The sequence below is a fragment of the Acomys minous genome, assembly GCF_964271855.1.
Source record: "Acomys minous genome assembly, chromosome: 4".
In the NCBI taxonomy this organism is placed as follows: Eukaryota; Metazoa; Chordata; class Mammalia; order Rodentia; family Muridae; genus Acomys; species Acomys minous.
This window is the reverse complement of record NC_140486.1, coordinates 60,688,594-60,749,541: the sequence shown is the minus strand read 5'-3', so window position 1 is coordinate 60,749,541 and position 60,948 is coordinate 60,688,594. Positions and strand designations below refer to the sequence as shown.

The following is a 60,948-nucleotide window of genomic DNA, read 5'->3' as shown; positions in this document are numbered from 1 at the left end:
GAGTGGAGAAAGCTCAGCTATAGGCTTCAGACGCTTTCTGCTAACACTTAGCTTTGGGGTGAATGAAAGCTGGTGGTCTGCTAAGTTAATACATTTCAACGGAAAACTAGTGCTCTGTATAGTCCAAGTGATTTGCCTAATGGTCGCAAAGCTATTAGGTAGATACAGAGGAGAATAATAAATGCTTATTAAGAAGGCTAAACATGGGTCCAAGATGGCCCAAACTCTACCAGTCATTGAAGGTCTTCTAATCAGTTAATAGCCTTGTAAAGGTTAATTAGAAGGTGTAGCTTCTTTCTGGGGAGTTTTACTCACACTTACCGATTTGCTGCTTTAAAATTGCTATTACTTTACAATGCCTATAATTATTGAGTTATTTATAGTTCTAGAAGCTAACGGACACCGCTTCCAAATATCGGATTTATGTGTTAGCTCACAAAAGAGAACCTACTCGTTTCTGTTATCGCCTTGTTACCCTTTTTATTCACATTTTAACATAATTAAAAATAAATGGAAAACTAATTGGGAAATAATTTGATGTCCTTAACAAATAAAAGATCTCTCACAAGGTATACTTTAGCTTTTTTGGGGGGAAGGCAGGGGTGGGGGAGCGGTTGTAGAGCAGGCTGGCCTCAAACTCACAGAGATCCACCAGCCTCTGCCTCCTGAGAGCTGAGTGCTGGGATTAAAGGCCTGCGCTTGTACCTTAGCTTTTTTTTTTTTTTTTAAGGGAAAGGCTGGGGCTGGAAAAATGGCTCACCAGTTAAGAACTTTTGCTGTTCTTCCACTGAACCATGGTCCATTCCTAGCACCCATATCGGGGCCTCAAGGGACCCAACGTCTTTCATCTGATCTCGGGGTGGGGGTGGGGGCACTGTACACACATGCCATATAAACAAAGGCACACATACACATACATAAAAGCAATATAAGTAAGTATTTTTAAATGAGCACAGCAGGCCCTGCAAAGATGGGCTCAGAGGCGAAGGGCACGTGTTGCTCTTGCAGAGGTCCAAAGTTTGGTTCCCAGTACCTACACGTTGGTTCACAACCACCTTTCGCCCAAGGGGATTCAACGCCCTCCTCTGGATTCTGCCAACAGTGGGTGGTATGCAAACACACATGCAGGCAAAACATTTATACATAGAGACTATATATACATATTATTTTTTAAGTAGGAAAACTCGATCGGTCTAGGTCAGAACAGCTTGGCTTTGTGCAGTGACTTGGGCGGGGGGGGGGGGGGTGGCAAATAGTGGACGCTGCGCGATGCGGCTGCCGCGCAGAGCATAGTCCGCTTGCTCAGTCCATTCAACCCAAGAGTTTGCTCTTGTTAGAGCCCACGAAAAGCAGCTGTTGTGACAGGAAAATCTGAAGTTGGAACTGGAAAACTGGGAGAGTGAGAAGGGACAGAGGCGACAGTGAAGCACAGCGGTTGCTGGGGGGGAGAAACACCCCCTCCCCATGCGTATGTGGGAGAGGTAGGAAACGGGGGGCGGGGGAGAGACATAAGGCTTTTGTGTGCGCGCGCGAGCGGAAAGGGTGGAGCAGACGGAGGGTCGGGCGCGGGCGAGCGGAAGGGGCAGGGCCTGCCGCTGGTCTTTGTGGCGAGTGCACGCCGCTCTCGCTGCTACTGGACTATATCAGGGGCTCCAGCTGACAGGAAGGTGGGTGGCACGTCCTGAAGAGACCCCCCTCAAACCCCGCTTTCGGCTCGACAGCCCAGTGGTCCCTCCTCAGGTTCGCGCCTACACTGTGACTTAACCCGGAAGCTAAAAGTAGGGTGAGTGCAGCGGGCTGCTGAGGAGACAGGTTTGTAGCGGGCGTTTTGTTCGCCTGCACGCGTTAGCGGTGGTGACGGCGCCCAGGGTCCTTCCTCGCGGAACCCGAGGCGCCCGAGAGGCGCTGAGAGGGTCGGCGTCCGGGCGAGAGGCGCGCGAACGCCACGCCAGGCAGTAAGGAGATCAGAGGGAGTTTCAGCATCGCCAGAACGCAGGCTTAGCTAATGGGTGACCCGCGCTAATTAATAGTTGGGAAGCAAGGCATAGTGATTTTAGGCTACTTGACGAGACTCAGATTTCTCTGGTAGTGGAGTGGGGCTGGATTACTGTGTAAACTGGGAGACGAGATGGGACTTTCTCGTGCTGATCCTGCCCGGGCAGAGTAGTGGGAGGGTTCTCATTCTGCCCAGCCTTGTGGGTGTAGGGCCGGGTTTTAACATATTTTAACATAACATACGCCCCTATCCAAACATCAGACGTGTTTGTTCTGTATCCCCAAACAATATCTAGTAAGTAAATATCTATTTAGTAGGTGACTACTATGATAATTTGTTTGAATCTAGAACACTCCACCTTTTCAGAGCTGAAGTTGATGTTTTTGGGTCCACAGTTGCATGTTTTTTTCAAACCAAGCTAAGCATTTTGCAGCTACTCACTTCCTCACTAAATTCATTCATAAGCCAAACCTTCCATAATACCAACTCAGAACAAAGCCTACACACAATTAAGTGTCTCACTCCATTTTTGTTGAAAAATTCCGTATACTAATGGGACCAGGTGGCAAGTACACAACATTTTAAACAAATTCATGTTCATTGTGAATTTTAAGATGTTACTACCTTAAATGTAGACCAACACTACCTGCTATAAAACAATAACTTATTTTTAAGCTAGCATTGAATTCTGCTAAACGCTTGTGGTGTTGCATGCCTTTAATCAAATAATTACAGAGGCACAGGCAGGAGGATCTCTGTGAGTTCAAGGCCAGCCTCGTCTACCAATTAAGTTCCAGAACTACATAGAGACCTTGTCTCAAAACAAAACAAAACAAAAAACCAGGAGAAATCTGCAGCCTGTATTATTAACATTTTCTGTGAACCAGGCATGGTGGCGCATGCCTGTAATCCCAACACTGCGGGAGGCAGAAGCAGGCGGATCTCCGTGAGTTCAAGGCCAGCCTGGTCAATAAAATGATTTCAGGACAGCTAAGGATACACAGAGAAACCCTGGCTTGAAAAATCAAAAGAAAAAAAAAGTTTCCTGTGCCTGGGGATGTAGCCATGTGGCAGTGTGGTAGAATGCTTGCCTGTCGTGGCAAAGAGCCTGAGTTCAAGCCCCAGCGCTGTTAGATGGGGGGCGGGGGCGGGGCCTGCAGCTTAGTAGCAAAGTGAAAGTGTTTGCCTACCGTTCTTAAGGCCCTGAGCTCATTCCCAGCACTGAGAAAAGTTCTGGTTTACATACGGAGTAATGAATAATGAATTTAATCAGGACTGAAACATAATTAAAGAAGAAATAAGCTCACTATGTAATTCGTGCTAATCGTGCATTTTTACACTTCTAAATGTTTTTTAAACACTTTCTAAATGTTCTAGACAGGAGGAGGTATGGTTCTTAGTACTTTGTCAATTTAGTTAGCCTTGAGCCTGGTTCCTTTCAATGTTATAAGGCTTTAGAGATTTTTTTTTTTCCCTATGCTGTAATATGCTTTCATATCTTGTAGGACAGAAGAGGTCACTTGGGAAACTCCTCCCCAAGCATAAAACCCAGTTGTACTAAGCCTTTTGTAAGCTATTTCAGCCCAGAATGGCTATGGAATCCAGAGCTATTTCAACTTTAAAATCTCAGGATCATCAAGAAGAACTAATACTAGTGAAAATAGAAGACAGCAGCTTTTCTTGGAGTCAGAAATGTAAGCAGAGCGGGAGTGCCCAATCTTGCCAAGAGCTGTTCCGCCGGCAGTTCAGGCAGTTTTGCTACCACGAGACCCCTGGGCCCCGAGAGGCTCTGGGCCGGCTGCAGGAGCTCTGCCATCAGTGGCTGATGCCGGAAGCGCACACCAAGGAGCAGATCCTGGAGCTGCTGGTGCTGGAACAGTTCCTGAGCATCCTACCTGAGGAGCTGAAGCTGTGGCTGCAGCAGCACGCTCCAAGCAGCGGCGAGGAGGCTGTGGCTCTGCTGGAGGACTTGGAGAAAGAGTTTGATGATCCGGGGCAGCAGGTGGGAACAGAAACATGGCCTGCCATGGGGAAAGAGATCTGCAGCCTAGAGGGTCTCACCTAGTTAAAATGGCTCTGAAGAAGCCAACCTAGACAGACTTGTAGCGCATGCTTGTCCCTATCCCTTCCCTCCCCCGTCCTTCGCCTGTGGCAGTGGCCTCATTAACCTGTTTGGATTTTTTACTAATTACATTTTACTGGTTTCAGGTCCCAGATAGTCCACAAGGACCATCGGTGTCATGGAAAGATTTGACATATCTCAAAACTTCCCAAGATGCAACAAGCATCCAAGCCCGGCCTTTGAAGACACAGCTGAACTCCTGGAAATCTTGCCTTTCTGCTAAAAGTGGTAGGAATAAAAACTTACCTTCACGTTTAATGTACGTTCGGCCTCTGAAGATGCAGACATGCATTTATAACTTGCCACATGGGAACGTCACTTGTCTTAAGGCCAGCAGTGCTCCCTGCAGCAGCTTTATATTCAGTGATGCTTATGACTTGTCGTCACCCTTCCTTTATGAGTTGCCCTGTCTTTGACTCACTGGGTCATTTTATAACTTTGTAGAATGCTGAAACTGCCTGATTTGGTGGTAGATACTGAGTTTCCATCTTCAAGTGCCTTTCAGACCGTCACTTAGTGGTTCATAGAGAGAAAAGCAGATGCATCCCAGTGCAGTAAATTATGGAATACAAGTAGGCTCTCTGTGGGCACTGTAGCAGCATGTAAAATGACACCAAGCCCAATATGAGATTCAAGGAGGGCTGCAAAGTTGGCTCAGTGGTTAAGAACATTTGTTGCTCTGGCAGTGCACCTGGGTTCAATTCTAGAACCCACATGATAGCTTACAACTGTTTAACTCCAGATCCAATACCCTTTACTAACCTCCTCCAGTACCATATGTGCACATGATGCATAACATACTTGTAGACAAAACAGCCATACACATGAAACAGTAAATCTAAAAAATAAAAGAGATATTCAAGGAATACTTCCTGGAGGAAGAAACACCTAAGCTATAATTTGAACCATGAACAGGAGAAAGCCAGATAGATAGGTAGTGCAAAGCCATTAAGGTGAAAGAATACAAATTATTATGGAAACTATAGGCACTTCAGTTTGACAGGGAAGGAATAATGAAAGAAAAACTAAAGAAGGGATCGAGGCACAAGATGTTAAAGCCTTTATGCCACACGAACTCATGTCCTATCCGTAATGGGTACAGCTGAAGAATAATGGTATTGTTAGAACTCAACTACAGAGTATGAAAATGATTTGAGAAAGGCAAGATTAGAGGCTTTTTAGAGACTTGGAATCCAAGCGGCCACAGTAAATGAGGAAACCTGTGTTACTCTGGGGCATAGAGAATGAAGCCAAATCCTGTTCCTCAGCATTGAAAGTGCATTGCATTAGCGTCAAAAGCAGATCACAAAAGAAAACTCTGAACATGATAAGTATTAGTCTTGAACAACTTGGCTAGTAATGGTACTGTTAATGCATATTAAGTAGTAATTGAAATCTAGGGTAGAGAGTGTCAACAGTGAGGAAACAACAAAAACCAGGTAGAGAAAGATAGTCACAGTTTTAATTCCACCCTTGGGTGGCTGTAGGATTGCCCTGAGTTTGGACTGCAGAGTGAAACCCTGTGTCAAGAAGACAAATAGACTGATGGGAGGTGTGGCTCTCAGTATCATGCTACAGGAAAGCTAAGATCCCGAAGTGCCCATTCCATTGTAACAGTCACAAAACCGGTGACCTTGGCAAGACTCCTATCAATAGAAGTGCCTGAGTTCAAGAAGAAGGAACACTGGAAACCAGACTGCAGAATGGGAATGACGCTGGGCAGACCCTTTCAGGACACTGGCCTGTGAATGTCAGTGAGGCTGCTCAGCAGCAGATAAACAGGCAAGGAACCTGGTTTTAAAGAGGGGACAGGAGACTTGAGCTTAAGTTACTAAGTGGGACTGTCTTAGTTTTCAGTTTCTCTGATAAAATACCAAAGTCGCAATACTAATAATACTAAAATGCTAAGTTGCAAATGCAACCTAGGTGGGAAACAGTTTGTTTTACCTCATGATTCCAGATTATATCTCAACATTGAAGGGCAGTCAAGACTGCAAGAACTTGAAGCAGCTAGTCACATCGACAGTAAAGAACAGGGAAAGCATGAACACACGCATGCCTAGTCCAGGACCCATGTCCGGCCTTCTCACATTAGTTAACATAATCAAGATAGCTTACTTACACACACACACACACACACACACAACACTACAACCTGATCTAGATAATCTCACTAGACATTCTTTCCTGGTGATCCTAGATTGTGTCCGGTGGATAATTCAATCCTAACCATTACAGGAAGTCAGGAAGAGGTTGAAAATGATAGAAAAGAAATAATGAACAGTTGATCAATTTAAGTGTTAAAAGGAGGAAAAGAAAGGAAGATGTAGACTTCAGCACTGGGAAAGAGAGAAGATCCTGGGAAACTGTTATTTTTGTACACACCCCTGTAATCTCAGCACTCGGGAGGCAGAGGCAGGCAGATCTCTTGAGTTTGAGGTCAGCCTGGTCTACAGAGTCCCATGATAGCCAGGGCTACAGAGAAACTGTCTCAAAAAAACAAAAACAGAGTGACTAAGCTAACCATAGTGGAGGTGACCTATAATCCCAACCACTTGGAAAGCTGGTGTCCCTTGAGACCAGAAGTACCGGGCTAACCCCTGGAACATAGCAAAATCCTTTCTTTTCTATTTAAAAAAGAAGACAACTTGAGAATCCCTGAAGAAATGTGAATTCTGGGGCTTCACTAATTTTATTTGTCTTGTTTTGCTTTGCTTTTACCATTTCAGATTCTAGGAACAATGAAACAACAGCAGAAGAGGACATTTCAGAAGAGCTGTCACCAGGACTGTCTTGGGATCCTTCAGTTAGAGGTGTTAGTGGGCACAAAAGCAGCTTAGAGTGGCAGCAAACAAGTTCCCCTCTCCACGGGGGCAGTTTCAGCCAAGTGATCTTCACACACAAATCTTTAGCAAAGAGAGACCATCATGATGAGTCCCAGAGATGCTTAATTCTAAGTACAAACTCGGTAACATGTCAGAAAGTCTCTACAGAAGACAGACCTTACAGATGTGATGTCTGTGGGCACAGCTTTAAACAGCATTTCTCTCTCACACAACACCAGAGAATCCATACTGGAGAAAAGCCCTATAAATGTAGTCAGTGTGGGAAGGCCTTTAGTTTGAGGTCATATCTTATTATTCATCAGAAAATCCATAGCGGTGAAAAAGCATACGAATGCAATGAATGTGGGAAAGCCTTCCATCAGAGCTCAGCCCTCACTAGACACCGGAAAATCCATACAGGCGAGAAAGCTTGCAGATGCAACGAGTGTGGCAAAGCATTCAGTCAAAGTTCTTACCTAATTATACATCAAAGAATTCACACTGGTGAGAAACCCTATGAGTGCAACGAATGTGGAAAAACCTTTAGTCAGAGCTCAAAGCTTATTAGACACCAGCGAATTCATACAGGAGAGAGACCCTACGAATGTAGTGAGTGTGGAAAAGCTTTCAAGCAGAGCTCAGAGCTGATTACGCATCAGAGGATACACAGTGGAGAGAAACCCTATGAGTGTCATGAGTGTGGGAAAGCCTTCAGTCTCAATTCGAACCTCATAAGACATCAGAGAATTCACAGTGGAGAGGAGCCGTATCAGTGTAATGACTGTGGCAAAACCTTCAAAAGGAGCTCAGCCCTTGTTCAGCACCAGAGAATCCACTCTGGGGATGAAGCGTACATATGTAATGAATGTGGGAAGGCTTTTAGGCACAGGTCAGTATTGATGCGCCATCAGAGAGTCCACGCTGTTAAGTAATGTAATACAATGACTTGTAAAGACATGAGTATATTTTCTATAGTAGCCAAAAGGTTGCCTTTGTAGCAACATTCCATAAAGGTAGTTTTTTAAAAAACAAACGGTCTTTGGTCAATCTAACTTTCTTTGTGCAGCACTTCCCAATGCTAATGCAGATTTTCTTTGAAACTTCATGTGGTTTACCAGAAAAAGCTATATGGCCTTCACTTCAAGCTTTGCTCTTAACATTAGGCCTTATTTCCTATGAGAATGGCACTGGAAAAGGCTTCATTCTGCCTATTACTATATCTGTTTGTTGGTGTCCCAGATTTGTGACATAGTATGTATGGATGGCATGAGAGACTGCTTAAGGAACTCGGAAGTTTCACTCAACAGTAGCCAGTCAACAAAGTAAGTGAGAAAACAGGTTCACTGATGATTTGTTGATCTCAAGATAGACCCCTAACAATATACCAATTAATTTATACAAGTAGAGGGCTCCATCTGTTCTACTTCCTCATCCCAAGCCTGTGCTGGGAATTGAACTTAGGGTTTCATATGCTAAGCATGTGAAGTAGTCAGTACTATGTTATTTTTTGTAATAACCTGTTTTGTGCCAGGGACCAGGAATATGGGATAGGGAGGGGGAGAGAGAAGAGATAATCCCTACAGTCTAACAGCCATTACCAGTTAGGTAATTACACTTTAGTGTGGTCAGTCTATTTAGAGTTTTTTAAAGAGTGCTTCTTAAGCACTTTCCTCATTTCCTTGTCCAAGAACTTGGATAAAGGACATTGGAATGCTATGAAGACTCAGGCGTTAACCGGGAAGGAAGGCCAGGTAACAGTAAAGGAAGCGCTTCTTTGTTTAATGCCAGAAAGAAAGCATGGAACATTGCCTGCTGAGTTCCGAGCTCCATCACATGTGAGGAGCAGGACGGCGGCCACACCAAGCCCTGCATGGGAGCCTAGGAAGAGGTTTCTATCAATAGATAAAAACCTGGAGTCCTTGCTCACAGCACCATGAAGACCTCTGTCTTGATGAGTGTGGCCTAATGGAAAAGGCTAGGCTAGTGTTTCCTGGCACAAGCTGAAACAACACTTAAATTTCGACAGAGAGAGTGGCAGGAGTGGAATAGACAGAACAGCCTGGCTACAGACCCTCTGGGTTCTTTCGAGCACTGGAGTGGTTGTTAGAAGATGCCATAGCAACTGTAGCTAAGACTACTTCTCCTATTTCTCCACCTGAGCACACCTGCCTGTGTGCTCAAAAATTGTCAGTTTCTGGGTCTTTGGGTATTCTCCAAATTCTTCACATGTATTTTGTCTTATGCCAGCAATATTTAACAATATCTTGGAAAATGTAAGGACAATACTAGAGAAGTGACAAGAGAAAGTAGAATTATTGTTAGTTGGGACTTCCCTCTTCTGAGGGAGCCATCAGGAAGGAGTGTCCTAAACCTGGTACACAGTGCACAGTGAAAAGTTGATCAACTCAAGAAGCCTTGTCATCCCTGCACTCTGTTTTTGGGTTTTTTTGTTTGTTTGTTTGTTTGTTTGAGACAGGGTTTCTCTGTAGCCTTGGCTGTCCTGGACTCACTTTGTAGACCAGGCTGGCCTCGAACTTACAGTGATCCGCCTGCCTCTGCCTCCTGAGTGCTGGGATTACAGGCGTGCGCCACCATGCCCGGCTCATCCCTGCACTCTGGACAGTGAGACTAAAGCAAGAAGCATTCCTGGCCAGTTTTAACTACATAATGGGACCCCAACTCAAAAATACTGGGAAGAAAAAGTCAATTCAAAGACCTAACATTTAGAGGAATAATACCGTACCAAACTCAAATCTATGTAGAAACAGAATAACAATTTCTATGAGGATACTGTCTGGGACATTTACAGGTGAGTATGTACTAACCAATAAAAGTAATGAGCTCAATGCCTAACGTAGATGTTAAGGAGGATGGTATTACAAAAGAGAAATACTCTGGAGCTCATACACAGAGCAGAAGGAAATATAACACGTGTTAGCCAAGGGTTTTGTGTATGTACCAGCCATTGGTACAGATCATATTTTGTAGTACAAAATGGAGGCTATCGTAGCTAATAGGTCAGAATTTGAATTCAGAACCCTATTCTGAAAGCCCTTTATACTATCCATAAAAAAGTTGCATGAACATTTAAGCAAATCACAGAAGTGCCAGTGAATAATACATACATGTCCCATCTTCCCAGTTACAATCATATTGGAGTGAAGGTAATATTTATTTTCCATATAAAATTAACAAGGATTTGAACAAATTAGGACTCTCTTGCTGCTGGTGGATGTGAATACATATCTCTGGCAACCGATACCAGAAGCCTTAAGCACTGCCTTTGACTTTGAAAATTCTACTCAGAAATGTACTTAAGAAACTATGAATATGCAGCTTTACAAGCTGTTAAAACATGTTAAACATTCATGATATAGTAAATACACGATATATACTACATGATCCCATGTAAAACACATTATGCATTAAAAGCAATGGAAGCATGCAATATCAAGATGTTATACTGTTTCTTCTGGGTGGTAAAGTTACAGGCAATACATTTTTGTATTTCAAGTTTTACTACAAATCCAATACTGCTTATAGAGGAAGGGGCTGGAGAATACAGTTCAGTTGTAAAGCATAAGCTTACCATGTTTTTAGCCCCTAGATCCCCAGCCCTAGGTGAGGAGGCCAGTAGGGAACAGAATCCCAAAATAGTTGTGAAAATTAGCACTTACTTTCTATGTCAACCCTGTCATAAGTCTTTTTTGTTTGTTTTTTTATAGTTTTGTTGTTGTTGTTTGTTTGTTTTTTGTTGACAGGGTTTCTCTTTAGCTTTGGCTGTCCTGGATTCACTTTGTAGACCAGGCTGGCCTCGAACTCAATAGCTATCCACCTGCCTCTGCTTTCCGAGTACTGGGATTAAAGGCGTGCGCCACCATGCCCGGCCCGTCATAAGTCTTAACAGACTTACCTGGTCTTTCACTGTTGATGAAGTTAATGCAAACTACATACTTCATAATATTAGAAGAGTCCCCTCCAAGTCCCATGCAAGTAACTCAGTGCTTGAAGGTTTATGGGTGAGAAAAGCAAGTCCTTTAAGTGGTTAAGAACTTCAATCATTGGTGCTTTCCCATGAATTCAGCAGGCATAAACAAGTTCTCATGACTACATTCTCATGTTAGCGGAGCTGAAGATGATTATCTTACAAAGTTTAATCTTTATTGAATGGAGTGGACACCAACATCAGCTGAAAGGAAGTTATTTTGTCTTTCAACAGCCTTTTCTGAAAGAAAATAACTAAATGCCCTTCCCTCTGCTCCATGTATTTTTTCATCTTGGTCCAGTAACAGTCTGAAAAGTCTGTAACGCAGCACTTGCCTTACATGGATCCTAAGTCAGTTTCACCCTCTCTTTCTCCCTCATCAGCCTGCAACTAAAACTGAGAGGAGTGAATTTTTAAGACATTTGACAATGGCCTAATAACCTACTTGAGTTTGTGAACTGCTGAAGAGGAAAGTCACATCTCTTGGGCCAGCCTAGGCTTCATATAAAACTCTGTCTCAAAATTACTCAAAGCATGGGACTAGAGACGGCTCAGTGGTTAAGAGCAGGCACTGCTCTTGTAGAGGTCCAGAGTTCCATTCCCAGGATGCTCTTTGGTTTACCTCCTGTAACTCCACTTCCAGGGGCTCTCTTCTGGCTCTGTAGGCATTTGCATTCATATGCACATAATTTAAAAACTGTCATTCCAAAAGTATTTCTCAGCACCTGATACTGAAGACCGAGGCTAGCTTAGCAGGTTAGTATATACGTATGAATTTGAAAGGCTCTTTCATTCCCATGCTCCAAAAACTCAACCTTAAAGTCTGGCTGTCACAGCTTCCTGTTGCTGTTTATTTGACCCAGGAAATAGGAACTATACGTGTGCTTTTCCACCTTTCTCACCCTCCAGCCCAACTTGACTCATGTGTTCGTTTACCTGAATGATTTAAAAGCAAAACTTTACATTTTCAGTATTAAAATTAACAAAAATTACACTGAAGATTTTTACCAAATATATTAGGATTAGGGGAAAACACTAATAGGACACAGTTCAAAAGTTAATTTTGCTATGCATAATTGGGTTATAGGTGATTTATACTTATCAGCACTCACAATTAGAACAAGGATTAAATGATATTTAAAATGTTGAATCATTATTTACTTGTCACCTTATAAGAAAAGGCATTTCAGTGTCCACTTGAATGGTCCGTTTATGTTAGCTCTTAAATTATAATTGCACAACTTTAGAAATGAGAACTATATCCAGCTTTCCCTCCCCTATTTACAATAGCTATTCTTACAAAGTCTTCAAAAATAGGACCTCTTCCTAGGTGGAAACTACCCTCAGCAACTGTGGGTTAATTGAAACTGCACATTTAAATCAAGGAAGAGTTTGGAGAATCTGAAGGACTGACTCAATGTATATTTCCCTCAAGTGGCAAACCTAATACTGAGGGAGCCTCTGCAGACCCCTGTCCTTCAGCTCACAATGCACTTTACCTTAGTATACATGCATGACTATACAGTAGAAAAACAACTTTTGTTTTTTACCACACTAATTCTGAACATTCTGGATCATATAGATCGCTTGTGATCTGAAACAGGTTTCCAACCCAGGCTATTACGAAAAGGAAAAGAAATGAACCTGGCTTCTGAACTAGGTTGGTTCAAAGTCAAAGACAACTCCAGCAGGAGTGTGGAGTCATGATACAGGAATGGCTCCAGATCCTTTCCTTACTGTTGCACGCATGTGCTGTAACCTCTGCCTCTGTTCTCAGTGTCAGCTCTATCTGGAGTGGAGAATGGGGTGATGAGCATATTGGTGAGAATCCTCATCCAAAAATGGGTCAGTCTTTTTGTTTTTAGAAAATACTATTCTAAAAATAGATCTGGATAAATGTCTTCTCACAATATGCAAGCATTTTGTGTGGATCTCCTACAGAACTGGGCTGGAAAGACAACAGTCCTGCTGCCCGATGCTTCTGTCTTTTGTGGAGACTTACCTTCAGAGTGAATTCCTTGCATTTCACAATGACACAACCACTTACCCAGAGAGTTGAACTCTAGTATGTGTTCTTTGATGCTGCATAAGGCCTGACCTGTGCCTAAATATTTTCCCACATTCATTACATTCATAAGGCTTCTCTCCAGAGTGGGTTCTTTGGTGCTGCGTGAGTGCTGAGCTTTGATTAAAGGATTTTTCACATTCATTACATTCATAAGGCTTCTCACCAGTATGGATTCTTTGATGTTCAGACAGAACAGAACTTCTCCTAAAAGCCTTCCCACACTCAGTACACTCATAGGCTTTGTCTCCACTGTGGATTTTCTTATGCTGAATAAGAGTAGAGCTCTGGCTGAAGGCTTTCCCACACTTATCACAGCCGTACGGCTTCTCTCCCGTATGGATTCTCCTGTGCCTGATGAGCCCTGAGCTGCCCCTGAAAGCTTTTCCACAGTCACAACACTTATAGGGCTTTTCACCACTGTGGATTCTCTGATGTCTAACAAGGTCTGTTCTGAAACCAAAGGCTTTTCCACATTCTTTACATGCGTAAGGTCTCTCCCCAGTATGACTTCTCTGATGTCTGATCAGCTTTGACCTATGGCAAAAAGCTTTCCCACAATCCACGCACTCATAGAGCAGTTTCCCTGTGTGAGTTCTGGGCCACATAGTACCATGTAAGTTTAGATTAAGAATTCCTTCACTTCCATTACACTCAAAGATGTTCTGTTCTGTAGGGGTTTTCTTGTTACAGGCTGCCAAACTTAAATAGCTTTCCTGGGAAGAAAGCTGGCTCATATTGTTGCTTGTATCATCACTTCCTCTTTGCTTCTCATTGTTGTCCAGACATCCCATAGTTTGTTCAACTGTCTGTACTGGAGAAGTTTCCCTAGGAAGTCTTCCTGGAGATGCCATGGCCACTGATGCAACACATTCACTAATTTCTTGCTTTGCTGTCAATACTTTGTCAGTCATCGTCTTGTTATCTAAAAATGTGAATAGGATGTGTCAGTTTTTTTCTTTTTTTAAGATTGGTTTATTTGCCAGGTGTTGGGGGCACACACCTTTAATCCCAGCACTTGGGAGGCAGAGGCAGGCGGATCGCTGTGAGTTCGAGGCCAGCCTGGTCTACAAAGCAAGTCCAGAATAGTCAAGGCTACACAGAGAAACTTTTGTCTTGGGAAAAAAAAAAGTTGTTCATTTATTATATATACAATACTCTGCCTGCATTACACCTGCAGGCCAGAAGAGGGCACCAGATCTCATCATATAAGGTTGTGAGCCACCATGTGGTTGCTGGGAATTGAACTCAGGACCTTTGGAAGATCAGACAGTGCTCTTAACCACTGAGCCATCTCTCCAACCCATGTGTCATTTTTTTTCATGTTAAAAAATGTTATGAAAGGAACTACAAATAAACCAAAGGAAAAGAGTAAGTGTGGATCTTGCAGAGGACCCACTTACGTTCCCAGCACTCATAAGCTGGCTCACAACCATCCCTAACTCCAGTTCCAAGAGATCCAGCACCTTCCTCTGGCCTCTGTGGGACCAGGCATGCAGGTGGTGCATATACATACAGGCAGGCGAACATACAGATTTTAGGGATAATAAAAAACAGGGATGGACATACAGCCCAGTGACAGGTTGCTTGCAAACATGAGGCCCTGGGTTTGATCTCCAGGATTGGAGAAGGGATGTGGGAGCGGAAATGACAATTAGCTTCCTAATAAAGAATTCAGGCTGGAGAGATGGCTCAGAGGTTTAAGAGCACCAGCTGCTCTTCTGAAGGTCCCGAGTTCAATTCCCAGCAACCACATAGTGGCTTACAACCACCTGTAATGAGATCTAGTGCCTTCTTGTGGTGGGCAGGCATACATGTGGGCAAAATACTGTATAAATAATAATAAATCTCAAAAACAAACAAAAAAAGAAATCTGAGTAAAATGGACAAAGAAAATATATCAGTATTGGAGACACTGAGTAGTGAACAAGAAAACTACTTAGAGGTGACAAACAGTTAACACCTGCCATAAACCAGAAAGGAAGATAATACGAGCGTGGAGAAGAGGCGAGGTGATACAGGATAATTAGGAATAAGCTATCTTAAGAGTTGTACATCAGCGGTATATCTAACAGCAGAACACATGTACTGTAAAGTGTTTGGGGGTCAGGTACTGGGCAAAGGGAGGTGGGCAGGAAATGGAAAAGCAAGAAGGCATCTGCAAATTCTGGCAGGTTCCAAACGGAGCAAATAAATATGAGCAGTAGAGAAATAGCGTTTAGGAAGAAGTATTCTGTGTCTTTACTCATCCTGGTTCAGGTGGCAGTATTAGCAATTCACCTCACAAGTATACATGGCCAAAGAAAATGGATGCAGCCAACTGCCTAAAGGTCAAATCCAGCCATCATACCGCATGTCCTTTTATTTCTAAATATTTACTATCTCAAAACAGGAACTACTAGAGACAGTTAATATAAACTGACTTATTTTAAGGGTAAAATCTGAACTGTTATTTTTATTCTTTCAAAATTCCTCTCTAAAAATATGCATTTTATAGATCAGGAAACTGGAGCTTTCCAGGGTTATGGGAGCTATAGGATTACCACTTGGTAGTCAAGATTAAAGATGGCTCACTTTAGTTAAAGATCTTTCCTCACATTACCTGCCTGTCATTTTGGAAGCAGAGCTGTAGTTGCAACTAAGACAACCACCACCACCACCAATAATAATAATAATAATGTAAAACTCATTTAATTCATCTTTGGAAAAGTGATGCTTTTACTTGAAAATAAGTATTTCTGATATTAAAGTATCACAACACCTTGAAAACAATACAGCATTATAGTAAATGCCTGGCAAAAGCTGAGAGCAAGATGTTTCCTTTTCTATCCTTATGAAAAATTAGAGACAGCAAGTGTAAGTCCTGTCTGGGCATGGTGGTACACACCTGTAGTCCCAGCACTTGGGAGGCAGAGGCAGAGGCAAGTAGGTCTCTGTGAGTTCGAGGCCAGCCTGGTCTACAAAGCAAGTCAAGGACAGCCAAGGCTGTTACACAGAGAAACCCTTTCTGGGGGTGGGGGTGGGGGAACCAAGGAAGCAAATATAAGACCTGAACAGTGACATTGTGCTGTACTTGGATTTCAGAAAGTTAAAGCATTGTATTGACAACTTATTCAAGGTTGTGCTTATCTTTAAAAGTTACAGAAAAGGGCTAGGTGGTGGCACACACCTTAAATCCCAGCACTCAGGAGACAAAGACAGGCAGATAGATCTTGGAGTTTGGGGCCAGCCTCTTCTGCATAGTGAGTTCCAGGCCAGCCAGGGTTACACAGTAAGACCCTGTCTCAAAAAGAAAAAAAGGAAAAGAAAAAAGAAAGAAAGAAAGAAAAGAAAAAGGATAAAGAGAGGCACAAAAACAGTGTACTCGCCAGGCGTGGTAGTGCACTACTTTAATCTCAGTGCTCAAAAAGCAGAGGCAGGTGAATTTCTGTGAGTTCCAGGCCAGCTTGGTCTACAAAGTGAGACCTCGTCTTGTACAGTCACACCTAAGGTACTAAGAGCTAGAACGTCAATCTATGGTGCAATATCTAAAGAAAATTAGAGTAGAATTGTCAAGACCTCCATAAAACTGAGAAGAGGGCCAGGTTTGGTGGCACACAACTTTTAATCCAGGGACTCAGAAGGCAGGGGAATGGAGCTTGTCTATATATTGGGTATCAGGCTCAGGAGAAGCAGGGCAATCTAGCAAGACTGTCTCCAAAAACCAAAAACAGAGAAAGGGAGGGGGAGTAGATACATCTGTCTTGAAGATGCAGACAGTGTTATGGCTTGGATGCTGTTTGTTCTCTAAGACTTATCTGTTGGGAGTGTGGTCACCAGTATGCTGATGCCCCTCAAAGGGGTAAGATGTTTCTCACAGAAAGAACTCTTGCAAAGTTGCTGTCTCTGCTTCCTGCTTTTGTGTGATCACTTGTTTCTGTCTATAATCTCACAACCAACATCAGGATACAAGGTTGCAGAAAAAGCCCTAACCAAGTAAGAGCCAATGATGTAACAGCTTTAAACCTCTAAACGAATGAGCTGAAAAAAAACACTTTCCCCTTTTTAATGTTAATTCGGGTATCTCATTATGCTAACTAAAAACTAATACAGACATTTAGCTATTATTACCTATTAGTAGATAGTTCCCTGTAAGGCAAAGGACATGATAAGATCATCTTTCAAGATGCATTTAATGGGCCTACTGTTTAATACACAGGGTATTTAAGATGGCAGTATCAGAATGTTGAATGGGTGTTTCTCAAGACACCCCAGTAGATATGATTCCGTCAGTAAACTGCTGAAGTCTAAGCTAAAGCCCTCGGGCTTCTGGCCTTCTATCAGCATACAATGAACAGGTTTACTTCTTAGGGTGGATTCATAGCAGCCAAGCTCTTGTAACGCTGCAGTAGAACCACAGTAAGAATGAGTAATGTAAGTTGCATAGACTTGACTGAGCTCATTCTCTTAACACAGTTTAGCTTCATGAGAGGGTAACAAGACTGCTTGGTGAAAATGAAATGAGAAGCACAGTTAGAGAGAATAAGCTAACAGACCTGACGTAGCTACTGTCCATGGATGGACGTTGCCAATAACTCATAGTCCTTTTGGCTCCAATTCTTGGCACCTGGGATACTTTCAGTTTATTGCCTCCTTGTTTTTGTCCTATCTACAACACTGACATCATACTAGCACGTGTATCTTATCTGTTGAGGGAGTTGCAAGGACAGCAGAGGGGACTTTTCTGTTCACTCTTACAGCACGTAGGACACCCAACAACACAAACCCCACAGCCTCCTAACAAATGTCATGCTATGTCAAACTTGCTGGCAGGCTTTTGGCACCCTAAAGGTGGCATCTACTGAATGTAGCCTGCTGAGCATTTCAGAGACCGTTTCTACCTCCATCTGTGACGGTACCCTCCCTTCACGGATCAGGCCCTCAGCCCTAGCAGGAGCAGATGGAACATGGCAGCCTGTTGCATGTGTGTTCTGAGGACTTTCCACCTTAGCCCTGCACATTCTAGAGTCCAGCTTTTAGTTACACTCCATGACAGCCAATGCCTTGCTGTTTTTCTTCCTCTTTAAGACCATCTCCTTATGCAGTCCAGGCTGGCCTCGAACATGCAACCCTCCTACCTCTGAGCCTTTCAAGTTGGCACTGGTATTACAGGTGTTTGCCAGAACATCTGGCTTGCAGCTGACAGTTTCTAATATTAAGCTTTCCCTTTTCCAGGTTATTATGAGACTTTAGTTATGACATGGTGTTGTTGTCCCTCTGAGAAACTGCCTTGCTAGTGTGTGTGACAAAAATATTTTTATAGTGTTAGTCTTGGAATATGGTATAAAAAAAAATCACATGAAAAACCTTTTTTTTTTTAAAGATTTACTCATTTTGTGTATATGAGTGCTCTATTTGCATATACACCTGCATGCCAGAAAAGGGCACCAAATCTCATTATAGATGGTTGTGAGCCACCATGTGTATGAAAACTGAACTCAGGACCTCTGGAAGAGCAGACAATGCTCTTAAGCACTGAGCTATCTCAAGACTTTTATTCTTAATCCAAGTTAAAAATTATATTGACTCTGTGAGTTCGAGACCAGCCTGGTCTACAAGCGAGTCCAGGACAGCCAGGCTACACACAGAGAAACCATGTCTCAGAAAACAAAAACAGAAACAAAAAGAAAGTAAGCCATAACACATCTGATAGTCCTCACCTCCATCCTCAACCCTAAATGGTAGGGTTGCCTCATCTCTCTCATGGAAAACCTGGGCCTCCTGGGATTCACTCCTGCAGGGGTTCTCCAAGGACTGCAGGAACTTTGGTGTTCCCATGAGTGTCATTTCTCTGCAGATCATTTCTTGGCCATGAGCTGTGTCCTAGAGTAACAAGTACCAGTACTGTGACTGAGGATACACAGGGAAAAAACTCCACAGCAATGGAGCAAGACAGAAGAACCAGAAAACTGTCCATGACTAGAGAAAAAAACAACAGCACTACAGACCCCCATGACTTGAACTAATGGGTGCGCCATTAATTTACCAAGAGGTGGAAACTGATTAAGTTCCCTGAGGGCGAGTCAGGGCTACTCATAATGGCCTCCCTAGTAACCACAACGACACAACAGATCAAACCAACAGAGACCTTGCATCTCACCTGCTGCCTGGGTTCATCAAATTCTCTCTCCAGCTCCTCCAGCAGAGTCACGGCCTCCTCTCCGGTCCCCGGCCTGTGCTCCCGCACCCAGGCCTGCAGCTCCACGGGCAGGATGGCCACAAACTGCTCCAGCACCAGCAGCTCCAGGATCTGCTCCTTGGAGTGCTCCTCTGGCCTCAGCCACTGCTGGCAAAGCTTCTGCAGTTGGTTCAGAGCCTCCCGGGGCCCAGTGAAGTCCGAGTAGCCAAACTGTCTGAACTGCTGACGGAAAACCTCTTGGCTCTGGAGGTTTCCCCGAAGAGCGAAGTCCTGCCTCCAAACGTCATGTTGTTCTTCAACTTTCACAAAGCCAAGTCCATTCTGTCCTTTTTGAGCATGACAGGCCAAGGCTGTGGCCTCTCTGAACATCCTGGGCAGGGCAATCCAAAAGGCTCCCTAGCTGAGGCAGAGAGGAGGTGGATCCAAAACCCCTGAGGTAGACAGTGCTCACGTTACACAGGGAAAGTTTGAGCTCAGAATGTAAACACATGTTTATAAAGGGCAGCCACTCAGACTACACCACTGTAGGGGGGAAAAAAAAAAAGCTAACCTGCAAAGCTAAGGAATGCTGCTCACTGGTCACAGTGCCTGTGTAGAAAACACTAAAAAGCCACTTCCATACAAATGATAATCTATAGATTATTCGAGATTGTTTTCAGGATCTGAGACATAAAATTTTAGTATAGCTAAAACCATGTGACCTTTAGTAGTAACGCCAGGGATAGCGCTGGGGGTAATAAATAGTGCTCCATTAGAACAACCGTGGTTTTGTCCACACTCCAAATGAGGCTTCTGAGGATCAAAAGCTGACCAAAGGCACGCAGCTAGTGAGCAACACAGCCAGATTTTGCAAGCAAAGTATTTAGTCTCCTATGCCATGGAGTCTCCCAAAAGACAGGAACTCAAAATGTAACACCTGCTATGGGCCAAGGAGTTTACAAGGCATATTTTATTAGGTCCCAACAACAGCACCGTGCAGTAAATATCGTATCATCCTCACGGTTTACAGATGGCAGAAGCCAAGAATCTCGAATTTGCCCAAGTCACCAAACTGGTCGGGATGTGAACCTAGGACTGCCTGACTCTCAGTCACTAGCTGTTTTTATTCCAGAATGGACTGCCCAGACTAACCTTGGTTGTTCTTGCAAATTAGCAATGATGGCAAAAATGTTAGGCTGGGAGTCATGGGGAATGTGCACTGTGCACTGGCACAGCCATATCTAGTGGGAACAGAGAAAGTCATAAAGCCAGCACACCTGCTTGACAAAGAGCCAGTCAAGCTGAGTGATGCAATCGCTGTGGGGTGCTCTCCCACTCTTTGACCATGATCTCTACATGCAGCAAGCTTGGGAGGGGGTGTTATTATTTGTACCATTTGGGATACAAACTGGATTGTGGAAATTTTCTTAGAAATCATTTATGCCTTGAGTTCTGCTTCTAAGATTCCCCAGGAAAAGTCCTGACCTTTTCGGGAGCTATCCTTCCCTGGCCTACTTGAAGGCTTCTTTAGGCCCTGCAAGTTGATGCCAGAAACAACCTTATGAGGCTCTGACTCGAAGATACTCTTGGCATATCTACCCTGTGCTTACTCAGGAACAAGATAATCAGAACAGAGTAAACTTGAAAAGGTCAACAAGATTCCATGGGCTCCAGAAGTTGCCAGAAGATCGGATCAAAGCCTCTTCCTACTATTGATGGACAAAGAATTGTGGGGACAAATGATAAAAGAATAAAGTATTAAGACCTCCCTTAGAAAAGGCAACTCATACAGGGCCACTGTGGTATCATATGAATACCAAGATTAGACACATAAACAAACTCTACAGATATGTAAAATATAAATATTATATAATGCCAGAAACTGAATAATAATGCAGCAGCTTTGGCCCGAAGTTTTTTCCTGGGCCTAATGACAATTAGTACTATGACTATGAAAAGTTGCTGCTACACTGCTTGGCACATGCCAATCTGCCCAGGCTAGCTTAGAGATTTTCTTTCTGTCCAGCACCCGTGGCACCACGAGAGCTACCAGCCTGTGAATGGGCTGTCGTGCTTTGGCAAAATATGCTCTTGACATTGAAATACTGCTAAAAGTTGGGTTAGGAGGTTGATGAGGGAAAATGGCTGTAAAAGATAATTCTGTTCTATCATGGTTTATCAATGATCACTAAACTTATGACCAAGAAGAAGCTAAAACACATGTCTGGGGATGATCTGACCTATGTTTTGGAACGACATGTATCTATCCCTGGCCTACTGAGTTCTGCAGGTCAGGCAGAGTGTAAAACTCCTCCTGATCCCCGTGCCTGGCTCATTCCTCCCTCACTGACTCCTGACCTCCTCTGCAGGCCACAGCCAGAGCTAGCCCCCAGCAATGCACAAAGAAGGAATGACCATTTCATTGCAAGCTGCCGGCAAGATAAAGCTCAGAGGAGTCTGACCTGAGTGACAGAAATGGGCGTGAGAGGCCATGGCCCACTGGTGGTTTATGAATAGCAGACTAATGGCTGACAGTCACCTCCAGTTACAGTGCAATTATCAGCCATGGAGGATGGGCCCTATGACAGATTGAGCCAGAATCCCTAGGAATATGGCTTTAGAAAGTGCACCAGCACTTCTATGCACCCCGGTTTAAAAGTCTGTGTCAGAATACAAACGGACAGCAAGAAAAAACACCAGTAGCAGAAGAGCCAAGCCATCCGTGGTCTGAGTGGTGGAACCCTAACCCCACAAGCATGGCTGGAAGCTCTGTCTCCCATGCAGAATAGTGTGCAGAAGAGGTGGGGCTACAACCATGCAGGTGCAAGACCATAATGGCTGGAAGAATAGAAGCCAAAGATAGAGAAACTAACAAGACTTAGAGACCTAATTTTAAGGGTTTGGAAGGTAGAGGTGTCCAGGCCAGATAGAGTGTTTCAAGTCTATAATCCCAACATTTACCAGGTCGGGGAAAGAAGACTGGATTCTAGGCAGCTGTGGCCACATAGTGAGTTCGAACCCACATATTGAGACCCTGTCTCTAAAGAAAGAAGGAACAACAAAGTCTGGTCTCTGGGCACCTAGTAGCTGGAAGCTGACTGTGCTATATACTGAACTATTCAGTAGGAAAGCTGCATCTGAGATACCTACAAAGTAGCATTTCCCCTGCACTCTGACAGATCTTAACAGATGCTTCATAAAGAGCCAAGCCTAAATCCAGGCATAAACAGGGACAGACACTAAGTAGACTGTGTTTTGAGACAGGGTCTTGTTATGCACCTAGGGCTAGTCCCAAACCTCACAATCCCCTTCCTTCTATCCCCTAAGCGCCTCCCAAGCCTTCTCCTATTTTAATAAGATAGAACTACTAAATAATGACTTTAGTTCTTATTAATTAAGTTGGGGTGTAAGAAACTTCAGTGCTACACAGTGATACCTTGTCTCAAAGGAGGGCGGCAGCAGAGGATGGCTCAGGCAGACACTTGCCACCAAGCCTGACAGCCCGAGGTTGACACCTGGAACACAAAGGGGAAAGGAGAATCCCTGAGCGTGTTCCTCTGATCTACTCGCCCCTCCTCAGATAAGAGAAATATAAACAAAGAAACGGCGTGTGCCATGCTGCCAGGTGTGCCTACGGTGTGCCACGGCATCTGCCAGGGCTGCTTACTGCTGTGTTCTTCACTTGGTGATCACGACCCTGTTACATCTCTAGCCTCTCAAGTCCAGTACTTGGGATAGTACTCATTTTTTCTTTCATTTTTGTTGTCAGGTTGTTTGTTGTTTCTGTTTTTGGAGACAGGGTTTCTCTGTGTAGCATTGGCTGTCCTGGACTCACTATGTAGACCAGGCTGGCCTCGACCTCACAGAGATCCGCTTGCCTCTGTTCTTCTGGTTTTATCTCTTACCTCTAGAGTCTATACTTGCTCTTCCAGCCATCACCCTAAAAGTATCCCATGTGCCGGACCACGCAACTCAGCACTGGCTTGCCCACACTGAGTCCACACCCCACCCCTCAGTCTGTTACCCACACTGTAACCAGAGTGGTGGTCTCCAATTGAAAACACGATTAGATTCCTCTGACTGACTTCTGCTCACAGCCAGTGGTCTTTACTGATCAGGGTGACTGCAATGTGCTATTAAAACAGTTATTGAGAGGCTGGAGGGATGACTGGGGGAGGGGAAAGGGGCTGCTCTTCCAGAGAACCTGGGATACAATCCAACACGTACATGGCAGGCAGCAGTCTGTACCTTGAGTTCCAGAGGGTCCAGCGCCCCCTTCTGACTTCCAAGGGCACTGCAAACATGTGGTATGGAACCTGTATAGAAATGGAAAAAAAATAAAAGAATCTATAAAACAAAGACAGACCATCATGGGCCAGAATGCCTTCCCACAGTGCATCACTCACTAGCTGGCAATCATTCTGGCTTTCAGCTGAGTAAGAATGCTGCTTCTGTTCCCTTGATGGACCTGTAGCTAGTTTTTTTGTTTTTTGTTTTTTTAAAGCAAAAGCCTCTTAGGATTAGACTCTTTAATGTACTCCTCTCGTTCACTTGCGACGGTCTACCTGAGTTGGACGCTCCTAAATCAGGTCCCAACAGCTATATCTGTAACAGTCCACAAATGACCCTCGGATGTGTCGGTGCTGAGAACCGTGACTCAGTCCAGAGGCCACAAGAGACAAGGCTAAAGAGAACTGCGTTCCCCCAAAGCACTCCACTTTTTGTCAAAAAATACCCTTTCCTGGCGTGAGGAGGGTGAGCTAGAGATGGCTCCGTGGTTAAGCACATTTACTGCTCTTACAGAGAAGCCAGGTTCAGTTCCCAGCCCCCACATAGTGGCTCACAACGACCTGTAACTCTAATTCCGGGGACTCACAAGCACACGGTACACATAAACTCACACAGGCTCACACACAAAAATAAACACACACATTAATATATACACACATTAATGGGACTACTGGCCTTGTCCATAAGTGTGCAGCAAGCTACATTGTTTGGCTCATCACTGTATGTCTATCACTCAACTCAGTGAATCACATGACACTGTACATCATATACAGAATTTAATGACTGGACATATACATGCATGTGTATACATATGAATGTGTGTGCATATATATTCATATACATGAAATTCATATACAGGTTGTGTGTACATATACATGTATGTGTATATATATGTATATATATACACATATACATACGTGAATGTCTTTGTAATCAAAAAAGGAGAATTTCAAAGAAGCACTGGTCAACATTCTCAGGTACGTAATACAAACGGAGAACCATCTCCACAGCATTTAGCAGACTTGAGGTAAGTGACCTAGCTCACACAAAGCACCAGCGCTGGACTCAGCGAATCGTAGTCAGTCAGCCATGTAGTCATGGTGAGAGACCTGGGATTCCAGTCTCTCCCGGAGAGAGCCGATGCAGTACCGCCGAGGCGCTCTAGGAGCTAGCGCTGCGTGATATGTTAAGCACACCTTTTTATTTTGATGCTTTCACACAGTTTATCCCTCAAAGGGCTAACCAGCTGCCACAGCAGTAAGCCATCTCTTTCACCGGAAACCAACACACCCGGGACACCCCCTCCCCCTTCCCCAGGTCTCGGCAAGGCTCTCACCCTCCAAACCAGCACTTTCCTATTCTAATCTCTTCAAGGTCAGCCCCCCAAAAGCAGGAGAATCCTCATCTCCCAGAATGCACTGAGGCGATTCAAACAAGCAAATACTGTGTTCACGCCACCTCCATTCCTTCTGTTCCTTCTTAGAGCAGCCACGATTCTTACGGTTTGGTTCCCCCCTTGCTTTCTCTGTCCTTTGACTCTGAGGCTTCCCTCTCAAGGCATGGCCCGTCTTTTGAGAACTGCAGGCACAACCTACCTTTCCAAGCCAAGCTATCTCCTGCTCTGTCGTCCTCCCCACACCTGAAGAATAATAATAAACAAAAACCGCATTTCAAAACCTGTCCCAGTAAGATACTCCAGGCATGGGGCCAACTTCCGTTATGGGCGTCGCTGTGGGAATCGTAGCAAAAAGGACATTCAATAAAAGCAAGCCCAGGCCCCTGGTTCTCCCATCCACTCACAGAAGACAAGTCCTAAGAGAGGCAGGCCAGGGTTTCAGTGCAGCCCTCCCTACTCTTAGGGTACACGTCTGAAGGAGCAACCTTGTGCGCAAGGGTATAAAGTACCTGATTCTAATCAGAAAGCCTGGATTTAGGCATCACCCAGCAAACGGTGAAGGGGAGTGGGGGTGGAAGGCAGTAAGCGTGGGAGGCCATGAGCTTGGGTGCAAGCTCCACCCCCACTTCTGTAAATCCCTGGCCCTTAACTAGCCATCAGTCTAACCAACAGGAAACCTCCAGGGCATCCTGGCGGAGGCAGGCTGCACTGAAAGATACTGTGTGAGAACGTCACTGTCAATCATTCAATAATTAACAATGCACTGAACCTTTACAGTACATCCCAGCATTGTCAGCCCGCATTAAGCGCTTCCGCTCACTTCACAGCATGCTACAGTGTGAGTTCAACAGTTTGAAGGGTGACAGTACATGCAAGTTGTCCACCTTATGTGGTTTGGGAGATAATCTGGGCTATTGGTGGTTTTGTTGTTGATTTTGCTTTGCTTTGCTTTGCTTTTTTTCAGCCAGGGGCTCATACTTTGAGCTGGCCTTTAACAATTTGATCCTCCTGCCTCCACCACCTGAGCGCTGGGATTATGGGTCTGACTCCAGGGTCCACACTCTTGGATGACTCCTCTGCTGAAACGCTGGCTCCTCTCTGGGTTATTCACAAAGTCGGCGTGCTCAGCAGGAAGAGGACCTCAGTTTCCCCAAAATGTGAACGTTTATTGTGTGTACACATCTCAAGGGCTGCCATTACAGAACTTAACAGCAGCCAAATTCAAGGTCAGCCTAGGCTACAGTGAGCTCTGGGCCATCCTGGGAAATTAGTGAGATCCTGTCTCAGATTTTAAAAATACTAATACCCTACAGGCTAGTTGGTGTTTTAAGTGTCTAACAGAGTAAAAAGGCAAGACCGTGACTGAGACCTGGCCTTGCAATGAGCTTTGTCCACAGCAACGTGCCTGCCAGCACCGACACAGCGGAGGCGCCAGTAAGTGGAAGAGGAATTGGTGTAAAAGATGCGCGAGCTAGCACCGGTACAGGGATAGGTGCCCCGCTGACCCGCGCAGTGGGCCCCGCACAGCTCCAGGCTCTCCCCGAGCGGACGCCCGCCGGGCGGGCGAGGGATAGAGGGGAGGATGCACGGGAAGACGGCGACCTGACCAGGAATCGAAGCTGCCGACGAGAGGCACCCTGACACTCACCTCGCTCCGCAGGTTGCCCGCACCGCCCTGGGAAGCGGGAAAAGCCCACTAGAGGCAGGCGCGCCGGAAGTGGGAACGAGCGAGCCGCTCTAGGAACACCGGAGGACTACTATTCTGTGGCTGCATGTGCCCTTTGCGGAGGGTCTACTATCGATCGATCTATAGGTGTCCTGGCAAAAGAGTGAGTGAATCCATGGTAAAATTGCAATCAAAGATTACAGTGAACCAGATCTTGAGAGTTGAATCAAATCAGTGCGTCGGAAAGACTATTAGATTTTCAAAGTATGTTCAATATCCGTGTTATTCAATATGGACGTCATTGGCTATATGAAGCTATTGATGGCTTAAAACACGTGTGTACTTTTCCCTCAAATTGATCTGGCTGTAAAGAACCGCTAGTTGACTCCTTCTCAATTCGATGAAGATCATTGTTTTGAGAGATACAGCTTTCTTGAGTGTTAGAAAAGGATTAAATCAAAATACTAGTGTTGAGCCCAATACAATACCTACCTAAATAAAGCTGGTTCTTAAAAACCCTACAGAAACCAAAATCCATGTTCTTTCAGGATTCAGATTGTAAGAAGCATTCGGACTTTCCAGCAAAGCTGATAATTTATATTATTGCTTATTTTTATTAAAAACACAACTACAAACAACAACCAAAAGGATAATGTTTTCTCTGGCCTTAGTTCTGTTCTTCACTGAGTTCTGTACCATGCATAACTCTGTAGTCATGACACATGCTTCTGTGTGCACCTCCTTACTTCCCCATGAGTCACCATGGCTGGGAGGTCTTAGGTTTTTGAAGACCATTCTAAATGCCGGCCAGGTATATGCTATAGCACAGTATCTACTATAGAGACACTTACTGCATGAATAAATTCACATAGCCCTAATATATATATATATTAGGGAGGGATGGTGGAGCATGCCTTTAATCCCAGCACTTAGGAGGCAGAGACAGGAAGATCTCTGTGAGTTCCAGGCCAGCCAGGTCTACATAGTGAGTTTCAGAACAGCCAGGGCTACATAATACACACCCTATCTCAAAAAATAAACCCCAGGCTGGGCACGGTGGCACACATCTGCAGTCCCAGAAATAACTACAGCTACAGAAAAGCTGGAAGTGTAGTGTACAGACTATTTCCCTTTGGCTGGGCAGTGGTGGCAGGCACACGCCTTTAATCCCAGCACTCGGGGAGGCAGAGGCAGGTGAATCTCTGGGAGTTCGAGGCCAGCCTGGTCTACAAAATGAGTCCAGGATAGCCAAGGCTACATAGAAAATGCCTGTCTTGATAAACCAACCAACCAACCAACCAAATCCCAATAATGATACTGTAAACTCAAGGTCTCATTCCATGATTGTGTGGTTCAACTCACACTTGTGGCTCCTTGTTTGACTGTGTTTTCCTCCACTTTGATCTTCCTTTCTCCCTTGGCAGTATCAAATTCAAGCATTACACTCATTGACGTGAGTGCCACAAGACTGTCTGACCAGTTTCCGTATTTGTGTAAGCCAATTTCCTGTAAGTACATACACACAACACACACACCTACTACTTTTGTGCTTCTCTAGTTGAACAATGATGCTCTATCAGTAAAGAGCATCATTTCATGACCAAAACCAGCAGGGGCGTGGGGTAGTACACACCTAAAATCTCATCACTCTGGCACTAAGGCAGGAAGACTCCAGGAGTTCAAGGCCAACCTGGGTTGCATAGTGAGTTTCTGGTCAGCCAGAGCTACACAGATAGATCCCATCTCAAACACACACACACACAAAACACAAGAGGACTGTAAGATGGCTGAGTAGACAAAGGCACTTGCTTCCAAGGCTAATGACTTGAATTTGATTTCCGGGACTTAACAAATTGCAAGGAGACAACTAATGCATTTTCCCCTCTGATTTCTATGCTATCTTATGGCGCGTGCAAAGATACCTACACACTAAATAAATAATGTAATTTGAGAGAGAAAGAAAATGAATAAATAAATGAGAAATGAGCCAGATCTAGTGACGCACGCCTGGAATTCCAGCAACTCAGTAGACTCAGGCAGAAGAAGGAATGAAAATTCAAGGCCTGAGCCTTGGCTTAGTTGGTTGTCAATTTGACACAAGCTGAGGCTATCTGAATGGAGGAGCCGTAATTGAGAAAATGCTTCCATAAAATCCAGCTGCAAGGAATTTTCTCAATTTGTTATTGATGGGGAGTACCCAGCCCATTGTGGGTGGTACCATCCCTGGGCTGGTGGTCCTGAATTCTGTAAGAAAGCAGCCTGAGCAAGCCATGGGGAGCAAGCCATGAAGCATCACCCCTCCATGGCCTCTGCATCAGCTCCTGCCTCCGAGTTCCTGCCCTGTTTGAGTTCCTGTCCTGATTTCCTTCCATGATGAACAGTGATATGGAAGTGTAAGCCAAATAAACCCTTTCCTCCCCACCCTGTTTTTTGGTCATGGCGTTTCCGTTGCAGCCATAGAAACCCTGACGAAGACAGGTGGGGATATAGGTCAATAATAGAGAGTTTAACTAACATTTTCAATCCCCTGTGTGAATGGATGGCAGGAAAGAAAAGAGGGGGATAGAAGAAAAAAGAGGAATAAACTTAGAAAGTTCACTTGGGAAAGGGATCACGTTCGGAGGAGGAGGAGAGACAAGAGACAGATATAGAAGAGAAACGGGTCACGAAGATTTAATATCTACTCAGGAAAAATAACCGGCCCTAGAGAGCTTTTCCGAAAGGTGACAGATTCTGACATTCACCTCAAGAATAAGTACACCGCAGAAAAGTATGATCTTTGGCCCAAGCGGGTCCCTTACGCTAAAGGTTGGTGTCCGCTAACCCGCAAAGCGCCTGCGTGAGTACGCACCATAGAGCTGTGGTCCTCCCAGATTCCTAGAGCGGCCGAGTGTGGGTGGGCGTTCACGCCTTGCGTCCAGACGGATGTGGAAGAATTGTGGGTGGGGTTGTTTGACAAGCGGTTTCTCGTGCGCTGGAGAGTCAGAGTAGTTTCTGGGGCATGGAGAGCAGGTGAGTTCGTGGCTTAGTGTTCTGTGGACAGCAAGTTCGAGCTCACTGGGCCTTCGATTCAACGGCATGAACGTCCGAGATGTTGGGGTGCTGGTGGAATAACGAAGTGATGAACCCACGCTAATCAGCCCGCGGAGCTGGAAGAGAGATGCCTGACTTGGTGAGTGTTAGAGTCGAAGGAAAGACTGAGAAGAGCATAATTGAGTTTCTAAAGCCAATATTAACACCCTCCCCCCGAATTATCGTTCCAGATACACTCCTGGTTTAAGTATGATTAACTTCCAATCTTGGTTTAAACATCTCTCCCTTTGTAAGGGACTTTTAGTCGGAGAGGGTTGATGGCCACCTCCTGGGTGATCGGAAGGGAAGCTGTCACCGAGAGGAAACGCACACGGAAGCGAAATAAGTTTTTTTTTTTCTCTCTCTCTCCTTCACTTTTCTCGTGTCTGGAAGTTCCAGTCTCAGAAATGGCATCTCTCCTCTTCACAGTGGTTCCCGTCTGAGCTCAGTCTCGACTACCACATCGCCTGGTGGCTTCAGACCAGTATGTGGACAAGTGGATCCTACAAAAGAAATGATCATTATCCAGTTGCTTTCTGAGGTGTCCCGTTGTGCCCCATGGAGAACCAATTCAGTTATGAATCTCAAGACCATCTCTTTCTGTCAGGTGAGCAGCAGTGCATTGTGGGTGATACTTCGGTGATAGCACAGTTCTTCATTGCCTACCCTCTCTGTTAAGCAATCTAATATTTATTCAGTTGCCTCTTCTTTTTAAAGATAGATTACCTTAAGTCTTTGATAATTTCATACATGGAAACAACATGCATTTTAATCAGTCATCCCCATTTCCCTTTACAAGTACCCCCCACCCTCCTCATTTCCTGCCCCCCCATCTCTGTCTGGTTTTTTCTAAGCTGCCTGTAGGAATGTTGACCTATCCTATTGGCTTGATCTTGTGCAGATAATTATAGCCACGATGGGGACAGTGACAGTGTCATGCCTAAAAGATAGCATTTTACCGCTACATTCCTCCCCATAGTCAGTCTTTCTGCCCTCTCTTCTGGGTGTTCCCTGAGCCTAGGGAGTAGGAAGGCTATAATAGTTGTCCCATTTAGAATTTGGGATTCACTGGTCACTTATCCTCAGTGCTTTGACCAGTTGTTAGTGTCTGCATTAACTGCTGGTCACTGCAGAGAGAAGCTTCTCTAGCCAAGGCTGAGGGCAGCACTAGCCTATGTGCGTGAATATAAATATTTAGTGTGGACTCTCCACTAGGGCCTGTGGCCGTTAGTCAGATTTACAGTGCTGAACAGGAATTCCCTCCTGTGGAGCAGGCTCAAACCGGACCCAAAGCAGTCATTACCCCTGTGGAGAACCGAATAGGAATGGCCCCATACACTCTCATATATTCGAATGCTTAGTCATCAGGAAGTGGCCCTACTTGAGAAGGATTAGGAGGTGTGGTCTTATTGGAGGAAGTACTCAACTGGGGGTGGGGCTTTGAAGTTTCAAAAGCCCAAGCCAAGCCCAGTGTCACTCTCTTCCCGCTGCTGCCTGCTGATCCAGATGGAGAGCGCTCAGCTCCTTCTCCAGCACCGTGTCTGCCTGCACGCTGCCATGCTCCCCACCATGATGATAATGGACTAAACCTCTGAACTATAAGCCAGCCCCCAATTAAATGCTTAACTGAGACAGCTCCTCCACTCTTAGTTCCTGTAACTACATATATATTCTGGCCATTAAAAAAAAAAATAGAGCTCTTCTCATTATTTGGCTTTGGGCACATAGTGTATCTTTTATGACAGCACCCCCAACTTAACCTTTAGAGCATCCCATCGCAATCCCAGTCTAGAATCTTCTGGATGGTGGAGCATACAGTAAGCTCCATGAGCTACAAGCATCTGAGCTCACTGCTATACTGCCTTTCCTGTAAGATTCCTTTCCTGATGGTAGTATTCTGTAGACTGCCACGGTAACAAACACAAATAAGTACAAATTTGTATCTACACTATGAATTTAAGCCTGTGAAAACAAATAGCTGGCATTTTTTCATGACAAAACCGGCCCCATGCAATTAGTCTGCCCCTAGGACACATTCACTGATCCCTGTCCAGGAAGTGTTGGTGTGTAGTGTTGCCTCTGGTTGTTAAATATCCAGGCATATAGAGCTGATACATAGGCGTGTCCATCTTGAAGAGAGGAGACCCATATGTCTGAAGCGGTATCCCACCTCTCTCCTGCTGCCATGACTGTCCTGCCTGTTCTGTCCGTGACAACAATTATTTTTGCACACGTCACCCATCCCAGGAGGCTTCTCCTTTTATGCTTCTCCCAGAATTCCTGTTTCTCTTCCAATGTTGCTCTTGTCATGTACTTGATAACTGATTTGCCACTAGCTATGACTCAATTTAGGCTGATGTCCTAGGCTATTTCCTTTCGTAAATAGTAGACAACCAGTTTTTCTGTCTGTGGAGGAATTCACTTTCCCAGTGTGCCTGAGGCCCTTTCCGAGTGGCAATAGGAATGAAAGCCTGCAGGCCCGTCTGCCAGCCTCTTCTGAAATCACTGTGTGTGGAATTTACCTATCTTGTGAACTTGAGTTTTCAATGGAATACTGGTTCGTATATCCAATTTTAGATTTAGTAGATCAAAACCATCTAGTATATGACAAGCAATTTGTAATATGCAGCCATTTAATATTTTAGCACCCAGCCTGCCACCCTGAGTGTGAGGCCCACCAGGTAGAAGGTGAGAACCAGCTAGCTTCCACACTTTGTCCTCTGACTTCCCCACACGTGTCCTTTCCGGGCGCGTTCATCCCTGGTGTCTCTTCCTTTTGTACGCACATCAGTTCTGTTGGATTAGAACCCTGCCCTGTGGCCTTATTTGACCCCCTTAAGCCCTTATTTCTAAATACTAGTCACTTTGAGAGTTAAGATTCCAGCATGTGAATGATGGTAGAGAGGGACACAAGTCATTTCATAACACATGGGAAACCAAACAATACACACACACACACACATTTTAAAATACCAACATTTGGTAAATATCTCAACAAAGCTTAGGATAAACACAGAGTTCAGCAAACACATTACTAGAATTGGTAGAGAAAGAGGTTGGAGGGTCACAGGAACAGAAAGCATGCTGAGAATTCTAAGAAAAATTTTGGCAAGTTCCTTTTTTTTTTTTTTTAAAGAAACGGAAAGTTTGGTTTCATTTCTTCTTTTTTGTTGCTTATTTGGTTTTTCAAAACAGGGTTTCTCTGCGTTGCCCTGGATGTCCTGGAACTCACTCTGTGGACCAGCTAGCTTTATTTTCTTTGAATTGTTTATATCTGTACATATATAAGTAGGTTTATATACTGTGTCTAAAGTACTAATAAGCTTAAAATAAAATATACTAATGTTCTCAAGGAAATTATTTTTATTGGAGTAGTTTACCTATAACATAATTGATATACTTAGATTTAAATACACATGCTTGTTTTCTTTTCTTTCTTTCTTTCTTTCTTTTTTTTTTTTTGCTTTGTTTCATCATTTGTGTCTAGTTTTCCATTATAAGGGCTTTTGCTCTTTCATTCTCTATAATCAGTCTTTCTTAGATGTGTTTGTATAAATTACTCAAATGCTCTAGCTATTGCAAGCAATGTTTTAATATTGCTCATATATATATATAAATATATATATATATATTGTTTGTTTGTTTATTTTTCGAGACAGGGTCTCTCTGTCTTGGCTGTCCTGGACTAACTTTGCAGGCCAGGCTGGCCTTGAACTCACAGTGATCCGCCTGCCTCTGCCTCCCGAGTGCTGGGATTAAAGGCATACGCCACCACCACCTGGCTAGTCATATATATATCTTTTACAGAGTAAATTTAAATCCATTACTTATCGATTTCCTGTGCATATATGTTTTATCATATCTTAGCAACAGAAAGCGACCTGTTGCAGAAATTGGTTCCAAGTGTGGAATGTTGTTGTAATAAACCTTGTGTGTGACTTAAAATGACTTGCAATGGAAAGGGTTTATTCCAGCTTACAGTTCACAGTTCATCATGAAGGGAAATCAGGGCAGGAGTCTAGAGGCAGGAACTGGAGCAAGACCTTGAAGGAATGCTGCTCACTGGCTTGCTCTCCACAGCTTGTTCAGCTTGCTTTCTTGTACCACCCAGGATCACCTACCCAAGAGTGGCACGTGCATAACTTAGGCTGGGCCCTCCCACATCAATCATTAATCAAGAAAATGTGCCAGAGTTTTGTTTTGTTTTTTGTGAAAAAACAAACAAACAAACAAAAACAAAACGGTTGTTAGAAGCTCCAGAATTTAAGGTAATTAATAGGAATAAGTTGTTGACCCAAGGATATGGTCAACTGAGCAATAAATATTTTTCTACCTTTTGCCTGTTAATGAGTCAGTAGTGGGGAGGTGAGTGCAGGCCAAATTCAGGAATCGTATCTGTGATGGTTATTTTAATTGTCAACTTGATACGCCCCACACTAACCGACAGTAGTCTCAGTTATGCTGGTGGGATTGTGTATATTGGGTTGGCCTGTGGGCACACCTGTTGGGAATTGTCTCAATTAATAGACATGGGAAGATCCAACCTGGTGTGGGCTGCAGTCTCCCCTAGGCAGCGTGTCCTGGACTTTATAAGAGCGGAGAAGTCAAGCTGGGTGCAAGCAAGGGAGCAACCAAGCACGCTGGCATGCGGGATTCCCACCTCTCGGCTCTCCTCGTTGTGTGGCACCAGCGAGCAGCAGGCAGGAGACAAGTAGAGTAGGCAGCAAATGACACCCACTTGTATTACCATCTTAGTGTGGGCTCTGGGTATTGGGACCCTTGACCCTTAACACCTGGCAGTGTTACAAGCCTTAAGCCCTTGGCCCCAAAGACTTGATAGTGAACTGGACCCGTTCTTCCTTCGGACTCTGAAGGGGAAGACCAGGGATGAGAAAGGAAGAGTCAAAAACTGGGGTGAGGAGGGATGCTGTGGCAGAGGACCCAAGCCAGTGTGTTTATCAGTGTCACAGCTCCTTGTGTGGTCCTTAAATGGGGAAGCAAAACACAAGTCATGAAGTCCATCAGACAGCAGAACTACGTGGAACTCAAAGGACCTCTGCTTCCTCTTGTGCAAGGCACATGTTGGTACAGAAAGAGAAGTAGCTCGCATCTCAGTATCTGCAACATTTGACCACAGCTTTACAGTGACACTGTCAGGAGCCCCGGAGCCAGTCCACAGCTTGTCTTGCCAAGCAGGGCCCTGGTACTTGCCTATGGGGTGCAAGCAAAGTCCTGAGTTCAGTCCCTCATATGCTTAAAACCACTGCTAAAGCAAAGCACAGCAAGTCACACTTCACAGTGTCACAAAATAGGTGCATTTTTGCACCAAACCAGGCAGGACTCACCTTTTCAAACCTAATAGCTAAAACTGATCTTGAACCCTTGGTCTCCCTGCCTCTTCTCCATAAGTACTGGGATTATAGGAATGGGCCATCAGCCCTTAAGTTGGAAGCTTAATTAGCAAGTTGTAGTATTGCTTATTCACTTGCACACCTCTGCAGTGTTTGGTTGAAAATGTGCTGGTAGGAACTGGAGAGATGGCTCAGCAGTTAAGAGCACTGTCTGTTCTTCCAGAGGTCCTGAGTTCAGTTCCCAGCTACCACATGGTGGCTCTCAACCCTCTAATGCCATCTTCTGGCCTACAGATGTACATGCAGATAGAGCACTCATGAATAAATAAAATCTTTTTAAAAAGAAAAAAGAAAAGAAAATGTGCTGGCATAGAAAGGACTGTGTGCTCCTGTGTGACCGTCGGGATTTAAAGGTGTCTGCTAGTGCTATAGTCGTTCAGCGACGCCCTTAATTCTTTTCTTTCTTTCTTTTTTTTTTTTTTTTTTTTTTTTTTTTTTTTTTTTTAGCTTGCCTCAGGTTTATTTGTAAAAACAGCATAGGACACTGGTCATCTGTAAATAGTGTGTAGGTGGCTGTGTCACACCAGCCCATCTGTCTTCACATAGGCAGAAGCCTTTTCTATGGGGCCTTCACAGGGGCCTGGGCAGCTTTGGGAGCCTGAGCTGGGGCTGCAGCCTGGGCCTTAGCTGCGGCTTTCGCCTTGGTTTGAACCTTGGGCTGTGGTTGGTAGAGCCTATGACCCTTGCTCATGTAGCTTCGAATCTTCTTCCCAAGCTTGGGATGAGCAATGAAAGCGAGCCCGCTGAGTTTGCGGCTGGGCCCTTTGGCATCTTGGGCTTAAGGGCCTTAGGCTGCACGGATGCCCTTAATTCTTAATTCTATTTGTTGGCTAAATTTGTTCTTGACATAGTCCGTTCCGTTTGCTCACACCCCACCTCTTATCTTTATGCAGCCCCTGTGTTCCACTTCATCCCTACCAGTCCCTTTCCCACGCTCACTCCTGCTTGTTTTGTCTTAAGATTTTAGCCAGGATAACAGGGTTGGCATTATCCACTGGATCCCGTGGCTCACTGTTTGGTACAAACTGAAGGAAATGATTGTTCCTCCCCCAGATGCTAGCATTTACCAGTGGATCAGCAGGTAGAGTGGGGCCCTCTGTGTTCTCCCTGACCTACAGTTAGGTTTTAGCAGGCTCTACCTTGTGCAAGCCCAGTACAGGCAGCCACAGCTCCCATGAGATCTTGTCTGCAATGGCCATGTCATACCTAAGCATTTCACAGGGCCAGTGGTGGCACGCACCTTTCATCCCAGCACTTGGGAGGCTGAGGCAGGTGGATCTCTGAGTTCGAGGACAGGCAGGGCTACATAGTGCAGTATTTCCCATCTCTTCTCCCTCCCTTCTAGCTCTTGCCTCTTTGCATTCTTTTCTCAATGTACCCTGCGCTTTAAAGGGAGCACCACAAGTGTCCTGTTAAGACTAAGAACGAAACTGTCACTTACTGTAGACGTCCTAACCAGCTGTAAGTCTCTGCATTCGCTGCTTCCCTGACGAAAGATGAGAGCGCCACTTGTCTATGGGTGGTAGAGTAGAAGGGAGACCACGGGCATCGAGAAAGGCAAGCAGGAACGGAGCTGGCGTGCAAGGGGAAATGAGGTGGTTGGGAGGGACGGTTAGCCAGTGTGAAGGCCATATGAGAAAGTCATATGGCAACTCAGGACTTTGTAAGCCCACTTTAAAATGTATGTTAAAAAGCCAGAAGAGAGAGACATCCTGATAGCTGCATAATGCTGCTCCAAAACCCATTGTTTTTCAAACAAAAATCCCAAAGCCAGGTGTGGACGGAACACCTCCTTATGAGTACTTGGCTAAGGAAGCCCCAGAGGTTCCCCAAATAACATAGACTGTTGCCATTCCACTTGAATTAATGCCACTAGAATTAAGATTTTATACGACAATAAACCCTGCTGCCAAAGGCATCATATACTTAGATTGCAAGCAAGCAAGTTGAAGGTGAGCTGGAAGCTGCCTCACTACTGGCAAGCTGTCTAGTTCCTGAAGGTGCTGTGCCAGCTGCTTGGGAGACGAAGCCAAGCACGGTGGGAGCACTGGTACCCTAGTAGCCCCGCTGCTCGGAGGGGAAACAAGCACCACTGGATCAGATCTGAGGCCTGCTTCAACAGGAGGGAGTACATGCCCGGTACTATCAAACCCCATCAAAACTCCACAGCTGGGGACTGCACCCTAGCGAGTACTTTACTACTGTGCTGTAGCTAAAGTGACATGGCGCGACTTCAGTAACTAAGAGTGCTTGCTGTCATAACAATCTTAGACTGTTTCTTAAAGGTAGAGTGAAAGAGTTGAAGGACTTTTATTTCCTTTCCATTATTTTTTCTTTAGCACTGTACTTTTAGCCTAAATATATGAACATTGCTAGATAAAACCTAACCAACTTCACTTTTCTAACTTTTTATGTTGCTTGCTTTAAGTATATCAATAAGTTATTAGCACTAATTTAATCACAGTTTTATTATTATAATGAATCAATTTCAGTATTCCCAGGTCTCCTGTGGAAATCACACCTTTGTATCTGAGGTCCCTTCTACAAACGTGTGGCCTGTTACTCGCTGATTCATCCCAGTTTTCCTCAGTATTTTAAACATTGGGAGGCCCCCCATTTCATTTTCAGGCCATCACCTCCCAGCCCATCTGACCTGGGGCCACCTCGCAGCACACCCTCCCCTCCTGCGCTGATCTCTGTAGGCCTGTACTGCCTGGCTTCACCTGGACCTTACAACATGGAGCATATTCCCCACTTAGATTCTGTTTATTGTTCCAGATGGTGAGATGAAGATCAAGATCGGAGAGCCAGCTTCAGAGGGAGAAATGACAGGAAGACAGGAAACTTTGACTGAAGACTCCGGCAGCCTCAACGAGGATGTCTTCCAGAACTCCGAAGGCAAAGAATTCTGTGAGTTTGGGGATGAACTGAATGACCAGAAACTCTTTAAAAGAATACAGTATATCTGTGATCAGTGTGGCCAGAGCTTTCCTTGGAATACAGGTCTTAGTAGGCACCAAAGGACTCACCGGGAGAAACCTTATGAATGTGGTGAATGCGGCAAGGCCTTTCGGATAAGCTCAGCCCTGGTTCTGCATCAGAGAATTCATACTGGAGAGAAACCCTATCCTTGTAATTGGTGTATTAAAAGTTTCAGTCGGAGCTCGGACCTTATTAAACATCAAAGAGTCCACACTGGTGAAAAACCTTACAAATGTGATGAGTGTGGGAAAGCCTTCAGTCAGAGCTCAGATCTTATTATACACCACAGAATCCATACAGGAGAAAGACCGTACCAGTGCAGCCATTGCGGTAAGAGCTTTAGCCAGCGCTCAGGCATGGTTAAACACCAGCGAATCCACACTGGAGAGAAGCCTTATATGTGTAACCAGTGTAACAAACATTTCAGTCAGAGCTCTGACCTTATAAAACATCAGAGAATCCACACTGGGGAGAAGCCATATAAGTGCAGCGTGTGTGGGAAGGCCTTCAGCCAGAGCTCCGACCTCATTCTACACCAGCGAATCCACACCGGGGAGAAGCCGTATCCGTGCAGCCAGTGCAACAAAAGCTTTAGTCAGAATTCAGACCTGGTTAAACACAGAAGGATCCACACTGGAGAGAAGCCGTACAAGTGCAGTGACTGCGGGAAGGCTTTTAATCAGAGCTCCGTCCTCATTCTGCATCAGAGAATCCACACTGGAGAAAAGCCCTATCCGTGCAGCCAGTGCGCCAAGACCTTCAGCAGGCTTTCCGACCTCACGAATCACCAGCGGGTCCACACTGGAGAGAAGCCGTACCCCTGCAGCCAGTGCAGTAAGATGTTTAGTAGAAGGTCAGATCTTGTTAAACACTATCGAATCCACACTGGTGAGAAGCCGTATGAGTGTGACGAATGTGGTAAAACATTTAGCCAGAGTTCCAACCTTATCCTCCACCAGAGAATCCACACTGGAGAGAAACCGTACCCCTGCAGTGGTTGTTTTAAAAGTTTCAGTCGCCGTTCAGATCTCATAAAACATCATAGGATACATACTGGAGAAAAACCATATACATGTAATGTGTGCAATAAAAGTTTTAGTCAAAGTTCAGACCTCACTAAACATCAGAGAGTCCATTCTGGTGAAAAGCCCTACCGTTGCGATAGCTGTGACAAAGCCTTCAGCCAGAGCTCTGACCTTACCCTCCACCACAGAATTCACACAGGAGAGAAACCGTATGCGTGTGCTTGGTGCACCAGAAGCTTCAGCCAAAACTCAGACCTTATCAAACACCAGAGAACGCACACTGGGGAGAAGCCGTATAAATGCAGTGTGTGTGGGAAGGCCTTCAGTCAGTGCTCAGCTCTGACTCTTCATCAGAGAATCCACACTGGAGAGAAACCGTACCCGTGTGCTCAGTGCGGCAAGGGCTTCAGTCGGCGCGCTGACCTCATTAGCCACCAAAAAGTCCACGCTGGGGACAAACTACAGCTATGAAAGCCACGGGAACCCGGCAGCACTGTGGCCAGTCTTACTGCTCTTCAGAGGAGCCACGCAGACGAGAAGCTCCGCCCTCGTGCTCAGGGTAGCAGATGTTTTACAAACCTGACCTTGATGGTTTTAAGTGAATCCGTTCCAGCCAGGCAGTAGTGGCGCACAGCTTTCATCTCAGGACGCGGGAGGCAGAGGCAGGCAGATCTCTAAGGCCATCCTGGACTACAGAGCGAGCTACGCAGCCCGGGCTACACACCAGAACCTGCCTGGGGAGGGGGGGAAGAAATGAGAGGTGGGGAAAGAAAGGGAAGGGCTGTATACGTGTGATAAACTGTAGTGTACAAATTAAGACACCATACTAGAACAAAACCTTACCATTTCTATAATGATCATGAAAAAGGTTTTAATCAATGACAAACCCGTGTTCCACTTGAAAAATACTGGAAAACAAGTTTTATAACAATTTAACTTAAACCTGAGAATTACAGATATTAAGGAAACTAAAGCACTGTGGGAGTTGTGAGAAAACCTTCGTTGTTCATAGTTTAAAAAAAAAGAAGAATCAGTAGGCAAAAATAGAAATTCTTACCTTTGCTATAATCTAAGAAAATTGAGACACAATTCACAGAGATTTATATCATAAAAATGTTTAACAATGTAGAATTTATAATTTAAAAAATCAATGTGGAAAATCTCAATAAAAAATCAGAGGAAAATATTTTCATCTTAAAATCTCAAGCCTTTACTAATTCTAAATTACCAACTGCATATCCAGAGTTATTTTAGAGAATATAAGAGACTTAAATCTTGTAATTAAATAGTATTAATGCTGACCGCACTCGCACCTGTCTTCATGCTGAGCATCTGTGAAGTCCCTGTGTAACGCCGTGCCACTTTGTCTCAGGAATTTGTAAAGAAATGGCTGTAAAAACTGAATATCTTTTCATCCACTGAACAAACTTGGAACTGTGGTATTGTGTCACTGTAAATGCAGTAGTTCTTACAGTGTCCATAGGGGATGTCCCAAGGCACTTATCAGTCAACTGGTAGTCCTGCTAAATTTAGGTAGACCATGAACGAACAGGCAAAGCGCGTCACCCCATGGTTCTCAGTTCCTAACGTTGAGAGCTCCAAACTCTGATGCCAGTGACTCAAGTCCTAGTGTTAGTGTCTTCGCTGCTCTTCTCAGCCAGGACATGCAGCTACCAGCAGTTCCTGTGATGTTTTCAACAAATGGAACTAGCTGTTCCCATCACTGGCTACAAAGCCACGCTCAGTGGTAACAGCTCTAGGACAAACAGCCAGCCTGCCTTATCCAGAAATCATAAATATGCAAAGCCATCCAGAAGAAGAGATGTCATTGGTACTAATGCTGCAGCGATGCATGGGCTGACCAGATAAGGATGAGAGGAGGGGCAGGTTATATAGGCAAAAGGAATAGGCTTTCATGGTGGCCTGCAGACGAACTGCAGACTTTATGCAGGTGTAAGTTGTGAGCAGGGGACGGAGGGGCCCTGTGAGGATATGAATAGAGTCACCGGAAACAGCTAAAGCATGGCAGCATCCGTCGTGGGTGAAGCCTCTCAGCAGCGGTTGTGGGTGTTGGAAGACTTTGGACTTCTGTATCCCTTGGTCAGCGCTGCATTCCTCACACCATTTCCTTCTGTAAGCACTGACTGTTCACTGTGTCTATAACTTGCATTTTGGGATTCCAGAATAATAATAAATTTTTCCCTTCACTATTTCACAAAAGATTCATTTTTACTGTAGACCTTAACATCCTCAGATTTTTTTTTTCTTCCCTCAAGTGAAAACCTTCCACTTTTTCATTTACAGATGATACTGCTGTCTTCTCTTCAGCCTATCTTAATTGCCAGCATTGTTACTCCTCATCTTGGGGCCACTGTTGAGTACAATGGGGATTATTTGAGCATGAGCATTGACAGTGTGGGGACTGAATCGGATGACGCAGACAGCTACCACATGGCTAGTGCGGCAAGACATGCAGAACAGACCCCCTGGACAAGGCAGGGGTTCACATGCCGGAAGATACGCAGAGGCTTCAAGGTTCCATCAGACTGCTCATAAATTGAATTCTTTCTAGACATATATTCAGCCCAAAGCCCCAGTAAAAAACAAAACAAAACAAAAAAAACAGATGCACAGCTGGGCATGGTGATGCATGTCTTTAATCCCAGCACTCAGGAGGCAGGGGCAGGTGGATCTCTGTGAGTTCAAGGCCAGCCTGCTCTACAAAGTGAATCCAGGACAAGCAAGGCTACAAAGAGAAATTCTGTCTTGAAAACAACAAATGAAAAACAGAAACATGATCATTGGCTGAAGCTGAAAGGGACAGTCTTGGGGGACTGAGACCTTTACCTGGGGGCTGTGTGATAATTCTGTCACAAGTTGTCCTTTGACCTCTACGTGCACCATGTGCATACACACATACACACACACACACACACACACACCAAAAAATGTAAATGATTTGCTTTTAGACTTTGAAAGTTGCTGATGAAAGACGCTATTGCCATTGTTTCCTTGAAGCTTTTTTTTTTCCCAGACAAGATTTCTCTGTGTAGACCAGGCTGGCCTCGAACTCACAGAGATCTGCCTGCTTCTGCCTCCTGAGTGCTGGGGTTAAAGGCGTGTGTCACCACTCCCAGCTTCCTTTCAGCTTTTAACATTCTTCCATTTATTTATTTATTTATTTATTTATTTATTTATTTATTTATTTTACAACTTGAGTATGTCTGGAGAGGTTCTTCTCTGTTCCTTTGGAATTTTAAACACACTGCGTTTGACTGTCTGGGTTTTTTGTTTGTTTTTCAGGAAACCTCTGGTTCACTGGATAGACGCTTATTTGTCTTTATCTTTGTGCCCTCTTTGACCCTGTGTGCTCTTAAGTTTGGTTTCCTGATCATATCCTAGAATCTTGGATGTTGTCATGTTTTCATGTCTTTTGATTTGCTTTGTTGGTTTGGTTTGATTTTCCTTACTGACGTTTGACTGCAGTGCTTCCTTGGCCTTGGCCTCCATCTCTAACAGTCTTTCTTCAGCGTGGTCAAAGACTTCCATTTTTCCGCCGTATTTTTAGTTTAGTTCTTTGTATTTTTCATTCCCAGTTTCCACTTCCATATACTTACCTTTTCTTCCATCCTTCCACTTTTTCATGGCAGTACTGAGCACACCATCCGGTGCCTTTTCTCCTAAGGGCCTGAATGAACGAACTCATCTCCTTTTTTTTTTGTATCATCTTTGAGGTCACTGATCAGTTTTACTAGTGTATTAGTTGCCGTTTTCATTGCTGTGACAATATGCCTAGACAAAAGCAACGTCATGAAGGAAAGATTTGCTTGGGCTCAGTCTGAGGGTGCAGTCCAGCATAGCAGGGAAATTACCGCACCAGGAGTGTGAGGAACACACACACACACACACACATATGACAAACGCTAGTGTGCAGCAGAGGACAGAGGTCAACACTGAGTTTCTTCCTAATGGCTCTCTACCTTATGTTTGACACAAGATCTCTCACTAAGTCTGGAGCTTATGAACTGGCTTATGTGGGCTGGCCAGGGAGACCCTGAGTCTGTCTCCTTCCTACCAGTACTGATGTTAAAGATGTGTGCCACCATCTGCAACTTGCATGTTGCTTCTGGGGATCTGCACTCGGATCCTTATGTTCACACAGCGAACACTTGCCCCATTGAGCCGTCTCCCCAGGTCCTCTCTTTCTCCTTTTTATTCAGTTTTGGGCCACAATCTATGTGACAGTGCATTCACACTCAGGGTGGCTCTAATCTGAGTTAAAACTCAGTAATGGGGCTGGAGAGATGGCTCAGAGGTTAAAGGCACTGACTGCTCCTCCAGAGGTCCAGAGTTCAACTCCCAGCAACCACATGGTGGCTCACAATCATCTATAATGTGATCTGATGCCCTCTACTTGCGTGCAAGTATACGTGCAGCCAGAGAGCACTGTATACATAATAAAAAAAAAATCTTAAAAACAAACAAAAAAACTCAGTGATGTCCAGACAAACCTAAAGTTGTATCTCCTAAGTGGTTCCAAATCTCACCAGGTTGACATTGTAGGTCAACTATCATGAGTCCACTCTTGCTCAAATTGACATTTATGCGCATTATTTTTAAATTGTACATCCCACCCTTGGCCGTTCATGTCTTTGTTTTTATTTTTATTTTTTTAGTTTTTGGATTCTTTTCTGGACCTAACAAGACTCTTCCTTGTGCTCTTAATACCAAATTTCTCAGCCTCACCACAAGCCATCTGTGGCTAATACAGTTATGCCTTGTACACTGTTTAGCTACCTCTGTGGCCTTTACTCATTAGATGCCAGTAGTGGCCATATTCCCTGGTGTGACAAACAAGACTGTGTTCAGACACTGCTGTACTTTCCCTTTGGGCAAAATCACTCTTAAAACCCACCAGAGAATTCCCTGGGGATTATGAGGTCTACTTGGACCTTGTGAGTCCTAGTGGTCCTCAACCCTGAGGATCCTTCTTTTCCCAGTTTCACTTGTGCTCATAACTTCAAAAATCTGGGCAGAATCTTCTGGAGGACACAGCCTTTCTGAGCATTTTCTCTGATAGGTTGTGTCTTATATCCTGAAAATGGTAACCACACGGGACTTCCGGCTCCATTTTCCACTTAGGGAGACCACTAAGTTTTGCTCTTCCCTCTCCATGTGGTGAGTGGCCTAGAAACTCCAGAACCCAAAGTGTCTGTCTCTCTCTCTGTGTATGTGTGTATATGTATACACACACACGTATACATACATACATACATATATATACATGTGTGTATACACATATACATCTATGTATACATGTCTGTGTATCTTAGGGTTTCCATTGCTGTGATAAAATACCATGACCAAGTGCAACGTTGGGAATAAACTGTCTATTACACTTAGACTTGTACATCATAGTTCATCACGGAAGAAACTCGGTGTAAGAACTCAAACTGAGCAGGAACCTGAAGGAGCAGAGACCTTGGAGGAGCGCTGCCTGCTGGCTCGCTCACTGTTTGCTCATTCCACGTTCTCAGATCATCCAGGACCACCTGACCAGGGTTGGCACTACCCACAACAGGCTGGGCCCTTCCTTCCACATCAATCAAGAAATGTCTACAGCCTTGCATAAGATTCCCAGAATCAGGGATCGGGCTTGTACAGTGAATAAAATGTCCTCCTCCCCAAACCCATAAATGTGAAGGGCTTCCAAGGACCACACACACTAAGTTTGGATGCAGTGCCCTACAAGCAATGTTAGCTGGGTACAGCAGTGTGCTGGCAGTCAACGTGACACAAGCTAGATTAATTTTGGAAGAGGGAATCTCAACTAAAAAAAGTGCCGCCCCCATATTGGCCTGTGGTGCATTTCCTTGATGACTGATGGGACCCAGTTGACCCACTGTGGTGGATGCTGTAAGAAAGCAGATTGAAAAAGCCGCTAGGTAGAAGCCAGTAAGCTGTAGTCCTCCATGGTCTCTCCATCAGTTCTTGCCTTCAAGTTTGCCTTGATTCCTGCCCTGACTTAACTCCTGCCTCTACATTAAGTCAGGGCAGGAACTCAAATAACCTAAGAGTTATCAGATGAAATAAACCCTTTCCTCTCCAAGTTGCTTTTGGTCCTGGTGTCTTATCTTATCAGTAGAAGCCCTCAATAAGACAAGTGGATTCAGCAGTTAAACACAGCTGGACCAAATGATTCTGGAGGGAGAACTGCTGAAGGCAGAGCATGGAAAGCTGTTCAGACATGAAAGCCAGCGTTCAGTAACTTTTAGATCACCGAAGGCCATGCTAATTTTACTAACTTACATAATGCGTGAGATCTATAACTTAAAATAGTAGTTTTAAATGTTCTCTACAAATCACTAAGAAAACACAAATACTCTATTAATCAGGACAGAAGTCAAATACAATTAAGCAAGAAAGGGACTTTATTGGCTCACAAAATGTTAAAGTCCAGAGGTAGGGCAGGCTTTAGGCACATCTGGATCTAGGGCCTCAAGAAGAACATCAGAACTTAAGTTTTCTCACCATCCCTGCTAGCCTGAGTTTCTCTTCAGATACTTCCTCCACATAGGAAAAATGCAGGCTCACAGAGTCCTTGGGTCTCCAGTGTCTCCACAAGCCTTCTTGCCAGTAGCTGCGGTTCTGTTGAGCACGGTCCTTAGCCTGCTTGAAGTCGCATGCCCGTTCTCTCATCACTGTGGTCAGATGCTGCGTGGCTCAGGAGCCGGGCCTGGTCTTGTGCTCACCAAAGCCAAATGGAATGGGTTAACCACAATAAATAAGGATTCTGTTACCCATAAACGGAGGAAGAACTGCTAAGTAGATACCCACACACAACCCAACACAAAGACAGAAGCTATGAATGAACAGACCCTCAGGAAATTATAAATGACTAATAAACATGAAAAGAACCCAACTTCACTCTTCATCAGGGAAATGCAAATGAGGGACAGTTTTCTAATCTCTTCTCAAACAGATAAAGACTATCGAGTGTAGGTTACGCTATGTGGAGAAATGAGCACTTCTCAGAGTTGGTGAAGATGGTACGGTATCTTTTGGAAGACTAAGGAGTGTTTGACAGCAAATGTTTTCCAGCCAACCATCCACCTTACAGGAATCTACAGATCAGACTATATAAGACAAAGATATTTTTAAATTCATAGGTAATCCTGTTTATTTAAAGGGGGTCCACATTTCTGTATATTCATATAGAAATGGATACAGGAAACTGGCAAGTGGAACAGACCAGAAGCCCTGGAGACATGGTCTCTATTCTTAGATTTGTCTATTTTAAGTTTTGTATGGTGTTAATTGTAGTCATTTATACTTTCATAATTAAAACAAAGAAATGAAATGGGCAAGGCCAGAACAGGACATAAAAATAGTGAATGAAAAAGAAAATCCATCTATTAAAGGCACAACAAAAAATGAAAAAGAACTGTCTGTAAGAGGAGCAAAACCTTTATAGCACTGACAGGCATGCAGACAAACAGGGAGTCTTACTATCAGTGGAGTTATAAAATTAGTACAACTTTTTAAGTTGTATTTCCCCAAAATGTCAAATACATATTTTCTGAGCCAATAAATCCATTTCTAGTCATTTGTATTACATAAACTACATAGGTAGTACAATGTTTGTCTATGGATGTTAAGCCATACCTGTTATGTTTAAAGAGCCTACTAACCCATTGATATGGAGTTGGTTAGATGGACTGTGAGTGCATTCATGCAATGGAATACTATGTAGCCATGAAAATGTCTGCATCAGTGTGGGGAGGGGAAGCAAGTCTCACTATAGTAGATGTACAAAGGACATGTCTAACTACCTCAGGTTTGCTGAGGGTTAAAGCAGAGCGGAGCACTTTAGTTGGTACCTGTACTCAACCCCAAGGGTCAGCTATTATTTTAAAAGATGTTTGTTTAAATGTATAGAGCTAAATTTGAGAAAGACGATAAAGCAGATTAACACCTTTTTGGGCTAAATCTGATGTCTTTTTTTTTTTCAGCTTTTTTTTCTGCATTGTGGAAAATTCAAATGGGCATATATAATAGCTTTCAAAATTGTTAACTGAGAAAACAAAGATGTGGTGCTTACTAAGTAGGATTTAAGTGCCACCACTCTTTACAGAACAATCAAAAAGCCTGCCTCGGAGCCGGGCATGGTGGCGCATGCCTTTAATTCCAACACGCAGGAGGCAGAGGCAGGTAGATCTCTGTGAGTTCGAGGCCAGCCTGGTCCTCAAAGTGTGTCCAGGACAGCCAAGGCTACACAGAGAAACCCTGTCTTGAAAAACCAAAACCAAAACTAAACCAAACCACAAAAAAACTGCCTTGGGAGTCCAGAGAGCTAGGTTTGTGTTTTAGCTCTGATGCTTCTAAGTCACATGATCATTGGGTCTTGTTTTTCTAGTCCTCAGATCTAGGCAACATTGGTATTGGCAAATGCCCCTCAGCTCACACAGGTGTAACACAGGCTGCTAATAGTCAAGTATCAACTAGGTGTGAATGTTTAGAACCACTAAAAACCGCCTGTAGGGCCAGTTTATGTGCGTGCCTTAACACAAGTGCTCCTCTGCTAACCATGAAGGTGCTTGTCAGCCTGCTGCTTGGCACCTGCTACCTGACTACTCCATTCCTGGGTAACCCCAAAATCATGTGTGTCTGAAGTCAGCAAACGCTGTTACTGTAAATTAATGTTAGTGGGGACCTAGGCCTAGCCAGTCAGTTAAGTACACATTTCATCCCTTCCTTTTCCTGTACACCACCAGGGTTTTGGACCAGTCCCCCGTCCCCAAGAGCCTTGTCTGAGCGACCCAACAGGCGTACAGGTGTCAGAGCTAGCAAGACAACACATCCACCAACTCTTAACGCACCTCAGCTGTGCTTTCACATTACCAAAGAGCTTTGGCCTTTGTGACAAAGTTACCCCTAAACTGCAGAGCCTGTCGTTCCACCCTGAGAGGCTACTCCACTTTGCCTACTCCGCGAGGCCGGTCATTGGCTGCCGTCTTTCACACGTGCCATCCCATGGCCTCCTGGGAAAGAGGCCAGCCGTTAATAAATAAGGAAAGCAATTCCAGGGTACTTCACCTTAGAGCAGAGGAGTTCGCAGCTTTATTGGACATGAACTTGTTTCCTCTCAGCCACAGAGAAAGACCCGAACAAAAGCCCCTACATTTTTTTGTATAACTTAAAAATACATTATAGCATTACTACATATTTATACTTCAATAAATCTTAATCTATAAAGCACATTTCTTATAATTGTTATCAGAAAAATCTATGAACAAGCTTCATTCTGCTCACTGCACCAGCTGGCATTGCATTTATTACTGTTTCTCAACAGGCTCACACAAAAATCTCACTTTCCACCTTAAAATTTGACAAAGCACCAGATATAACCCAAATTACTAGAGCTATGAAATCTGTGCACTTGCATGGATGGTTTTCCATGTAATGCCTGTCTCACATAAGTCTCTTCTCATACCCAATGCTTTAACTTCCAGAGTTTTCCACTGAACAGTAGAACCACAGCACTTGGATTCTTAGCCAAGGCATACAGAATCCTATTACTAAAATGTATTCTTTTCATACATTTTAAAAAATGTGTTAAGACTGTAAATTAAAAATCAATTCTGACAGCTAATAAACTAGTTATTAATACCCTAGTTGTTTAAAGTAGAACGGTCCACTCAACATGTAGTTAAACCGCAACGATACTATAAATTGTTTGAATTTTTAAGATTCATAAACTTTCAAACTAAAAGGGTGTATCTTGAGCTCACCTCTGAAGAACGCTAAGAGCTGAGTAGTTAGCTCTCTGAGCTGACGGCCCTCCCTCCCAACACAACACACAGGTAAGAGAACTACAGCTCCGGGCCTCTCCGAGGTGACATGGGAATGCTATGGGGAAACCCCTTAGGACTTACAGTGACACAATTACCTACCCACTGGTGGTAGGACCACAGTACCTAGCACAGTGCATTGTCGGTAGAAATGTTTAATAATAAATGTATGGCTGTGTTAGCCTGGTGTTCAACCCTTTTGTACCAAAGGAATAAAAATAGCAAACCTGATATTGTTACCCCTCCCCCAGTCAGGAATGTCCTGTCCTTACTGGGATGAGGGCAAGATGAGTTAGATTTCTGAGTCTAAAAGCCATAATTACCTAAATTTTACATTTGCCTTTGAATACCAGCATTCACTACAAATTCTTCCTTAGTGTTATACTTATCGTCACTTTAACAACAGCCTAATTTTACACAGGAAAACCGTTTTAATTAGTACCCACAAGTTAGGCAAAGTCAGTTTGGTTTGAGTTTTCCTGCAGAAGGATGACTGTGCTTAACTGACACACTTCAATGTAACACTTGCTCAATTTCTCCCTTTCACTCTTTGAAGTTCTGCCACCATCACTCAGTTTAGATGTTAAGGCTCATTTGAGTTTGAGGCTTTGGCCAGCCTCTATCTCCTATTTTCTCAAATATACTCAAACTGAACAAAAGAAAACAGTTAACCTTCAAAGATGCTTTTTCAGTGTTTCAAGATGGGCTTTCAGACTTTACAATTCCTGTGCTGCCTTTTAAAATAGAAAGGTATGGACCTTTACAAAACAACACTCCACTGACCAACACAGACAGTATCTGACTGAAAAAGAAAATTATTAAGAAGGGGACAAAGAATCAGGTAGCTCATTAGTTGGGGAGAAAAAAGAGAATATAAACATCACATGGAAAATTTAGGTATTAACACCTGAATTGTTTAAAACTTCAGTTCTAGGCAGGAATAACACCATTTCTTTCAAGATAATAATGGTGAATGAAGTTTTGTTTTTAACTTCCCAGTGGATTTTCTCAGTCAACAGGGAAAACTCTTTTCTGTGTCACTTCATGTTTTTAATTTTGTCTTCATTTCTGAAGAAAATGACCTGAGTGCTGATTGTTTCTTCTTAATTTCTTAAACCTTCACAACGTTCAAAAGTTTCTCTGCATTGTGTCTTCTCTGATGTCTAAACAGATTTGAGCTCTGACTATAGGACTTCCCACACTGGACACATTCGTAAGGCTTCTCCCCAGTGTGGATGCGCTGATGGTTAATGAGCCCAGAATTCTGGCTGAAGGCTTTCCCACACTGCAGACACTTGTACGGCTTTTCTCCAGTGTGGACTCTCTGGTGCTGCACGAGTATGGAGCTTCTGCTGAAGGCCTTCCCACACTCCACACACCCGTACGGCTTCTCCCCACTGTGGATTCTCTGATGAAGAATAAGGGCTGAGCCCTGACTGAAGTGCTTTCCGCATTCGTCACATATGTGTTGTTTCTTTCGGGAGGGATTTCTCTTTCTTTCAAACCTGCCCTTGGGAAAACAGGTTTCTCCATATTTAAAAATCTGAGGACCACCTATATTAAGAGTGCCAGCAACTTCCTGAGATGCTACTGCTGAAGCAATCTCCTGCTTTGGAGCCAGCGCTCCATTTTCTGTCCTAGCATCATCATCTGAAATAAAGAGAAAATATAAAATTTCACTCAGTTCCTGGTTGGAGAACAAAGAACTCGAAGGAAAAAAAAAAAAAAAGAGAGAGACAAGGCCTCACTATGCAGCCATCACCAGCCTGAAACTTGCTTTGTAGACTGGGCTGGCCTGGAACTCAGAGATCTGCCTGTCTCTGCCTCCCAAGTGCTGAGATTAAAGTGTGTGCTACCATGCTGGGCAAAAAGTTTTTCATTAGCTACAAATAAACAGTTTGTGCACATCTAGGGGGAAAAAATGGAGGATTATGAGGTTAATGAGCTAATGCCATGATAACAGAAGGACATAAAAGGTTTTAACTAAATTTAACATCGGGGCTAGGGAGGTGGCTCTTAATGAAGAGCACTCGATCCTTCAGAGCACCCAGGTTCAGTTCCCAGCACCCACACTGGGAGGCTTACAGCCACCACAGCGCCCGCTCTAGGGCATCCAACTCCTCTTCCTACCTCTTTGGGCTCCTGAACACACAGCATATACACACACCTAGATATAATATAAACATTTCTTTTTTAAAAAGATAGGACACAGCCAAAAAGGTGACAAATTTTAAGATAAAGGGGGGAGGAAATCAAACTGATATGTCTAGTCTGAAAGAAACTGGGGGAAAAAACAATAACCATTAATAATGTTTCTTAAGAAATTACATTAGGGGGGTGGTGGTGGTGCACACAGAGGCAGGCAGATTACTGCGAGTTCCGAGGCCAGCCTGGTCTACAAAGCAAGTCCAGGATAGTCAAGGCTACACAGAGAAACCCTGTCTCGAAAACAAACAAACAAACAAAAAACCCAAACCAAAACAAAAAACAAAACCAAAACATTAAATTAAAGCTGTAACATTAAAAAAAGCTATCAAACAGTAGCTACTGCTAAAATAAGTCAGTGTGTCACAGACAATACTGAACTTAAAGCAGAACACATGAGTGTTGGTGAGAAAAAAAGCTGAGAATTGAGTGTGGTGGCATACACCTTTAACATCAACACCTACTGGTGGGAGGGAAAGGCAGATTTCTGTGAATTCAAGGCTAGTTCCAAGAACAAAGCAAGTTCCACATAGTAACTATCAAAAAAAAACCCAAAAAAACATAAACAGCCAGGCGTGGTGGCGCATGCCTTTGATCCCAGCACTCAGGAGGCAGAGGCAGGCAGATCGCTGTGAGTTCAAGGCCAGCCTGGTCTACAAAGTGAGTCCAGGACAGCCAAGGCTACACAAAGAAACTGTGTCTCAAAAACAAAAACAACTCAAAAACCTCAAAAAACCAAAATAATTATCCAAGGGCAGCCCATATTAACTAAAGCCATGACACTTAAAGTAAGTGAAAGGTTCCCTATGAAAGAAACTTGCCCTGACTTGCCATTTGTTGTGGCGCTAGAAAAACTATTCAAGTCTTAATAAGATAGGTCTAGAAAAAAAGCCTCAAGTTGTCAGTGGTAGCACTGTCTCTCTGCAGACAGAGTAAGAGCAAGTGTCCTGGACACCTGTCCTAAACCGTTAAGCAGTAGAACGGACGCTGACACCGGTGAGCAGCAGCACTCCAAAGTGGCCAGCAATGGACGACGCGGCAATGGACAATGCGAAGGCTAAGCCAGGTGGAGAGCAGAAGCGAGGGAGCCACCCAGGCCCGAGGTGGTAATGAGGCTTACACACTTGAAAAGTCAAGTATGAAGGGTAAGCTGGGGACACATGACATGAAATAAATGCAACTTTCTGAATGTGAAAGTGACTAGATTGCTAAACTGAGGAAAACAGAAGGAAACTATTCTAAAATTTAAGAAGGGGACACGTTTTCCCACCCATTAAAGCACACCTCCTAAGTGCAAGGACAGTTCTTGAACTACCCACTGAACACGTCCCAGGACAGGCTCAGCGGCCTGCACCTGTAACCCAGAGCAGACCTGGGTCCCCTCCCCCACAGGCAAGAACTCTGCTCCCATCTGAATTTGTGGCATGCCGGTACTACCTCCATCTACCTCAAGGACTGATTCCTGAAGCAATCGCAAACAAAACTTCACAGAAACAAACTGCAGCGCAGTGATTTTAGTATACTAGGTCAAATACGCAAGTGTCCAGCACGAAGTACCAGCGTATCTGAACATGCAGAGGAATTTTAATCCAGCACCATGGCTGCTCTAGCAAGGGGTCACATCAGAGACCTAGGTCTGTGCGACCTGGCTGGAATGCAGGCACACCCTGAGTACACACCTTTAGTCTCAAACAATGAAGGTGGAGTTAGTTCACTGAAAGAAGCAGCCATGTTTGAAAGTCACATCTAATAGAGGGGTAGACAAGGTGACGAATCAGCGAGATCTGACAGAACAGGTCAGAGAGAGGATAGTTTCCTGTGAGTTTTTTTTTGTTTTTTGTTTTTTTTTTGGTTTTTCGAGACAGGGTCTCTCTGTGTAGCCTTGGCTGTCCTGGACTCACTTCGTAGACCAGGCTGTCCTCGAACTCACAGCGATCCACCAGCCTCTGCCTCCCAAGTGCTGGGATTAAAGGCGTGCGCCACCACACCCGGCCCTCCTGTGAGTTTTTACCTAGACAGTTTTACAAAGACAGGTTGCAGAGAGAGGGGCATCTCTGTGAGTCTGAGGCCAGCCTGGTCTACTCAATGAGTTCTCGGACAGCCAAAGCTACACAGGAAAACCCTGTCTTGAAAAACTGAAAAAGAACATTCCCTCATCAGAAGAAATAAAAACAACATTTACAGAAATTATTACAATTATATTTTGAAATTTCTGCATTTAAACCATATTATAGTTTGGGACCTTATTTTAAATAAATACTTTTTAAAAGTGAAGAATTTACCCTCTTTATCATTTCTGAAGTTTGCTTGTTTGTCTTTTAAGTTCTAGAGGGTTGCAGTGATGACTCAGTGGTTAAGAACACGTGCTGCTCGGGGAAGCAATGCTCTCCTGAGTCTGGGAGCACTGTGCTCACATGCAGACTCCTACACGTCCTTCTCTTCCTCTCTCTCTGGTTTTCTTGTTTTGGTTTGTGTTTTTCGAGACAGGCTACACAGGGTTTCTCTGTGTAGCCTTGGCTGTCTTGGACTCACTTTGTAGACTAGGCTGGCCTCCTTGAACTCAGAGAACTGCCTGCCTTTGGCTCCCTGAATGCTGGGACTAAAGGCATGTGCCACCATGCCGGGTCCAACCTGTTTTTATTATAAGTGTCTTTCTTAGTCACTTTTAAGTTTCTTAAGGGGGCTGAAGAGATGGTTCAGTGGTTGAGCATATGCTACACACACACAAAGGCAAAATATCCATACAAAATAATAAAATAGGAGAAAAAAAGGTTTCTTTTAAAAAGACTCTAGGTAGAATATTGAAGCAAAAAATAGAAATAACTGAAATTTTAGGAAAACGTCAGTGATACAATAAAGAAAACGGTTGAACTTCAAATAAGCTCACTGTACCAATATGGTTAGGCAGGAGACGAAAAGCAAAGGAGCATAAACAGACAGACCAGTGATGCCATGAACAAGACAGACACGGTCTACAGGCACTGGCTGAGAAAGAAGACTGAAAAAAAAGCTAAAGATGTCAGTGTCTAGGAGAAAAAAACACCTGAGGCCAGTGACTCAATCATCAGAAAAAGTCAAGGTCTTGATGGTACAGGAATTTCTAAAACAGCAGATTAGAAGTGTTTTGCCACAAGAACACGCAAAGCACTCTGGGAAAAGGCCGAATGGTCTTCTGGTCCTCACCACAATGCCTCAGAGAGTGGAGTTCCCAGGATGCCCACTTGAGCTGGTTCTCTACAGCATCAAGCTCGGAGCTTGGTAATCCCTGAGCGTCTTCTTGAGAGGCTACCTCTTCTACAAGCACTTCCCGTTTCCGCCGGCGGAGAGAAACCTAAAAACAAAATTTCAGTTTGACTGAGAAGGGCTTTTGATACTTAAGTACACAGAACAGAGAGCACACAGAACTACACTAGAGCCCTGGACAGCAGGGCAGCAACATGTGTGGCGGCGTGGCAAGGGAGCTAGAGGGAGGCGGAAACATACTTAGCCACGTGTGGTTCACGCAGCATTGCCTACTGCCATGTTAGCGTGCCTGACTCGGGAAGCTCACCGGCTGTCCGGGGTCATCGAGCTCACTCTCCAAGTCCTCTAGAACGGTCACTGCCTCCTCTCCATTCTCGGGGTGATGTTCTCGAACCCAAGTCTGCAGCTCCTTGGGTAGGATGGCAACAAACTGCTCCAACACTACCAGCTCCAATATCTGCTCCTTTGTGTGCGTCTCCGGTCTGAGCCACAGGCGGCACAGTTCTCGGAGCTGGCTCACAGCCTCTCGGGGTCCTGGCGAATCCTGGTAGCCAAACTGCCTGAACCGCTGCCGGAAAACCTCCGGGTCAGGGAGATGGTTCCAGGAGATGCTCGATCCCTCTGCACCATCAGGATCCTCCTCTAGTTTCACTCTCAGGATTTTTTCTTCTTCATCTGGATTTGGGATGATAAGTATTGAATCTTGGTCCACTGACTGTGCAGACATCCTGTTATAAGACTTCAACAAGAGGCAGGATACGGACCTCAGAGAGAGACCCTGTTTTCCTCAAAGGTGCTCCTAAGGCACAAGGAAAAAAACATTCATAAATCACCAAGTACCCAAGATATTCAGAAACAGCAGAAAAAAGATATTTTGTTTACTATATTAAAAATTCCAAGCATGGTCTCCGTGGCACATGCCAGTCATCCCAGCATCTAAGCACTCAGCGAGGTAGAGGCAAGTGGATCTCTGTGAGTTCAAGGCCTGCCAGGTCTACAAATTGAGTCAGGACAGCGAAGGCTACACAGAGAAACCCTGTCTTAAAAAAACACAACAAAACAAAACAATAGAGTATTGACTGAAATACTACCATAGTTGGTAAACTACAGCCTAGCTAGCCTGCTGCCTATTACACTATCCATAGTAGTGTAAAGATTTTAATGGCTAAAAGCATAAGAACGGTTCATGACAGGAAAATATAATGTATCTGTGTAGGGCCAGCAAGGTCACTCAGTTGGTAAAGGCCTGCTGCCAAGCCTGATGACCTGGGTCCCCAAATTAGCATGTATACAGGAGAAAACTCACAAGTCTGGCCTCCATACATGAGACATGACATGTACACACACACACAGGAACACACAAATAAAATATAAAAATATTAATTTTTTAGAAAATGATTTATTTTATGTGCATTGATATTTTTGCTTGCATGTCTGTGTGAGGGTATCAGATCCCTTGGAATTGGAGTTACAGTTGTGAGCCGCCATGTAAGGTGCTGGGTATTGAACATGGGCCCTCTGGAAGAGCAGGCAGTGCCCTTAACCATTAAGCCATCTCTCCGGCCCCAAAATACTTTTACACTTTGTGTCTTTAAGTCATTACATTTAATAATGGTGGAGTTGATCGGGTTCAACATTTCATCTAAGATCTAAAACCACATAATATTTACTATCTTGCTCTTTCCAGAAAAAGACTGCCAGTCTGTGACATACAGTCAACAAAAGGTAATTTAATAACCTAAAGGATCCAGGTAAGAATCAGCCCACCTCAATGTTCTCCAAATGTTCTGAAGCCCTGAGGCTCAAGCGTTGCTTCAGCGATTAGGAGCCCTTGCTGCCTTTGCAGAGGACCCAGGTTTGGTGCTCAGCACTGCGAAACTCTCTCCTGACCTCCTTAGGCACCAGGCAGACACACGGTGCATATACATAAAACAACACACTGAAGATTCAGAACTGTAGGACACTTAAAACCGGTTTTTTGATGTTGTTTGTGTTTGGTACCCTTCAACAAAGGCCAGAAGACAATGTGCAGGAAGGAGTTCCTTCCCTCCTCCTGCGGCATGGAATCTTGATCTAACAGTCTTCGGAGCAAGGCCCCACCTAGCCCACCCCACCCCGACCCCCCTCTCCCCTGTGAAATTAAGAGACTGTATCCAGAGACCTTACACATGTGCTCTGCTGCTGAGCTAATGTGCAGAAATATCAAGTTGTTTGTTTAGGAACTCCCTAAACTTAAAACATATGTAAAAACTGTTCACTAGTAGCGGGGTACGGTGTCCTGACCCTGTGAACCCCAGCACTTAGGTCGAAGTGAGACTATCCTCATCTACACGGCAAAGCCAACACGAGCCATTAGATCATGTGGGTTTTCTTTTACACAGTTCAGTAACAGATCACATAACACTAGAGAAAAAAACTGCTTAACATAACATGCATATGTTATTCGGGCAACCCTCCCCCCCACACACACATACATTTAAACTTAAAGCGACAGACATCAACTGCAGCAAATTCTATTAGGAAAAAGCACTCACAACTTCTCGCAGTGGACGGGCGCCTTTCTCCTTATGCAGTTTGCCCTAACTTTTCCTTTGGGGAAACCTGTGAGCTAATTTCTAATTTTTTCAGTATTTGCAAAATCATACCTGTGTGTTTTTACAGCACATTAATACCAAGCTTTACAGCTACTGTTCATGAGAGTCAAGACTCTAAAAAGCAGAAACTAAAGAAAACCTATTGAAACTGGTCAAGATGAAAACAAAGAATCACAACAAACTGTATCAAAGTGACAGGCCGTATAGATACGTTAAATACGCTTTGGAGTCGGGTGGCCTGATGACAAAACCCAAGTTATTTGTTCCTATTCCTGAACCCGGCTCTATCACCAGCTCAAGCATTCCTACGTAATAGAAATTGCTTTTTCTTCTACTTTGTACTGCACCAAGCTTGTGGGACCTGGAGGAACGCCGTCCGGCACTTGGCAGGATCCCGGTCTTCAGCGACCTCCCGCCTCACAGCGCCGAGCCCAGCCAGTCCCAGCAACCCCGCCGGCGTCCTCTTCCCAGCCTTCCCCGCGAAGGGCCGCAGAGGCCCCAGAACCACCCCCAAGCACAGAAAAGGCACTTCCGCCCGGGACCAGCGAGACTACAAATCCCAGCAAGCCGTGCGCGAGGACCGCCGGGACTCCCAGAAGCCTCCGCAAGTCGCCAGAACCTCGAAATAGAACAAAACCGGCCCGTGGGGGGAGGGGAAAGCAGGCCGGCGAGGACGCCGGCGCAGGGGGCTACGCGGACAACCGAAGTGCCGCAGGCCGCCGCCGCCCTTCCGCCGCGAGCCGGAGCTGCGGCCTTCCCTGCGCGCGCAGGGTACGCCGAGCCACGCCGGCCGCCGGGCCCCCGCTCCGCGAACCCTGCCCCCGCGCACCGCTGACCTCTGGCTCGGGACCCGCCGCAGCCTCGTCGTCCCTGGCAGATGCAGCGCCGCCGCTTACAGCCGCTTCCCACAAGCCCCCGGCGCGCACGGCTTCCGGTCCGCAGGACGGGGGAAGGGGGCGGGGGGGGGGGGGACGAGTGGGGGAGACGAAGCCCCGAGTTGCCATGGGGACGCGCGGTGAGCGGGGGAAGTGCGGCTGGATGACAATGGCCGCATTGAGGCTGCGCTTGGCCTTGCGCCTCTGCCGGAGTGACTGTTGCTCTCTGTTCCACTTCACAGAAAGGAAAGGGGAGCAAGAGGGAGGTGGGCGGCAGTTTCACAAGTGTCCCGAGCTCCTCGCAGGAACCCTCTGGAGTAACCAGCATTTCTGAAAACGTGTCGGTCGTGCAAGTCACAGTTGCTGTACTCAACGTGTAAATCATTTTCTCTGCCCCCACATCCTATAGTGCAGGAACTTTTTTTTTTTTTTTTTTTTTAACCATTCCCGCTTCAGGGCCAAAAAGCTCATAAGTAAGAAGCACGGTTTGTACTGAAACATGCCTCAAACCGCTGTCTCCCACTAGTTGTGTTGCAAAGATTATGACAGGTTTTCAAGGAAACAAGATGAGACGTTGAGAACTTTGGCTTAGCTGTCACAGAGAATCGCAGAATTTATGCATGCTGGCTATTTCATGCTAAACAACTGGAGGCATAGCCACATATCAGACCACCTCACTCTCCTCTTTAAAGACCTCTAGTGGATCTCACGTACCTTAACTATTACATTAGAAATTCGTTACATTGTCCTGCACGTTGCCTAGGGTCCCTCCGACCACTGTTGTAATCTGTTTAAAGTTTTTTTTTTTTATAATAACTATAGACCCTCTGTTGAGACCTGCTTTAGTTCTTAGCATAACTATAGCTCCTCTCTTACCACCTACTTTCTGTCTTTAGCATAACAGAAGCCATTTTCTTTTTAAGTCCCCATTTTGATCTTAAGGTAAAATTAGGTTCACGTTCTCAGGCTCTACCTGCCTGGCACCTTGAATGGCCTTTTACTTACAATTCAATACTTGTTGAATGTTCTGCTTGAATTAATGATATATTAATTCTACTTAAACAAAACCACAATACCCTACTATGTTCCTTTCTGCCCAACAGTGGGGAACTGGAAAGTTCCCAAGCCTATGTACTAGCCAATCAGCTCAAAACGCTTTGTCTTGCTACCTAGCTACAATGTTTTTTGTTGGAAATGCTTTGTTTAAGTGGTCAAAATAATGTAATGCTGCCCTCCCTTGTTTTCTACACCTGGTTATCTGGTTACAGTTTTTCTTATAAAAAGCTTAGTTTGGCTCTGGGTCCACCAGTCTTTTGTTCAGCTGTCAATAAACTTTCCTCTTCTGAGTGGTCAGTGCAGGCTGGCTAGTCCAGAACCCTAACAACAGTGACTCAGGCTTACTGTGCCGCCTCAGACTCACTGACCACATCCTTTCGTCCAGGTAGCCTCGTCCGTATGCGATCCGGCACTCTTAGAAGTGATCGCATTACTTAGCTGTGCTTTGTTTGAAAGTCCAGTAGAGATTGGGCCATTTCTGCTCTGGTTACCACAGTACCCCCACCCAGTGCTGGCCAGCACATAGAAAACTCAGTAAGTGCACTCTCTTTGAATAAGTGGAAGAATTGTGGCTGGTCACATTGCGGCCTTTGCTAGGTCACATGTCAAGCCTCAGAAATCTCACAAAAGGTCCCTGTCTGGGAAAGTCTTGTTAGGAGTGTAGGTCAAGCCTTGCAGAACATTTAAAGGCTCCTCCGGCTTTGCCTATTGTCTCGTTCAGGAAAGGGCCTCTGCGAAGTGTCCTCAGCCTCCGATGGGTCAGTGAGGGAGACAGCAGTAAACAAGCAGCTGACAGAACAGCAAGACTCGCCCTTCCAGCCAGGGCTCACCTTCCCACAACCCCTGCTCGCTCTTCTTTCTCCATCCAGCCTTTTCGCCCTCCTGTTTGCCTCCAGCCAGGACCCAGCTTGATGGCCCTCCGCAGTCCTTTCCTCTGTTGTGACTCCTAAGAGCAACCTTCTCTATGCGATTTTACAGCAAATCAATGCTGAAAAACAGAAACAGTAAACATACCCAAGTGAAGTGTGATGTTTGGTAATCCGCTTAGCCTCCCAGTTCCATCTTCAGTTATTTTTAAAGTAGCGAAAGGGAGCCGTAGCAGGAGTTTCCTCACAGCATTGCTTCTTTGTGGGCACTCGCTTTGGAAAACTGTCATTTCAGCCCCTGTTATACGGGGACATTTTCCCAGAATGGTAACGCTTGTTGTCTTGTTAAAGATCTGGTCAAACTGAAGCACCGTAGGCTGGAGACACAGTCAGTTAACAGCCTGTGCTGCTGTCCAGCAGCTCATAGTTTGGTTCCCAGTGCACAACCACCTGTAACTTCAGCTCCAGGGGATCCCAGACCCTCTTCTGTTTTCCACCACACTTGCACACATATGGCACATACACAGCACACACGATCATACACATTTTTAAATCCTTTTTTAAAAAGATGTATTTATTATTAATATGTACAGTGCTCTGCCTGCTTGTACACCCACAGGCCAGAAGAGGGCATCAGATCACATTAAAGATGGTTGTGAGCCACCATGTGGTTGCTGGGTGAACTCAGGACCTCTGGAAGAACAGTCAGTGCTCTTAACCACTGAGCCATCTCTCCAGCCCTAAAAAAAAAAAAAAAAAAAAAAAAAAAAAAAAAAAAAAAAAAAAATTAAAATAATTAGAGCATTCTGCTCCTCTGGACAACCTGAGTTAGGAAGTAGTCTCATATCGGAGCTGAGCTAACGAACTTGCACTCCATCCACACAGGCCTCGTAGCTGAGGCTTGGTAGAACGACTGACCCTGTTGGAACAAGATTGATGGGCGGCTTGTGCGTACTTACTCCAAACCCTTCCTTCCATGCCTGCCTGCAAGGTTGTCTTGAGACTGTTTCACTGTTTTTGGGTACTGATGACGCTGCCGTGCCTTCTTCATATAGGTACAGACTTTGAAACCACACGGTGTCCCAGCAGTGAGATGTTCTGTCATTCATTTTGGCCCCCCCTTTTTTTTCTGAGAGTATTCTTTTAAAAAATATTTTATTAATTTATTCATATTACATCTCAATGGTTATCCCATCCCTTGTATCTTCCCATTCCTCCCTCCCATTTTCCCCGTACTCCCCTCCTGTATGACTGTGACTGAGGGGA

At 44.6% G+C, this 60,948-nt stretch overlaps 3 protein-coding genes across 13 annotated transcripts; 1 reads left to right on the top strand and 2 right to left on the bottom strand.

Moving 5' to 3' along the window:
• Nucleotides 1-1,574: 1,574 nt before the first annotated feature.
• ZNF397 (zinc finger protein 397) lies at nt 1,575-41,212 on the top strand. The gene is made up of 9 exons (XM_084779531.1): nt 1,575-1,783; nt 3,502-3,998; nt 4,205-4,346; nt 6,848-7,871; nt 19,084-19,587; nt 26,234-26,316; nt 26,497-26,665; nt 29,210-29,310; nt 37,764-41,212. Exons 2-9 carry the CDS (start codon nt 3,585-3,587, stop codon nt 39,461-39,463), a joined length of 4,137 nt encoding a protein of 1,378 aa, XP_084635657.1. The 5' UTR covers nt 1,575-1,783; nt 3,502-3,584; the 3' UTR covers nt 39,464-41,212.
• ZSCAN30 (zinc finger and SCAN domain containing 30) lies at nt 10,097-26,637 on the bottom strand. 6 transcript variants are annotated; one of them, XM_084780889.1, is made up of 7 exons: nt 26,485-26,637; nt 25,036-25,079; nt 23,399-23,466; nt 22,587-22,665; nt 19,133-19,567; nt 18,693-18,855; nt 10,097-13,918 (listed from the first exon to the last, which is right to left on the bottom strand). In XM_084780889.1, exons 5-7 carry the CDS (start codon nt 19,538-19,540, stop codon nt 12,972-12,974), a joined length of 1,518 nt encoding a protein of 505 aa, XP_084637015.1. In that variant the 5' UTR covers nt 19,541-19,567; nt 22,587-22,665; nt 23,399-23,466; nt 25,036-25,079; nt 26,485-26,637; the 3' UTR covers nt 10,097-12,971. The 6 variants fall into 6 exon arrangements, with proteins under 6 accessions (XP_084637015.1, XP_084637014.1, XP_084637012.1 ...); XM_084780888.1 differs by having other exon boundaries at nt 19,133-19,602; nt 23,378-23,466; nt 26,485-26,634; XM_084780886.1 differs by having other exon boundaries at nt 19,133-19,602; nt 26,485-26,634.
• A 4,193-nt stretch (nt 41,213-45,405) lies between the features above and the next one.
• On the bottom strand, nt 45,406-57,856 carry ZNF24 (zinc finger protein 24). 6 transcript variants are annotated; one of them, XM_084780898.1, is made up of 4 exons: nt 57,722-57,856; nt 54,599-55,090; nt 54,232-54,379; nt 45,406-50,493 (listed from the first exon to the last, which is right to left on the bottom strand). In XM_084780898.1, exons 2-4 carry the CDS (start codon nt 55,016-55,018, stop codon nt 49,955-49,957), a joined length of 1,107 nt encoding a protein of 368 aa, XP_084637024.1. In that variant the 5' UTR covers nt 55,019-55,090; nt 57,722-57,856; the 3' UTR covers nt 45,406-49,954. The 6 variants fall into 6 exon arrangements, with proteins under 6 accessions (XP_084637024.1, XP_084637023.1, XP_084637025.1 ...); XM_084780897.1 differs by lacking the exon at nt 57,722-57,856 and adding an exon at nt 56,826-57,689; XM_084780899.1 differs by lacking the exon at nt 57,722-57,856 and adding an exon at nt 56,937-57,689.
• Nucleotides 57,857-60,948: the final 3,092 nt, after the last annotated feature.

Excerpts from the sequence above, each read along its gene's own strand:
- ZNF397 (XM_084779531.1), top strand. The coding sequence starts at position 3,585 with ATGGCTATGGAATCCAGAGCTATTTCAACTTTAAAATCTCAGGATCAT. Across the intron at positions 26,317-26,496 it reads AGATGCGCGAGCTAGCACCG|GTTGCCCGCACCGCCCTGGG; the intron begins GTACAGGGATAG and ends CTCGCTCCGCAG. Across the intron at positions 29,311-37,763 it reads GCGGGTCCCTTACGCTAAAG|ATGGTGAGATGAAGATCAAG; the intron begins GTTGGTGTCCGC and ends TTATTGTTCCAG.
- ZSCAN30 (XM_084780889.1), bottom strand. The coding sequence starts at position 19,540 with ATGTTCAGAGAGGCCACAGCCTTGGCCTGTCATGCTCAAAAAGGACAG. Across the intron at positions 18,856-19,132 it reads TTGATGAACCCAGGCAGCAG|GACACAGCTCATGGCCAAGA; the intron begins GTGAGATGCAAG and ends TTGTTACTCTAG. Across the intron at positions 13,919-18,692 it reads ATTTAGGGTTGAGGATGGAG|ATAACAAGACGATGACTGAC; the intron begins GTGAGGACTATC and ends TCACATTTTTAG.
- ZNF24 (XM_084780898.1), bottom strand. The coding sequence starts at position 55,018 with ATGTCTGCACAGTCAGTGGACCAAGATTCAATACTTATCATCCCAAAT. Across the intron at positions 54,380-54,598 it reads TCGATGACCCCGGACAGCCG|GTTTCTCTCCGCCGGCGGAA; the intron begins GTGAGCTTCCCG and ends TTTTGTTTTTAG. Across the intron at positions 50,494-54,231 it reads CCACTCTCTGAGGCATTGTG|ATGATGATGCTAGGACAGAA; the intron begins GTGAGGACCAGA and ends TCTTTATTTCAG.